Source organism: Copadichromis virginalis, linkage group LG17, assembly GCF_057382275.1.
Source record: "Copadichromis virginalis isolate Kocher_CV1m ecotype Utaka linkage group LG17, C_Virginalis_male_GT1.1, whole genome shotgun sequence".
Lineage (NCBI taxonomy): Eukaryota > Metazoa > Chordata > Actinopteri > Cichliformes > Cichlidae > Copadichromis > Copadichromis virginalis.
Genome location: NC_140634.1, coordinates 39,662,761 through 39,715,344, shown reverse-complemented (window position 1 = coordinate 39,715,344; position 52,584 = coordinate 39,662,761). Strand labels below are relative to the sequence as shown.

At 44.5% G+C, this 52,584-nt stretch overlaps 2 protein-coding genes across 5 annotated transcripts; one reads left to right on the top strand and one right to left on the bottom strand.

Annotated features, from left to right (window-relative positions):
- The first annotated feature begins 3,559 nt into the window (after positions 1-3,559).
- On the top strand, positions 3,560-8,155 carry dda1 (DET1 and DDB1 associated 1). Of its 2 annotated transcripts, XM_085436872.1 has the most exons (6): positions 3,562-3,634; positions 3,715-3,906; positions 4,461-4,541; positions 4,643-4,694; positions 4,820-4,881; positions 5,300-8,155. In XM_085436872.1, the coding sequence occupies exons 2-6, from the start codon at positions 3,898-3,900 to the stop codon at positions 5,402-5,404; spliced, it is 309 nt and encodes a 102-aa protein (XP_085292998.1). In that variant the 5' UTR covers positions 3,562-3,634; positions 3,715-3,897; the 3' UTR covers positions 5,405-8,155. The 2 variants fall into 2 exon arrangements, with proteins under 2 accessions (XP_085292997.1, XP_085292998.1); XM_085436871.1 differs by having other exon boundaries at positions 3,560-3,906.
- On the bottom strand, positions 7,257-50,843 carry ano8b (anoctamin 8b). Of its 3 annotated transcripts, XM_085436867.1 has the most exons (20): positions 50,435-50,843; positions 29,176-29,286; positions 27,764-27,896; positions 24,619-24,757; positions 24,431-24,527; positions 24,164-24,280; positions 23,949-24,076; positions 23,697-23,858; positions 21,974-22,126; positions 21,593-21,719; positions 21,073-21,128; positions 20,914-20,988; positions 20,690-20,824; positions 18,532-18,779; positions 18,084-18,243; positions 17,627-18,001; positions 13,006-13,197; positions 12,709-12,840; positions 11,359-11,469; positions 7,257-11,038 (listed from the first exon to the last, which is right to left on the bottom strand). In XM_085436867.1, the coding sequence occupies exons 1-20, from the start codon at positions 50,610-50,612 to the stop codon at positions 10,289-10,291; spliced, it is 3,579 nt and encodes a 1,192-aa protein (XP_085292993.1). In that variant the 5' UTR covers positions 50,613-50,843; the 3' UTR covers positions 7,257-10,288. The 3 variants fall into 3 exon arrangements, with proteins under 3 accessions (XP_085292993.1, XP_085292991.1, XP_085292992.1); XM_085436865.1 differs by lacking the exon at positions 20,690-20,824; XM_085436866.1 differs by lacking the exons at positions 20,690-20,824; positions 50,435-50,843 and adding an exon at positions 31,348-31,478.
- Positions 50,844-52,584: the final 1,741 nt, after the last annotated feature.

Below are 52,584 nucleotides of genomic sequence, written 5' to 3'. Positions count from 1 at the left end.
ATAAGCCAAGATAAGCCAGGTGTGCAGCAAACACAGTTGTCTGCTGCAGGGCAGGCTGCACATGTGAATTTGTCACTGTTTTTTCCTCCTTTTTGTTGCGTTTTTGGTTTTAGTAGGGTCACCTTTTAAAACTGTTTTTTATGCCGGGTTTGTTTTTATTTCTACTGGGCTGGTGCAATATTAGTTGGGCAATGTGCAATCCCTGAGCTGGGCTCTTACCTTAGGGGAAGTAGGTCTTTTTAGAGGTGCTCCGTGTGGATTTGCAGTGAATAAGTTTTATTAAGAGTGATTTTAGTGCCACCGATTATTGCCTGAACTAAAACACTTAGTGCATGCGATAAGTGTTCTGTTGGGCTCGTATTTATTTGGGGTGGATTTGTTTCTTTTAAAGCAACGAGCATCTGGGACCACCGGGGTAAAGCAAGCCCTCAGGTGATGGCTGCATTGCTGGCAGGTTGCACCAAGACTATCTTGTGGTCGTTAGTGACCTTTCCCATTTCGATGTTTTAGGCCTTTTGCAAACCCTTTGTGTTCTTTTAAAATAATAAATTTTAACATATCTGACTGATATTGACCCTCTTGTCCCGTTTATTCTGGGCTCGTTCCTGTGAGAGCTTTGGGCCTGAAAGTTTGCACAAGTAGTATAGAGGCCCTTAGCGGTTATTCGGTGGCTTTTACTCGCTACAAAAGGAAGGTTGGAGATTGGCCTAGAATTAGCTAAGACTGCTGGGTCTAGAGATGCTTTTTGAGTAAAGGTTTAACTACAGCCAGCTTGAAGGCCTGTGGTACATAGCTGATCATTAGAGATAGGTTGATCGTATTTAAGATCGAAGCATTAATTAATGGCAGGACTTCTTTGAGCAGTTTTGTAGGAATGGGGTCTAAAAGACACGTTGATGGTTTGGAGGAAGTAATTATTGAAGTTAACTCAGAAAGATCAATTGGAGAAAAAGAGTCTAACTTAACATCAATGGTACTAAGAGTAGCTGTAGATAATATTACATCTGTGGGATGATTATTGGTCATTTTTTCTATAATGATAAAAATTTTATTTGTGAAGAAGTTCATGAAGTCATTACTAGTTAACGTTAAAGGGATGGTTGGCTCAACAGAGCTCTGACTGTTTGTCAGCCTGGCTACAGAGCTGAAGAGAAACCTGGGGTTGTTCTTATTTTCTTCAATCAGTGATGAATAGTAAGATGTTCTGGCTTTGCGGAGGGCTTTCTTATAAAGCAGCAAACTATTTCTCCAGGCTAAATGATGATCCTCTAAATTTGTGACACGCCATTTCCTCTCCAGCTTACGAGTCGTCTGCTTTAGGCTACGTGTTTGAGAATTATACCACGGAGTCAGGTACTTCTGATTAGAGACCTTAGTTTTCACAGGAGCTACAGTATCCAGAGTCGTACGTAGTGAGGAGGTAAAATTATTAACAAGATGATCGACCTCTGTTGGAGCAGCGTTCAGATAGCTGCTCTGCTCTGTGTTGGTACAGGACATTGAAGATGATAACAGTGGGTGGATTATATTCTTAAACTTAGTTACAGCGCTTTCAGAAAGACATCTACTGTGATAAAGTCTACTCTCCACTGCTGTGTAATCAATTATTGTAAATGTAAATGTTATCAGGAAATGATCAGACAGCAGAGGGTTTTCAGGAAACACTGTTAAATGTTCAGTTTCTATGCCATATGTTAACACAAGATCTAGAGTGTGATTAAAGTGGTGGGTGGGTTCTTTTACATTTTGACAGAAACCAATTGAGTCTAATAACAGATTAAATGCCATGTTGAGGCTGTCATTTTTAGCATCTACATGGATGTTAAAATCACCCACAATAATTATTTTATCTGAGCTCAGAACTAAATCAGATATAAAGTCTGAGAAATCAGACAGAAACTCTGTGTAAGGCCCAGGTGGACGATAGATGATAACAAGTAAGACTGGTTTCTGAGTTTTACAGCTGGGGTGGACGAGGCTAAGCATCAGGCTTTCAAATGAATTAAAAGTCTGTCTGGGTCTTTGGTTGATTAATAGGCTGGTGTGAAAAATTGCTGCCACACCGCCCCCTCGGCCTGTGCTTCGAGATTTCTGGTAGTTAGAATGACTCGGAGGTGTTGATTCATTTAAACTAACATAATCATCCTGCTGCAACCAGGTTTCTGTAAGACAGAGTAAATCGATTTGTTGATCAATTATTAAGTCATGTACTAACAGAGACTTGGAGGAGAGAGACCTAATGTTTAATAATCCACATTTCACTGTTTTACTCTTTGGTTCAGATGTGGATACTGTATTGTTCTTTCTTTGTAATTGTTTATGTTTAAGTTGTTTGTTGATGGTTTTTAGTTTGTTTTTTGTCTGTTTGGGAGCTGACACAGTCTCTATGGAGATGGGTTTTTGGGAGGGTAGCAGGAGGAGAGAAGCTGCAGAGAGGCGTGTAAGACTGCAACTCTGCTTCCTGGTCCCAACTCTGGATAGTCATATTTTGGGGGGTTTAATAAATTTGTCCATATTTCTAGAAATGAGAGCTGCTCCATCCAAAGTGGGATGGATGCCGTCTCTCCTAACAAGACCAGGTTTCCTCCTTTAAAGTCTATGATGTTACGCAAGAGCACTGTTTAAAATAAAGAGCACAGTACTGTGACTCTTCAACTGTGCTTCTTAAGCCCTTACCATCATGTGATTTAAATCTCATCTCCTGGACAAAGTAAATACTCCTGCCCTCTTTACTCATATGGATTCCTGTTTGATTGAATCCATTCTGACTTTCTCTTTTGTGTGCAGGTACAAGTCAGTGAACCTAAGAAGCAGACTAAGAGACTGCGAGTATAGTCAGAGTGTGCAGCAAAATGGCCTTCGTCACCTGTATAAGGCTAGAGGGCCCAGTTTATTCTGGCTGATCCTAACAACACCTTATTAGAAGAGTCTGGGTGTAGACACAGTATACTGACATGCAGTCTTTAAAATAATTCATTATATTCTTAATGTTAATGTTTCTCAGTCCTGTATATTTATTATCTGTTTATTGCATTTGCTTGACTGTTGTGTGATTTTGTATGACAAGAATAAAGATATTGTGGATCTTTGATTTCAGTGATTGCTGTGCATCCATCATAAATTAGATATTTCTTATGATACAAAGATAAATTTTCCGCTACACTCAGATCTGAAAGGATTTAAAATACCAAAAACACCTGAATGACTTTGTGTTATGAAAACCCTTTTTTATCCCTAGTTTTCAATTTCTCACCTTTCAATCTGAAGTTTTCAACTTGGTGTAAACTTACAACAAAAGTCAAAAGAATTAAATAGTCCTTCAGTTTCCTGAAGCCTTTACTGCAGACACTAATAAACATTGGCGCGTGCAGGAGATACGTGCGCCCACATGATGACATCAATCTTGGACTCTAGCTCGGATCAATAGTGGCTGATGGTTTTCATAATGAAACTCAATGAGTGAGAGCAGATTGCCTGGTCAATGGTTTAGGGAGGGGCTAAATTGTGTTGTTTTTAACAATTGGTTGTCCCCACCTGCTACTACCAGGTGGGGGTAAGAATAAGCCAATAGGCGCTACTTGGGGCGTGGCCTAGAAAAGCGTCGGTGCCATCATGCTAGCTGAAGAAGTCCTGTGTAAGTAGCTTTGCGAACTCGTGTACTGAGCGTTTTGGTGTCTTGGCTTTTTTATGCGCGTAGTGTCATTTTTTCCACAGTCACTGGGAAGTAAAATGGAAACAGCAACTTGTGTTTGAGGACGGTGATTTTTGCTTTCGAAAAGGACGTAGGACAGCGGTCTCGGTTTCCTAGCCTGTAAGCTAGCGCGGCCATCACGACCAGAACAACACACACCAAGTCCACAAGTCGGCGTTTGGCAGTTGGACGTTTCTGCCACCATCATGGAGAAGGTAGTTCGCATACCCCATGTTTATTACTGTGGTTTAAGCTGTATAGCTGGTGTTATAAGGCATACAGTAATTGTAAGCCAGCTAACTGATTCTACCGGCTAGCTGCTAGCCACACCTGCTCCTCCTGTTGGTATTCAAGGCCAAGCCGGCATCGATTTGTGCTCTTAGCTGCTCAGCTCTATCCTGCCCATTTGAAACCTCTTGATGGACACTGTGCGATATTGCATCCACTTTGAAGGTTAATGGCGACGTCGAAGGGCGGCAGGTTTGTTGTCGTGAAAGATGAGGTAACGCCCTGAATGCTGTATCCAGTCATCTGCAGGGACCTGTCACCTGCTCAGCAGCATCTGCATTAAGAGGAGCACACCTACGCTCATGTCGGTGGTGATGACTTACACTGTTGCTGTCAGCCGACACGAGTAAACTACAGCAGTCTGACTGCTGAAAGTCAGATGATTTCAGACTTGCGATCTTTGGATGTATGAAGTTGAAGATGAAAGACAAATGAAATGAGAGCTGCAGAGTCTAACGGTCACCTCACCTTCTTTCCACAGGCTGATTTCTTGAAAGGACTTCCTGTCTACAACAAGAGCAACTTCAGCAGGTTTCATGCAGATTCAGTTTGTAAAGCATCTGTAAGTAGCCTTTAAAATCACTTGATGCAGTTCTTTAAAGGTTTGTTCATGTCTAGAAGGCACAGCTCTAATTCACAGCCTCTTTCTGATCTCTCGTATAGAACCGCAGGCCCTCCGTGTACCTACCAACACGCGAATACCCCTCTGAACAGAGTAAGTACAGTTGAAACTGTAAAACTGCTGTGGTGATGTTTTCAAATGCTTACTAACTGTGGCTAAACTAGCACCCTGTGTAATGTGTTTTGTATGTAAAACATCTTGCCTGTGTTTGTTTACAGTCATTGTTACAGAAAAAACCAACATTCTCCTGCGTTACCTCCACCAGCAGTGGGACAAAAAGGTGAGCGTGTGCAGTTCTTTCATTTCTCTCATTTGGCAGAGACCACATCCTCAACTAGGGTTAGGGCTAAGAGTTGACAGTATTTCTTGAAAGAGAATGGCAGATAAAATAAAGATTTAGATTTTAAACTGCAGTTTGGGGAAGGCCTCAGTAAAGAGTGGCAACAGGTACTAATGCAAGAACCTCAATAAATGCTGTGTATAATGTAGGAAGGGAAATATATTGATGGAATTGGCAGGGCCGAGTATGAGCTGCGGTCCCACTCCTGAAATTCAAAAGTCTTTGTAAGGAGTCTTTATTATGTCTCAAATAATCACGTGCTATGAAGCAACTGTTCATCTGTGCTTCTGTCACTGACGTGTTGAAAGAGAGCGAGGCTGTGATTTTGCTGATTCCTGTGTAATCCTGTGTCAAACAGAATGCAGCAAAGAAAAGGGAACAGGAACAAGCTGAGGGTGACAGCCCGGCGCCCCCGAGGAAGATCGCCAGGACAGATAGCCAAGAGATGAACGAGGACTCATAAGTGCGCGTCGTGTGTGTGTGTGTGTGTGTGGGTGGGTATACATGTGTGTTTGCATCAATAGGGTATAGCCAATATAAGCAAAACCATAGGATAATCCCTCCTGCATGCAGACTTCCTGGTTTTTCCTGGACTAGAGCAGGATGTCTTTCCTGGCATGAAGTTAAGTCACTCCAGAGAGAATTGCAGGAAATTCCCACTCACAAAGCCACCATTTACAGTGTATGAAAATAACGTTGGTAGAAATGATCTCAAGTCGTGGAGGCGAAATCATTACTGGTGTTTTGATTGTGTTGGCTCTTCCCCATGTGGGCCAGTACACATGTATATGTTTGTGTGCATGCTGAGCTGTGAGTGCGGACTGCGAGTGGATGGTAGGATTAAGATGAGACGGACTGGACAGAAAATGTCAGACACTACTCTTAAAAATGTAACTGGTACAAGACTCGTGTAGCCTCTCTGTCGTCCGGACAGTCTGTTCTGATTTGTGAGTATTTTGTTACTGTTTTAATTTTATTTTATGATGTTTTTGTTGTTGTTTGTAAATGGCAATGAGCTTCCTGCCAGCCACAGTGCCCACCATCTCAGTTTCACTGCCCACTCTGCAACCACACGGGGGCATTGCGACTTCTTTTCCACACTGTTTGAATCGACAGAACCAAGAATGCACTGTGAAGAACAGCACAAAGTAGAAGCGACTCTTCCGGACCCCCACCTTTTTAAACGTGTGGCTTCTTTTGTTTGTTTTATGGTGAATATATTAATATCTGTGTTCTATCCTGGGACTCGTGCTTGTAGGATTAATGTTGTGTCGGCGTGGCTGAGAAGCAGCGTCACGTCTAGCACCTCCCTCTGGCTGATCGAGGCGAGTAAGAAGGGGATTCTCTCTCTTTAAGTTTTAGCAGATCTTTCACCGAAAGATGTGAAGAAAAAGAAAGAGCTGTTACGTCTTAATAGGAAAATACAGAAATGTGAGATTTCATTTTTAGTCGCGCAACTTTGGCAACAGCACAGACACTAAAGAGAAATGTCTATAGTAACGTGTGGGAAAGGGAAAAGAATGCATAACGTGTGTAAATAGTTACAGTAGCTTATCCGATTTAGTATCTGTGTGTCTGCCTTTTTGTAAAAGACTACAGAATAAAGTAGAGAAGAGCCCCAGTGTCCAGTGGATGTTATCTTGCCTTGCATGTTACTGTTTCAGTGGCTGGATGTTATAATCCTGGACCAGAAATAAAGTGTTTGGGGGGGGATTTTTGTGTGGAAGGTATTAGCCGAGAGGCCTTAAGACTCGGATCCAGCTCAGGGCCCGGGTCAGCGTTACTGCTCGTCTCATCTTTGTGACAGCTCCGGATGGTTTTTATTTTATTTTTCTCCCTTCTCGATGGAGAGCTGGCTGCTGTGAGCGTTTAGAGTATTATACTTTCAGCCATAGAATGCACAATAAGCATGCACAGCAAAGTGCAGCTGCCATCCTGCCTTGTTCCTTGTATGAGATTCAGTTTGTATTGGTGTCCATGCACCCAAAAAAAAGCTTTTCTTTTTCTGTCCTTTAAAAAAATCGTTCTTATCACTCCCCGGCTGAGTCACGACGTAACCACCTCTCTTTCCTGTTTTGTGGGTCGACGGTGCGGTCAGTCATCTTCATATCTACACTGTAAATACCCCGTCTTGTTATTTCAAGTATAAAAACCTCATTATGCTTCTGCTCAGACTGTTCTACACCACCCGAAGCCTTGCCCCACATGTGTTAGATCAGATGTTCTTTTTAGCTTTGCTGAAATAAAACTGGATTAAAACACTTTTGGTTTGTGGTACTTCAAAAATGTAAAGAAGCGGTTCACAACACATGGGATGCATTTGAAATAGTTTTATTAACTATTTGTCAGGTCTTACAAAAATATGACAAAATAAATTAAAAGAAATAAATAATCCCATTCCCCAGTATTTTTCTTTAAAAGATCTTTTTTGTACAGTGGTACATTGGAAGAGCGTATGATGTTGTGTAAGTGAGGCTTCCATGAAAATGTCTCGTCTTTGAGGTTCGGGTCGGGCTGTAATGTAGCTGCGGTGAGTCTCGCCTGTTCACATCCACTCTGAAACACAAACATTAATACGTCCATTCAGTCCTTTCCTGCTTATTCCGAATGAGACAGACGATGTCTGAACTTTTCAAAGAAGCTGTTCTGATAACGAGTCCGAGCTTGTGTCCTGATGCAGGCGATGCCTGCGCCGTGACGCTGCCGTTCCTCCAAATGTTACAGATCTCCGTCGCAGAACATGTTTCACTGCAAAAACGAAAAAAGTAACAAGCCGATGTCTGTTGTGATGCTCTTCAGCTTTACCTGAATAAGGTGGGAATGCACACATGGAAGTGACCTCGCTCGGCATCGGCGGAGCTATTCAGCGCACCAGTTCTGCTTCTCTATGGGACTTTTTCAAACGATGGACTCTTACGCACCATGAAGCCACTTATCCCTGAAATCCTGATGCTGCAAGAATATCAAGGGTTTTTAATGAGACTGTGCTCAGCTACGTCGTCACCGTCTCGCTCTGCTGCTCTTAAGATCACACCCTGATGATGTCACGTTTCTCTTAGCCTCGGCCTTCTCCATTTACATTTATAATGAACAGTACCTTCCAAATATTCCTAAAAATGATAACATGACTGCACAGACTATTTCGGTATTGCATTTGATGTCAGTAAGAACTTTTTGCCTCCCGGAAAGAACATTTTTCGTCTCTTCTGCAGGCGTGTGAGCGAAAAATGGACCAGACTTCTAAAACTAACACATTAAAGCTGTAACAGAATACAAAAACCTGTTAAGCCGATGCAGGTCGGGGCAGGTTCTTAACATTAAATAGGAAACAGGCGATCTGAGAGAGCTGACACTAAAACATAAAGGGAAAGAAAATGCATAGAGTGGATGAGGATGATGCGCTGGAGTTGGGGTTTGAGGTTGGGTTAGTGTCGAGCTTTAGTACTACACGTCAACTTCAACGCTGTGTTATTGCCCAAATCCTCGCCGGAGGTGAACGTGTGGAAATGCATAGTTAATGTTTCCGTATCTCGGCAGTGCGGCGGCTTCTGAATCCTCTCTGTGTCTCATATCATCATAAACTTGTCAGACTGCTTTAATTTTGCTGCCTGTGGTGACTAAATAACCAGCGCCACCTTCTGGAGACCCCGCAGAAGTGAAATACCAGCTAAGGGTAGATGCTGGGCTCATTGAAAATACATGGATCATGCAAACAATATGCAAAGTACAGTACTGTGAAAAAGTTTTAGGTACTCTAAGATGTTTGTATGTTTTTGTAAATCACATGATGCCATCCTGCTTTTTGAAAAATGACGATGACCTAAAATGTATCTTCAGTGGGAAAAGGGAGTCCTGCAACGCATGCATTGGTCCCTGCAGAAGCTCTGTGGTGACGTCATCAAGTGAGCCAGTAAATGCATGAAGAGAGACACAGCCCGACTCCAGAGAAGGATTCTGGGTAAGATCTCATAATGACTGAGCGACTGTGTAGTCAAATGAAGCTCCCACTAATGTAGGGTTTTTCTATTTACCGAACTCCTGTCAGGTAAACTGACATCTTTCAAAGTATTCTCACATATTTTAGTGCCTAAAACCTTTATAGAGTACTGTACGTCTTGGGTTAACAGTATAATCTGAAAAGTTCTGCACTGGTTAAAAAAAAGGGAATTCCCATCTTCTGCCAATAAAAACAGCTGTTCAAGAAGAAAAGAAAACGTGAATATTTTGAAAGCTCGTTGCTGCCGACTGCATGCACCATGTGAAAGGGGGAAATGAACAGAAATGCATTTTTTGCATAATGATGAGGCAGGCTGGTGTGGGCCCTCTGTGCCGAGGTGGTTTCTATGCAGGGCGTCAGGCTTTAGTGCAAATGTTACTTCTTTAACTCTGTGCTCGTTTGCCAAGTCTAGCTGGAGTTTGTGGCATGAGGCACCATCTGTGTTTACAAGGCGCTCTACGGACTCGGATGGAGAACAGCATGCAACGGGCATCTCTGCTCCTTTTCCTCGAAAACCGCTCGCTCTTCCAAAATACTGTGATTTTTACGACTTACTAAGCTCGCCGCTTTCTATTGGAGCAAACCGGGTTCTGCAAAGCTCAGACCTCACCTCTGCTTTGAAAATAAAGCTGGTGATACATCAGGGGCGACTGTTAAGGAGGGGCTTATGCGATGATTGACACTTAATAAAAAAACAAAAACACTGACTCATATTGCTTTTCCACTCTTCAGCTTCAGCACGAAAGCGAAGGGCCCAACAACTCGTCGCAGTTTAAAAATGAGACCGATTTCTAACGATCGCTTGTGTGGTGACAGCTAAAAAACACTCAGGAATTATCTGATGTACAATCTCTAATCCGTTCGTACCGCCATGTAAGCTTTTTTTTCCCTTAAACTCCTCCCCTCCACGACAGACTGTTGGTGTGAAGCCACCGAGATGTTTACAATTTCTGACAAGAAGAAATCAGGAAACAAAGCTCTGCTTTAAAGGCGTAAAAATATTAGAAACGCAGCTCATGCATTTCTTTATGTATTGCAGACAAGGAAGAATTTGAATATTTGTGTGTGTGTGTGTGTGTGTGTGTGTGTGTGTGTGTGTGTTCGGTCATGATAGAAGGGCTTTCGTCTTTCTTACAAAGCCTGTTTTTTTTTGTTTCTTTCTCTATTTTATTTTTTTTGTCTCGCAGCAGAAAAAGCAAACCAGAACAAGTCTCGCCTCATCAGCTTCTGCTCTCCTGCACCGGCCTGTGACAGCACAGAGGGCAGGTCAGGCCTTCCTCACAGTAAACACGTCACCTGTTCAGGTGAGATGGAACCAAAGACAAGTTGCGCTTTTTTTGTCGTCGTTTTCTAGATTTTAAAACCAGCCGCGTCCAAGTCTGATGAATGTCCGTTCTCTGCGCCTTCCCCTCCGGGTGAGGGGATCTCGTCCGGAACGCCATTCAAGTCAGACCGGGAAGGCTGTCTTTCTGTCGTCAGCGATGATGACCCCTCTCCTGACCTGGGCAGCGGAGCTCCGTTCGTGGAAGTCCCTCCCTCGGATTTCCCAAAGTTAAACAATTTCCCGGGGTTGAAGGCTTTATTGGGTGACTGAGAACGCTCCTGAGAGCTGCTACCTGATAATGACGATGATGACGGCGCCGCTGTCGCCGTGGCGCTGGCAGATGTGGTGCCGGCGGCCGCAGAAGCCGCAGCACCTTCCCTCTTATTCTCAGGCGACTTGAGGAATTTGAAGCTCAAGAAGCCGGGCAGTTTTGGCTCGCTGCCCGTGGGTGACTGTGGGGAGCGGGCGCCACCCGAGGAGAACTTGCTCTGCAGCGGGATGATCTGCTTCAGCTTCATCACATTATTATTGGCCAACAGGGAGCTGGGCCTCTTGGGCTTGTCCGACCCGCCGCTCCCTCCTCCGCCTCCACACCCAGAACGTGATTTGCTGCCGTGACCTTTGTCGTGGTGGTGATCCCCCGAAACGTCGCCTTTGCTGTCGTCCCGCTCCCTCTCCCTGCGAGCCATGTGCTCTGCCTGCCTTTGCCTCTCCTCCTCCTCCCTCTTCCTCCTCTGCAGCTGCTGGTAATGCTGCTGCGCCTGCCGCTCGTGCTTCTGCAGAGGAAGGGAAACGTTCTCACAATGCATTCATAAAGAATCAGCAGTAGTCAACTACTACACTACCGCAGCGCGACTTGTCTAAAAGCCCTTACTGCAGTCAGAATCTTGCATTAGTGCTCCCGGGGCAGCTACAAGCTAATCTCTTTTCCTGTGTTGTGCAGCACAGCTGACAACCTTTACAGTAACAGTCATTTTGCTACAATATCAAAGCAACTTTAGTCATTTATTTCCAAAAAGAAACAACTGCAGTGCTGTAGCATCATAAGGTTAATGAGGGAGACTTTAAAGGGCTTCTTCGAACTCCCTGAAGTCACCTTAAAGGCCTCCCTGCGCTGGTAATCCAGCTTAGCCATCTCCTCTTTGACCCATGTAGGAATGTCGGGAATAGCCACATGGATGATGTATTTCAACAGGATGGCAAAGTGCTGCAAACAGACAGAGAGGTGGAAAACAAGGAAGGTGAAGTCAAACAATTATAAAGTAATTCACATACAGTAAATAGGACACGGTGCCTCAAACGCCCTCTTTAAGCAACTTGTCACTTGAGGTCATTCTTGCAACATTTGGGCTCAAACTTCTTTATCAGGCCAGCACAGAGCTGCAGGCTGTTGACCCCTCTGGATGCAGACGGCCGGCACAGTGAAGCACAGCCTGTTTCTAAATATGTGACAAGCTGTAGCAGCAGCGTTGTGCACAGACGGTTTCAGGCTGGAGAAACTGATCAGGAGGGCTAGCTCTGTGGTCGGCATGAAGCTGGACACTCTGGTGACAGTGGCAGAGAAAAGGACATTAAAGAAACTGCTGGACATTATGGACAATGCTGGGCATCCTCTGCACACGGCCATAAACAATCAGAAGAGTCTGTTCAGTGACAGGTTGCTTCTCCCCAAGACAAGAACTAACAGACTTAAAAACTCCTTTGTCCCACACGCCATCAAACTGTTTAACTCCTCTCTGGAGGGGAGAGGGAGGGGAGACAGGAGGACAAAGGAGGGAACAACTAAGCTGTAGTGCCTCTTCACCTCACTGTGCAATACCTTGTGCAATACTTTTGTAAATAGTCAACAGTGCAATAGACTCAATACTTGAAATGTGCAATTCACTTGTATTTTAATTTTTTTATTCCTATTTATTCTATTTATCCCCTTTGTATATTTTATTTATATTTGTCTCTGTATTTATATATGTGTGTGTGTGTGTGTGTGTGTGTGTGTGTGTGTGTGTGTGTGTGTGTGTGTGTGTGTGTATATATATATATATATATAACAGTTCTGTAACTGTAACTTCGGTCGTTGCTGTGCTTTTTTTGGAAGTCGAATTTCCCAGAGGAACCCACCCGAGGGATTAATAAAGTTCTATCTTATCTTATCTTATCTTATCTTTCAGTTCCTTTGTTCACGCGTTTGGAGAGTTAAAACTGGTTTGATGTCATGACTGGCCGCCAATCTCATCTTCCTATTAGTAAACTATTTCCTGGGCTTCTACTTCATTACGTGTCATGAAAGTGAAATCTGTGTTAAACAGTTTACCGACTGATGAAGTGGTTTGAGTAAATGTTCTGTTAAATGTCCGTCCCAGTCTTTACAGGTAGGACAACTGTGTGACGGGAAAAGACTGAAAGAGCGCCGCTGTGTTTCAGACTGAGCAGGAAGTAGCTGCGGTACCTCGAGGATGACGATGGAGATGATGGCCATCTCAGGGCTGAGCCATGGAAAGAGACGCTGTAGCTGACCACACTGACCAATCAGGTAGCAGTTCACTATGATGGCAATCAGGCCCATGGCTTCCATCGCAGTCTGTGAACGGGAAAATAAAAGCTTTCCATTTTTTTCTGACTTTGTGCTTTGCTCTTAAATCAAGTTCAGCCAGACTCTGATTACTGATGAACTTGATTGGTTTGTTAACAGTAATGCCGTTTGTGTGTTAGTCAGCTCCCCATGTTCACACAGTGCATTTCTTACCTGCCACTGGCCGATGCTCTCCACACGGACTCCAAAGGGCCTCTGCAGGCCGGTGCAGAGCTTAAAGGCATCACTGCGGATCTCAATGATGTTGTTGATGAGAGCGCACATGGCAGCCAGAGGAAAGGCAGAGGAGAAGAGCACCACGTAGCCAAACTGGACAAACATCTCCTGGTAGTCTTGGAAAGTGTCCTAAGAAGGACAAAGTGGAGCAATAAGCCAAATGCAGTCTGTACAGTACGTGACTACATGGCTGCTGCGGACGACGCTGCATTGTCTGTGGACTAAACTCATTTGTAGATGAGATATATAAGATATAATAAGATATGGCAGTCATACAAGCATTTATAAGGTCTGTAGGATTCATGTTGTAGTTCTAGGATTCAAAGAGTGACCAGTTTTTAAAGAGAATAACAGAGAACGAGTCGTTCTGCCTGTAAACACCAGATGTTTAGAATGAACTTGTCACGGTCTGCGGAGACAGGCCATGTGGTGTAGGGGTGCAACGATACACAAAATTCACGGTTCGGTTCGATATTTTTTCGATACAAAACAAATGTTCATGCCTTTTTAATTTGTCATTTATTAAAATTATAAATATATATTTTAACTCAAAAGTACAGTTTTTAAATTTAATGTTGCTGAAACAAAAGTAATTAAAAAAATAAATATATCTCAGGGCTCGCAAAATTTCAAAATCCCTGGTAGCCCTTCGGGCAGGGACTCTTCAGTTTTTGGTAGCCCAAAATAAATTTAAGCAGCCCGAATAAAAAAGAGAGCAATTTTTTTGATTGATGTTTTGTCTCCTTTACAATATTATACATTAAAGTATAATATTGTAAAGGAAACAAAACATTAATCAAAAAATTGTTGAAAAACAAATTACAACATGTATAAAAATTACAATCATCAACTCAAATACTTGGTTCTAATTGAACAGAAATTTCTATGAACTTGTAAGAACTGTGTAGGACATGAATCAGTCTGTGTCAGAGCCTGAATTTGAAATTTCCACTGAAGTCACGGGTAAGAGACAAGTGGAACCAAGATCGAGGCCGTTTGCTTTTTGAAGTTTGCAAAGACTGCTAAATTTTGCCAGTGGTAGTTCACGCAACATAGTAGCTGTTCTAAACAGATTTTTCAGGTTTATTTTTAGTCTGTTATTTGCAATTGGTGTTTGTTCTGGGAAAGATATTGCAGACTGAGCAATAATGCATTTCTTGCATTTCTCATGGGTTCTAATGGGGGCCTTTCTTAAAATGACTGGTCCCAGTAACAAAGGCGCTTGTCGACTCAGAAATCGAGAGAAATCCAACAACACACCCGGCAGAACATTATGTTATTTACACGGGTGCACATAAGTGGTCCACATGTGCGCATTCGCTGTCAAAATAAAAGACGCACCAGATAAGAAGTTGCAGCGCGCGTTTGCGTCCATATAAAAAGCTGTTTTTGTCCACTAGAGTGGGATTTTCACGGCACATTCCACACCACATCTCTGTGCGTTCATCATTTGTTTGAAGCCAGCTCACCTCCTGCAACCACTTTTCCGAGAATACGCGCTTCTTTTGTGGTTCGGACTCCTTCTGACATTTGTTTGGAGGTGGAGGAACACCAAAGTAATTGCTTAAAGGAGCTTCTTCGACATCTTTAAGAGTTCTAAACAAATGTCTGTCCTCCTCCAGAAAATCTTATGTATGCAAACACGCGTTGCAACTTCTTATCTTGTGCGCGTTTTTTTTTTTTTTTTTTTTTTGACAGCGAATGCGCACCTGCGGACCACTTGTGTGCAGCCCTGGTTATTTAGCTCGTCATATCGCAGCCACAGAAATTCTTTTGTCCATGAAACCATAAAGCTGCACTTTCTTTTTGCCTTATAGTCTGATTTGTCATAACTTCTCCGTTTTGTGGTAAGCTTTTCTTTGGCTGTCACTTCTTCACCCTGACCTGTCTTATTTGGCTCAGCAGAACTGAAATATATATCCTGCTGCTTTTATACACACACACACATAAGCTCAGCGATTCTCTGCGCGATCAACCTCTCACATGTTTAAGCTGCGGGAGATTTCACTTGTCATGTTTGCATAGTAAGCTAACGATTAATAAGACGATGTCAGAGGAATTGGTGCGCAAATTATCATCACTCACAGATCAGTGCTGTCGCTCTCTATACACAGTTCGCACGATTGCAAAGTGAAAGCAAAAAAACAAGCGCAAATTCAAACGCGACTTCAATATGTCACATATTGACAGTGGCTCACCGATGCCAATGACATAATTACCCAGCTACATTTCTGAAAGAATGCAAAAGCATTGACATATATTTTTGCTTCCTACAATAGCCCGACGGGCAGGGAAGAGATAGATTTTGGTAGCCCGACTGGAAAAATCGCTAGCTCCGGGACGTTGGGCAGGCGATTTTGCGAGCCCTGTATCTGATTGAGGAATCACTCATCTTTGGAAAAGAGAGTTTATTACAGAGAAATGTCTCTTTCCAAAATAAAAGCTCTACTATCCGCTTCTTCTGGGCTATATTCTCAGCAGCATATTGTAGCGGGTCAGGGCTGCTCGGGGTTCTGTTTGTACAGTTATGTTTTGTTTATGTTGCCATAGTGACGGGTGACGCCCTCTCGCTGCGACGGTGTGTCCTTCCGGGGTCAGAGGGCGCCCTGTGTGTTGTTGTTGTTGCTGTGCGGTTGCCGCGCTGTGCAGTTAGCTAGCGGCAGTGTTCTTCTGCAGATGTCAATAAACGGCTGTGCTCCCTGGCTAGCTCACGGGAAGCAAGACCAAACGACACCTCCGTCTCCTCCTTGTCTGAGCTCGCCACAATATTAAACATATCAGGTCCCCATAAGGAGAATCCTGTGCTAACAGCTGTCTAAATGACTCGGCTAAAGTTAGTAGCATGCTTGTTGTTTTTGTCTTTGCACTAGGATGATGTCGGCGTAAATGTGCAGTCATATTCGTTGTGTTCCCACTAGTGCTGTCAGCGTTAATCTCGTTGAAATGACGTTAACGCCACAACACGGCAAATATCCGTTAACGAGCTACCCCTGATCACCCCGCGTGGGGCTAGACGGCTAACAAGTTAACGAGCTAACTGCCTAACACACTAGTTCCCACCCATGTAATTGAGCATTGCGTGGCACATCCAACATACTGTTTTACTTTAGTCCATGAAGCGCTTACCTTCAGGGTCATACGTCACATGAAAACCAAAATAGTTCCAAAGGCCAGATCTGAATGAGGGTGGGGGAGGTTCAATTTGCCATGTTGCAAGGAGAGCTTAACTTCTGTCTGCTAGCTTGCCCTGCGCTCTTCCTTCTGACGATGCTGTCTGTGTTGAGCGCTCAGTGGATCTGCGCTCGACAGTGCAGCCTAGGCGGAGCAGTCGAACACAGATTCACTGAGCGCTCAACACAGACAGCATCGTCAGAAGGAAAATTGATAAAATAAATTACAAATTTTGTATTGTTCGATACATATGCGTACCGAACCAAAAGCACTGTATCGAACGGTTCAATATCGTTGCACCCCTAATGTGGTGGTGTGTGTGATGGACCCAGGTGCGTACACGGGAGTGAACTTAACAGAAAGCGAGCCTTTATTATGGCTGAAGACAAAGTGAACAAACAAAGCAGGGATAGCGTGACTAAACTAGACTATAACTAAACTGGGAAAACTAGTACTGTGACAAACTAAGAAGACTCAGAGACTATGGTGATAACTGCAAAGACTGACCATGAAAACATGGAGGTGGGAACACAGACGACATGACACAGACTGAATGAAACACAGAGGCTGTATCCCGATTCAGGGTCTGCAGCCTTAAAGGCCGCATTGTAAGGCCGATTACGTCACATTGACGCAACGAAGGCTGTCCCAATTCAAAGGCTGCTCGAAATGCGGCCCTCAAATGCGTCCTTCATTTCCCTGAATTTTAAGGACGTGGCGGTGAAGACTTCGTGGCCCAACATATCCCAGAATGCATAGCACGGCGGTGGGTGTGGATAATTTTGCCGAAAAAAAACAACAGATGAGGGGCGGCCGAAGAGTAAACTGTTAATGATCCAGGAAACTTTGGCTTACATCCACCGAGGTCTGCGGGGATGATTATCACACAGTCAACATCTGGTACTTATAAAGTACCGATTTTATAAGGTTCAAAATATCACATCACATTTGACTTGATTGATCTGAACCTCAGTGATAATAATGCTGCACTGAGCATGTAAAACTATGCAGGCATATAGTGATTGTAAATATCACGTTACTCAGTCACCTCTGATCACTTCTTCAAATGAGGTCAAACTTTCAAGAAAATCTCTGATCTTTAAAACGATACTAAATATCACACTACAGTTTGGGTCCAAATATGTCACATTTGACCTCTGACCTCACTTGCATTTCCCTTCTGTCAGTAGTCTAAGGAGCTTGGAAAGACCTCTCATCTGAGAAGCTTCTTCAGTTCTAAATGCGACTGGTGGAGAATCTCAGATTTAAGCCCTGTGGGAGTGTCCCAAAGAGTGCCATGGACCCCCTATTGATCCTCTACCCAATCACAATCAGCCAAGGTGTCAGTTGAGCCGTACGTGCAGGGTGAGTACATATGTGCACTTACTGAGTACGTCTGCATGCAGCTCTCCATCTCCGCCTGAGTGAGCGTGGTGCTCTCTCTCTCCTCGGGGGGATCCATCCACGATTCCCTTTTCGTTTTCGGCTCGACCCTCTCGGCGCTCCGGCCTCTTCTTCTGTGACGCAGCGACGCGCTGCTCTCAGATCCAGAAGGCAGCGGGCTGGCGGCGGCGGCAGCATCAGCGGCCTCAGCCCTGCCCCCGCTTGAGTCCTTCACATCATGAATTCCGTTGTCGTCGTCGTCGTCGCACATTTCGAACATCGAGGCCGGGTCCATTCCCTTTTCCACCATGGTGGGGCTTCCCTCCTCCAGAAAGCTGCTGTCCACAGGGGGCCCACTGCACGCCGCCTTTCTGTCCACCTTAACCACGACATCGCTGATCAGTTACATGATTCAACCTCTAAAGCGTGAACGTGCTAACGCTGGTCACGCGGCACTGTACCTTCTCTATGAAGCTCACTTTCCTCAGCTTCAAGCCGCAGTCGATCAAACTTTCCTCCTCCGTCTCTCCTTCGCTGAACCTCCCGCTGTCAGCCTCGTCCTTCTCAGCTCCCTCCTCCTCATCAGGCACTCCACATCCTCCGTTCAGACACTTCTTTTCCCTGAGAGCAGGTGAAGAGACAGATAAACGTCAGAGTAACTGTGTGCCAACCTGTTCTGGCGGTCTGTGCACTCGGTGTCTGATAGCTATGAATCATAACTGCATGCGGTGCGTGAACAATAGCGGAGGACGATAAAGTGTCGTTCTGTCTGCAGCCGAGCGGCTCTGCTTGTAGTGACTAACGCAGTAAGTGTTGGTGTGAATGACAGCTAAACACATGAACGTCACGGATCTTTCAGCACACGCTTTCTTTACTGCATCATCTTTACTGAACGGCTCAGAGCACCACCTTCTTTCTGGCTGCCCCACTCCAGGCCTGGTGCCCCTCAGTCCGGGTCCTGGCATGGTCTGGTCAGTGGGAGACGCCATGGCTTTTCCAGCTGCCAGCCGGGCGTATTTCAGCAGCACTGAGAGCAGCAGGTCCCACACGGCTCGCAGCGTAAGCTCTCCCAGCTTGTGACGCTCATACAGGTAAGGCTGCAGCACCTCCTTAACGTTTTGAAGGAACTGGCGTATGATGAGTAGAGTGGCCAGCATCTGACAAACACAAGGCAGAGAAACAGCTGCAGCACCCACAGATCACAGCGCACTGATTGGAGCATTTAAAAGAAACAAGACAGGATAGATGACAGTGGACAGAGCGCAGGAGGAGCAGCGAGAGAGGACTTAATAAAATAAGGTGAAAACATTTAAAATAAAGAGACATGTATGCAGACTGTGTGCTCAAGGCAAGCTCCGCCTGAATGGTTCCCTATTCCAAGCAGTAGGAGGGACCCTGTAATCGGGGGTCCTGAGGTGTTAGGCAGCAATCGCTGTGTCACATTCGAACTCTAAAAAGCACAGCAGCCTCTCACCTACAGACCTCGCTGCACACGGCAGACACGAACGAACCAACTAAACTGCTCCACCAAGCCGAGACACAAAGCGACGCACAATAATTACACCTCCGCCCTGTGACAGGCTCGAGTGAAAAGTTCATCAGTCTTGAAACTAAAGTTTCTTTAGACGCAGCAGTCAAGACGTGCGACGGGCTTATTTGTGGACAGCTGACTAGAAACCTCAAAGTTGTCATGTTTTCCCGGCTCTGTCACGGACGCTTCATGCAACAGGAGACGCTGCGGCACCCACGGCCCGGTCCCTCGTCCAAATACTTTGACCTGTGGGCGAACGGGAGGTGTCCAGAACAGGAACTGACGGGAAGCAGAACGGCTACAAATAAAATCTCATGCTGAGTCCAACACAGACACAGTTCTTTGTTTCTGAAAAAGTCATCTGGAAGAAGACATATACATTATGCGTGACAATAAGTACAGAGATTAAGATTAAACGGGTAACTGAACACAACTATACTCTTATCATTTTGGGATTCATTACCATTTTTTAATAAACCTTCATGTGAACGTGTCTCTGTGCACAAAGTATTTATTTAGCTTTACAAAATAAAGTTTCTTAAGAGTTTAATCTGGTCAAACTCAGTGATCTCCTGCTTTCTACAACAAAAAATGTTTCTTTGTTTCTCTGATCTTGTCAATAAGCACAGAAAAAGAAACCGAGTTGCATCAAACCATAACTGAGCTTTAACAGTCAAAGCCAAGAGTTTAATATGTCTTCAATCATATAATACACACACGCAGAGGTTAGACAGCGACTGCATCACCACAAAGCTCACGATCCATTGTTGCCTTTAATCTGAAAGCAGCTCCTTCAGGTCAAACGCTGATGCACAACACGCTGCGCAGAAGATGCTACAGCACAGAATCAGAGAGCATACAGGACATAATCAATAATGGACAGCACAGGGACTGAGAGGCGGAGACGCTGCTCTCTGATTGCTAACATCTCAGTCACGTAACAGCTGACGTCTCTCTCATCAACTGGAAACAAGAAAAGTCTCACGTGTTTTAAATGATTTTAGCCTTTCATGGTACTTCCAGTAAATCAGAAAGCTTTACCGACATGTGGAGAGCCTGAGCTGTGCTGGTGTAAACTGGGAAAACTGGGAAGTCAGCTGACATCGAGAGTCCGAAAGGTGGAGCAGATGGTGAGAAGCTGAGGGACAAGATGACTCACAGAGGGAAAAAAGCCCAAGAAAGAAATCCACAATTCCCATCACAAGGAATACCAGGAAGACCGATCTTCAGATGAAAGGACCCAATAGAAGAAGTAAGAAGAGGCGCGTTTTGAGAGTTGATGTCATTGAATATAAAGTTGGTTTTAGATAATCAGACAGTATCTGCTGACAGCTACAAAGTCCCAAGTCTCCCAAATACAGAGATGTAATGAAAACAGCCCTGCAGCCATTTAACAGCGTGGAGGTTTGGAGCTCCAGCACACGTTCTTTCCAAGCACACCTGCTCACCGATTGGCACCAAGCTGGCATGCAAAGGCATAACGGAGGTGGTCAGAAACAGACCTCTGACCTTCCCTACGCGTAACAGGGATCGTACTTTGTTCCCGAGCAAAGCCCTGAAGAACCAGGGAACAGAGACCACCAGCATCTTGATCTTCAGGGAGACGTGAGGCAGCACATTGACCCGGACCTGCCGCTGCAGACTCCTGATCAGAGACAACACCAGCAGCATCTTCCACAAACGGACAAACGCACGGATGTGCGGATTAATGACGACGTCGACGAGTGAGTGCGAGTGTCTGAGCGGCGGAAACGTCTCACCTCTTTCAGGCGCTCCATGTCTTTGAGGTAGAATCCGATGTAAAAAAGGCTGAGATAGGAATTTACAAACTGAAACTGCAAGAGACAGAAAGGCCAGGTGTGATTAAACAGGAAGAGGAATTAGCTCCACCCAATCCCACAGCAAAGGACGACACTTACAAGAACCATTTTGATGATGAGATTTTTCTCATAGGCACTCTGGAGTCTATAGTTTTCTGTGGAAACACAACATCAGCGTAACACACCTGGCGAGCCATTAAAAACATGCAGCACAGTAAAAGCTTCAATCATTGACTGCTTAATTAGTAACTAATGAACCGTAGAGCTTCACCCCTTTATTTGAGCGCTCAAAGCACTTCTACACACACTCACACACACACACACACACACACACACACACACACACTCACACACACTCACACACACACTGATGGACACATCGTGTCCAGACCGCAGGAACCTTCTGATTCGTGCGGCCTGCTCGACCTCTCGAGCCACAGCCAGCTCAGCGCTCAAAAGGAATTGCCAGCGATCCATAACTAATATTAATAACTAATATTAATAACTAATATTAATAACTAATATTAAGGACGCGACTTTCAGGAGATCATCTTGAGTAAGAGACGCTCTGCTCTGAATCTGCGGTTACGTTTTGCCGGCCTAGAAGCTCGGCGCTCACCCATGTCATTGAGCCAGCAGGCGATCTTCCTGTACACCTCATCACACGCAGTCACAGTGATAGCGAGCATGATTTTGGGGATGAAGCGAGCCAGCCGAGGCATTTCCTTGATCCCCATCACAAACTCCTGCAGAGACACAAATACAACTTCTCAGCCCCCAAAGGCAATAAACACTCCCATTCTATGAAGCGTGGAGTCTATTTGTTTATTATTAGTTACTGTCTGTGGTTTTTGGTTTCGTAGCTTCTTTAAAATGCTTCATTACGTCAAACTCTAAAAGAAATCTGACAAAAGAAGATGATTTTCTTGCGTTAAATTTGCTGCTGTATTCATCAAAGCGGGACACAACAAAGAGAACAGATGCTGACAGCTGGACTGACCTGCAGCTCAAAGCAGATGAGCATGACCAGGAAGACAAAACAGAGACAGAGGATACAGATGGGCAGGCTGACCAGCCACCTGAATAGACGCCTCCGCCACGGAGGATAGTAGAACTCCTCGCATCCCGTTATAGGACTGCAGCGCTTGATTCCCTGCAGACAGAGGATATGAAACAGCGTAAAGAGGAGAGGCTGGAGGGAAAACGCACAAAGCACTCATTTGAGTTCTCAAAGGTAAAATGTGAAGCGGAGCCTTCAGCCAGCCGTCACACAGGAGACTCGCTGCCTTTGTTGTTGGCTTTAAATGCTCCTTTTTGATAAAGACAATATTTTAGGGGTGGGTCAGGAGACCCTGGGCCCCACATTAGTGACGCTGTTAGATAATCACAGTAACATATTTGTTTTGTGCTTTTTCTCCTCTTTGCATTTGCACATGAAGAAGCACGTTTCACATAAACGGACTGTTTTCTACTCTCACTGCTCAAAGCACTTTAAACAACTCGCCTCATTGACTCACATCGACACTGTGGTGAAGTTCTCCTTCTTTCAGCTGAGGCAGCCATCAAACATTAAACCCGTCCTGTTGACACTCTGATCTGAGCATTTACTGCAATTCATCGGCTTCCATTAAGTTTTGAACCCATTTTAAAATTCTTGTATTTGTTTTTAAGTCTTAATGGTCTCGCTTCTTATTATTTGTCTGAGCTGCTTCACCCTTACGTGCCGTCTCGTGCTCTTAGATCAGCTAGCTGTCCCAGAAACATTTTAGAAACCCAGAGGAGACCGAGTCTTTGCAGCTTTGTCTCCCAAAATGTGGAATGAGCTTCCTCTGGAGCTCAGGCAGGCTCCATCCCTCGCTGCTTTTAAAGCTCATTTAAAAACACACCTGTCCTCCTCGGCCCGTGTGAGTTGTCGTCTTTGTTTTTGCCCTGTGTACCCATTTATTCTTTTGTTCTCTTAGTTTGGTACAGCACGTTGATCAGCTGTGATGTTGTTTTTGAAGTGAAATTCTCACAAACACTGTTTATGCTTTTTGTACTGAAGTGCTTTCTATCTAACAGTCATACTTCATTATTTTCTTTCCCGAGGATTCGGCTGCAGGCTGGAGCAGCCAGCGATCAAACCACCGACCCTGCGATTAGTGGACGACCTGCTCGACTCCTGAGCTACAGCCACCCCAATCAATCAATCAATCAATCAATCAATCCTCAGTTCCACTTCTGACATCTCCTTGTAGTGGAAGAGTAACTAAAGCTGTTCCCAAAGTACATAATTAAAGTTTTTGTGAATAAAGCAGAAGAAAAAAGGAAACTGTGCAGCTGTCAGCATCATTCTGATTCGCTCGCTATCATTGGTGAGCATTTAACAACAGGTCGTCTATTTTCAGCTGTAGTCCTGCAGGGATGTTTTCCCATAACAAGGACAGCATGTAACCAGTTTCTCCAGTGTGTTATACTGGGAGCTTCTTCATTTTTAAATATTATCTGGATATTTGCCCACTATAGAGCAAATATCACTCAGCTTCCTTACACGTTGGACTATTTGTTGCTCCATGCTCTGCTTTAAATCTGTCCTCCTGTTTCTCATCAGCTATAACTGAACTGAATCCACATCGTTCGCCTTTAATTCCTGTTGCAAAGCTTTGTTCAGTGTTACTCTGCTGCATTGTCTTTATCTGACGCTGTAAAGCACCTTGACTGAATCAGAGTTTAATTTCTCTCACCCGGAACTGAGGCCGTGGTTCCTCCAGGGACTCCGCAGGCGCGTCCAGCGTTCCCCACTTATACGCCAGCTCCGCCCCCCTCCGCTTCCACCGCTCCAGAAACAGAGTGGCCCACACCACATTGAAGAGGGCAAACACCACGCAGCAGATGTCCCGGCTCGTCTGAGGCAAGCATGCAGACATTTATCGGTTTGACTGGGCGGTGTCATTGTTTCCTTTTCCTACACAAGCACACGGCTCATCTCTGCTCACCTGATCGGACTCGGTGAGCATCCAAAGCACGAAACCGATCACGGCGGGATATAACATGGAGGTGGTGTAGAAACCCAGCCAGGCAAAATACATGGCAATCTTCACCCCGAAGTAGTCACAGATATCATCTGTTTGTGAGATCGATAAGATAACAGTGAGGCAAACAGCAAAGTCAGAGATGGAAACAGCGTAAAAGCGAGCTTTGATTTATTAACCTAACGGCTGCTTCTCACAAACAGCCTGGACCCAAGACTTCATCAGCTGGCTGAGGATCCTCTGCTCATGCAGAGGGAACACCTGCTGGATCACACCTCTCGCACTCAGCTCCGGGACTGCAGAGAGTAAAGCGAGCAGCAAAACATATTTAAGCAGATGATTTACTTTATTTAGTTAGAGAGAGAAGCACTCGAGGAGAGGAAACCATCAATGACACACGCCGCGGCCCACTGAAGACAACGGAGCTTTTAGCTCTGATCACTTACTGATTGGCTGGCCTTCCAGGAAGCTGATGTTATGAAGCACCTCCCCTTGTTTGGCACGTAGGTTGTCCAGCCAGTATTTAATGATGCTCTGCCTCTCCTGCAGCCACCGGGAAGAGGAGGAGGAGGAAGCAACGTGAGAAAAACTTTTCCCAGTGTAGGTACCTGGGAATAACTGGAGTCGCACTGACCTGCGAGGTGAAGAAGCACAGCTCGCTCTCGATGTTCTCGTAGATGTAGTCCTCCTCGCAGGAGAAGCTCCGTGTTCCTCCGCCAAACTCGGGCTTCACTGCTTTCCTCAGTCCCATTTCCTCGGCGCCTCGCAGCAAACTGCACGACAACATCGGGCAGGTTTTTTTAAGCCGGCCTCAGACGCCCACGCTACACGTGTAATCTGTGTCATCTGCAGTGCATTAATCTCGTCTAATTAAATCTTTTGTTTCTAATTGCCTACGCGGCGACGCCCGGGCTCTCACTCTGCTGGTGGTAACACCGCACATTATGGAGGCGGCGAGAGGAATAATGGGAGTAATTGCATAGTAACAGCAACACGCGGTGTTGTCTCTCTTTTTACAGCTATGAGCTATAAACATGTATGCCTGCATGCTGGGATGGTCCTTTTTTCTTCTAACATGTTGGTTAAACTGATGATTGACACTAAAAATAATCCCAATAATCACCTGATTTATCTTAATTCACAACACTGCAGCACTTCTGTTTGGCCACTTTTCCACATTACTAAAAAAAACAGTGGTTTGTCCTTCAGCTGTAATGTCTGAACCTCATCTCATTTCCCATCATGCCTTCCTGCACATCTTCTATCCCCATGCTCTCGTCCTCTTTCATGCCCACGCTGTCTTCTCTCAGCCTCCCCTCTTCATCCATCGCTCTCCTCCCCTCCTTCTATCCCATCATCCTTTTTTCCATCTCCGTCTGTCCTTCCCGCCGGCCTTGTGCTGAAATCTCAATAATAATGCAGCTCCCTCTCTGTTCCCCGCAGGCTAAGAGCTCACCTCGCCCTCACATGTATATATAGTCTTTACACGCACGCACAAAGACGTACGGCCGATGTGTAACAGCCATCCATCATGCAGCTCCATGTACTCGCAGGGGCAGCACAAAGAAGCACGGACGGCACCTGATGGATTACAGCAGAAATCTGAGGTGTAAGCTTGTGTTTCACGCCTGAATACTGCTTACAGCGCAGAACCGTCACAATAAAGGTGCTTGTGTGAGGAAGAAAAAAACGAGGCTTTATCTGTTTAAACCAACTGTTTAGTAATCGAAGCCAAAACCAGGAGGCCTTTTAGAGGTGAGCAGCTGCTGCCAGGAATCTTAATGAGATTCTCTCTTTTCTTATTTCATCAAAGTGTTCAGCTTTTTAACAAGAAAATACAAAAACACAAAGAGAGAAAGTCTGACAGTGAGGCTGTACGCAAAGCGTGGACAAAGCTAACCTTGTAAAGTAACACTGCTGATGGAGAGCTCTGCGTGTTTATGCTAATGTAGGTAATGCAGAAACTCAGCAGATCCAAATGGCAAACCGTAAACTGCCCGTCAGAGCAGCAGAATGAGTAACTGATGACATGTCAGGTAAGAAAATGTTCTGTTACAGCTGAATTTGCTGCTTTCAGTTAAATGAATGAAGCCTTTCTGAAAAAACGCACAAAACACTCCCACACGTACAGCTCCATCCTGACTCTTTCAGCGATGATAACAACACAACTATAAATCATGTGACGATATGAAAACATACTGAACAAATGGCACAGCTGGACATATCCAACAAAACTAAAACAGGAAAGGATTTTTCACGCTGCTTCATGGTGGACCGGGAATCAGTATCCGAGGGGAATTCAAGAGGACGTGGAGCACTTTCTGGGTTATGATTTCTACCACATAAAATGTAGGTCAACCGACCCCACAGCAGGTGTGTGTGTGTGTGTGTTTACATATCTTTGTCAGGACCAAATGAGTTTGAGACTCAAAATGTGGTTTTAGTGTCAGGGTTACGGTTAGGATTAGGCATTGATTTTTCATGGTTACGGTAGGGGCTAGGGAAAGCATTATCCCAATGAGATGTCCCCACAACAATATGAAAACACGTTTGTGTGTGTGTGTGTGTGTGTGTGTGTGTGTGTGTGTGTGTGTGTGTGTGTGTGTGTGTGTGTGTGTGTGTGTGTGGTCAAGCAGCACTTTCTTTGAGCTTTTCATCCAAAACCCACTGGCACACTTTTAAGAAGAGCACTCAGTCCATCCTTCCTCACCACCTTTCCTCACTGCTTCCTCTTTGCGTTTCTTTACCTTGCATCCTTTCTGCTTTTATCTCTCTCTCTCTCTCTCTGTCACGCCCGCTTGTCTCTCTCTCTTCTTTCCCACAATCTGTCCGCTCTTACTGCATTCACAGGTAAAAGGTTTATGTTAGATAAGCCCGTCGTCTAAAAGCGCAGTCAGCACAGAGGATTCAACATTTGTGGTGAAATGCAGCACGGGAGCAGCTGCCGCCCTGATCCCCAGATTGTATTTCTCTGTATTTATACGTCAAAGTCAGCACTGATATTAAAGTGACCCTGCACTCACCTGTGACTGTCTGTGACAGTGGGAGTGAAATCACAGCAAATCCACTACACAGAGGTTAGCATGATGCTAAAGCCTCTGGAAAACTTGAAAGACCAGCAGCAGAGGAGCAATGCTGATTCACCAGGCATCAGCTTCACTCGTGATTCACAGTGTACGAGCTAAACTGCTGCGCCTACTATAAGCTGCAACTACATTTAAAACTATGATAAACGGAGGCGCTGCTTCACACCGACACAGCACAGCAGGGTTATTCTCGCCTTTTACATCCCGACTCCCGTAGTAACGTTCAAAAATAACTACCCCTCGAGCCAGTGGAGGAAGAGGCGATATTAAGTAATATCTGCGATGGGTCGTTTGTTAATTATTGATCACAGTTAAAACAGCACCAACATCCCGAACTATGATATGTCTGAAGAAGCAGTGAAGGTGAGAACAAGCAAGTTCGATCATAAAGCTGGAATATTCTAATCATTTTAAAGGAGAGAGTGAAACATTGAACTAACTGATTAACTAAAAGAACAGTTTGATAATCAGTGCTGCGGTCCTACTGTCAGCAGCATCAGCCAACACATGGCCTGTATTTTTATAGCGCTTTACTCGTCCCTAAGGACCCCAAAGCGCTTTACACATCCAGTCACACACTGGTGATGGCAGCTACATTGCAGCCACAGCCACCCTGGGGCGCACTGACAGAGGCAAAATGAACAGAAGCACGAACCAGAGGCTCCTTTCTGATTTGATTGGTTGATTTCTTACTTTTCATACGTAGCGGTGATGAAGAATGCGTAGACTCGCGTGTGTTTATGATGTCGGATCTGGATGATGAGCTCTGGGATTCCCAGTCGGATGTGGTTCAGTAGCCATAGTAACGTGTGGTCATCTGTAGTATCTGTAACAGGAAGTGGAAAAACAAAGAGTTCGTGTTGACGCCCCCGTAGGATCTGCCGAGTACTCCCACAGTCTTTGCTTTTATCTCTGAGCAGCAGCTGGAGGTGTGAGGTCATACTACTGAATCATCACGTTCTTCTCGGCCTGCAGGGCGCCAGCCTAAGCTTACAGCTGAAGGTGAAACTAGGAAATAAGAGCGCATCTAACATTTTTCCACCGACACTACAGTGACTGACTGAGCGTCACAGTAAAAGATAAGATAAGATAAGATAAGATAACCTTTATTAGTCCCACACGTGGGAAATTTGTTTTGTCACAGCAGGAAGTGGACAGTGCAAAAGTTATGAGGAAAAAATTAGAATACAATAAGAATAAATACAGTACACAACTGTACAGAATAGAATAAAATAAAATACTATATACAGTAGAATAAAATAAAATACTATATACAATAAGATAAAAATAGAATACAAATACAAAAGCTCGTGTTCACTGCAGTTATTGCAAAGTTAACATGTAACATAAGTCATATTGTATGCCACCGCCAATCAGCTCCCAACAGTCATCGTGGTAAGTAAAGACCCTGCAGTCATGGAAACCCCGACAATCACATGATCCTCTGTGAGGCGGAACTTGGTGACAGTGGGAAGGAAAAACTGCCTTGTAACAGGAAGAAACCTAAAGCAGAATCAGATTCGGGGATGGGCGGCCCTCTGCTGGGACTGGTTGGGAGTGAGGGGAGCAAGGCAAGACTAAAGACGCCCGTGGAAGAGAGCCAGAGAGGAATAATAACTAATGATTAAATGCCAAATTGTGTTTAAACATACAGAGAGTAGAAGAAGAAACAGTGCAGCCCTCAGCAGTCTAAGTTAGATCTGATCCAGGTTTAACTTTAAGCTTTATTGAAAAGGAGCGCTGTAAGCCTCATCTTAAAAACAGAGACAGTGTCTGTCCCCTGAACATGAATTATTTCAGTTTTTGGGTCCATGTGATTGTTTCTGCCAAAACTGTTTCCTCAAGACATTCCCAGGACATCACAATGGGCCGAACAATACAAAAAGGACACAGATCCTCTGTGATAGAACAGAAAATTGTTCCAGCGTTTCAAACACGGGGATTACCCTCTTTTCCTACATGAAAAGCAAATTAAAAAGTGATGATGAGCAGCAGCTCCACACTGAGGGTTAACTGCAGACATAGTTCTGTGTTTGTGATATGAAAGCTGTCAGTCAGGATTCTCACACGTATGAAAGCAGCAGGAATGTGTGTGTTTGATTGACCTGCAAATGTCATGAGGACGTCGCAGTTCTCTGTGGGCACCGTTTTCATCCAAGACTTATGAGACATGATGTGTCTTCCAGCCTGCAGCAGCCGCTTCCCGAACAGCTTATCTGAAAGACGGAGAGACAGACGGACAGTCAGACGGACCCACGGAGAGGGGGACAGTCACCTTTTCAAAGAGACAGGGTGTAAGCAGAAATGGCATTTTTAACATTTTCACACACCCCCACCACCTGACCCCACTTTCTCCAAACCCTTACCCCTGCTGCCACAACACAAAGACACACACACACACACACACACACACACACACACACAACTGTCTTTCTTGACAGGACAGATTTAAATGTCACACCGCTCTGACTCACAACACGACACTGACTGAAATAATCCTGCCAAGACCAGAGGCCACACATTGTTCACCACCCTCTGCTATGATTTATCACACACACACACACACACACACACACACACACACACACACACACTTAAAGCGGTTATTTCTGAGTGCTGTGATATGTAATGAGTCTCAGAGACAATGCAATGCTCTGTACACACACACATGCATGAACTCGGTCTGTGTACATCTACTTCATCTCTGGTCCCTGAAGTCCAGAGCAAACTGGAAATAGCTCGACTGTCACAGTAATGTGACATTCAAAACGCTGCCAACTCCAGGCGGGCTGAAGGAAGACCAACACAATAAATTTTCCTCCCTGGATCCTGTAACATCGCTGCAATCTTTGCTGTCCCTGACACCTCGCTCATCTTTCAACAACCTCGCTGAAAAATCGGAGCCAGTGCAAAGAGTCAAAAGAAAGCCGAGTGAACTGCGATGGGCGTAAGCTCACATCCTGCTCAGCTGTCACAGGACCGTCTGTGTAAACTGTTTACGAGTCCTAAATAACAACGACAGCAGCGTGGAGAGGCCATCCCACAGCATCCCCCCCTTAATGAAGAGCAAAGTCAAGAAAGGTGGAATCGCAGTCATGAAAGTTTATTTTTGTATGTTTGAAGCAGTAAAATGAATCTTACAAATGTAAAAGCTCGTCAGTCTTATCAGTTCAGATATCACTTAAATGCTTTTAAAATGTGGCAAACAGGGAAGTGGCTGCTAATTTTATTACGGTGCTTTAACTCAAACTGTCACATTAATGCATCTCTGCGCTGCTGCCAGTCAGCGTGTCATCCTGCTTCCTGGAACTGTGAACAGAGGGACGCCCGGTGGGGCTTCGGGGAAAAAGCCACAGAGTGTATTTGCACATCTAGATTTGTTTTTCACCTTCACATTATGTATGCGCATCAGCACTGGATCAACGTGCACTATGAAGTCATCTCTGTATTCATGAAAGGTCATGAGATCTGCTGGTACAGTCCCTCAGTGTTTAAAGCTCTATTAATGCAGATTTATTTTTTTAAACAAAAAGAGCAAATTACCAGGTGCACCACGCAGGTGTTACAGGCACTCGAGCTGTTTGTTCATGTCGGACAGATCACCGATAAAACCCTCTGTAAGTCACACATCATGCACGCAGCACACTGTGCTGGGCTAACTACAACAAATACACTACAACACTGCACATGTGTAAGACGTATGAACAGGAAGCTTTGGGTGATTTTTAAAAATTTATTTAACCAGGAAAATCCCACTGAGATTAAAAACTGGCCAAGATGGCAGCAGCGAGTATCTCGCAGTTACAAAAATCCTCCAGGATTCAGAGTTTTGATTTAAAAGCACTTAATGAAATGAATTCTGACGTTTTCCGGTCGTTCGGCAGCTCGTTCCAAGCTGAGGATGCTAAATGGACAAAAGCTCTTTTGTCAAGTTCAGTTTGTGCAAATTGAACAGAAAGCAACAAGTAACGTCGCGGACGAAGACGATAACGAGCAGCACGTTTCACTGCAAGCAGGAAACATTCTTTGGTATTATTAAGAATGGATGGATCCACCATAGTTGGATATTATGAAATATAAATAACAGCATTAAGGTTACGCTGTAGGAACAACACCTACTTTTTTACTGTTTTTATTAATTAAGGCCATTATTATTATTATTTATCAAATATATCCAGGAAATCTAAAGATTTGTCTGCCTCCTATCTGGTGTCTTTTGTCGAGAATAATGATTTCAGTACCAACATCAGTATTTAAAGAGTCCCTCGAGTACTTACGAAGAGGCTGCAACCGCTTTATCTGGTTCCACGCTGATTTTCCTCTGAAGAACATTTTTAAACATCTCAACAGGCCAAACAGGAGACGGAGGTGTTTGTCTTTTTATTCTTCAGTGCTTCTCCTGGATACTGAAATGTGACTGGTTGTTCCACTGTGCTTTAGAGGAGATGCTGCAGGCAGCGCTGCAACATGACAGCAATTCTAATGAGTCCTGTATTCATCGCTGAAGGCAACACACACACACACACACACACACACACACACACACACACACACACACACTTGGAGCAGCTAACAGATTGGTTTCAACAAAGCTTCACTTCATGTGTCCCGATGTTTGATTCATACGTCGCCCGTCAAGGCTTGAATGCACAGACGGGCTCGTGCTGCAGCTTTGTGTTTGCACGTCCCCCCTTTGCTATAGAAATAACCCGCCTCTCATGTTCTGGGAATAAGTTGTTGTCAGTTTCATAGAAATGTATTTTCATCAAGCAGCACAAATGAGAGCACGGCCAGATAAGCAGCTATTTTTGGAGTGTTTTGAGGTAACGGTTTGTAAAACAGCAGCAAATAATAACGGTATTAAACAGGACCTGTGCAGTGAGGGTCGTGTGTTTGTTTACTCTTTTGATCCATATTTATCTTTAAACAACATCTCGGTAAAGACTGTGGAGCAGCTACACAGAAAAACAAAAGATCCCGGATGTCATTTTGGTCGGTGAGTCTGAGCTTGAAAGCCCCTTTGGCCTCGTAACAGAAACCAGGTCAGTGTGGACTCGGCTGGTCCAGGACTCGCAGTCGTACAGATGAATCCTGCATCACTCACGGCCTTCAGAGTCAGGCGGCTGCTGTGGGGCTTATCAGACAGCAGCCAGGCAGACATAACAAGCAGGGCGTCGTTCTGTGATCTGAGACGCTCGCTGAAGTGTTTCTCTGGGACGTCTGCGTGTGTGTGTGTGTGTGTGTGTGTGTGTGTGTGTGTGTGTGTGTGTGAACATGAGATATAAAGTATGAGATTAATGGGGTGTAATTCAGTCATGAAAGTCAAGCAAAGCTTTTAAATGAAGGTCACAGACCTGATGTGTCTTCTCTGTGAGCAGTTTGATAACTGATTGCCATTTATGTAACCTTGAGCCTCCTTTAAAGATTTTGCTTTGCCAGGTAAAAGCACGTTTGTTTTTAAAGTTTTATGAACTTATTTCTTCCAAATGGGATAAAAGCTGGGACTGAAAGCAAGCAGCAACCTGCGCGCCTGAGAAATGAAGCCGGCAACAGTGACTCCATCAGGTACCAAACATGGTCACAGCACAAGTTAAGCCTTCAAACTCCATAAGCCAGCAAACTGATAATAATATGTTTTTATGTGTTATTGAGTTTGTGCACAAATAATTAATGTTCTTTCGTTTCTCACTCAGTCCGGTTAGACATGAGGTTTTTTTGTTCTCTGCCAAAAGATGTGCATTCAGGAAAAAGATCAAATGAACGTGCTATGGAAAAATAAGCCTCATTAAACTGTCTGAATAAAGCAGATTTCAGTTTGAAGTCCTTGAAAACCTCATTTCAATGTCAAATAAACAAGTGACAACGAATAAGTGAATAAGGGCCCACACAGCCTGCAGACGGCTCGGCTGGCAATTTCTGATCATGAGTGAAAAATGACTGAATGAGTCCCCAAGCGCTGGCCAGCGGTTGCTGGAAGTTGATGGCAGTTGTAGTGAAAATGTTTGGTGAGGCTCGTCACAGAGGCCTACAGTAACCCCTGGCAACCACCTGCCTTCCCCAACCAGTTGGCCAAAACCTCCCAGTGACTGTTTTGCTGCAACGGTTTGAATGGAAGAGCCGGACTTTACAAACAGTTACTCTAAAAATGCACGTTTCCAAGTTTCACTACTGCTGGGATATTTCATGAGTATTTACAGAGAGACACGGAAAATTGGCTCCAAACTAAAGAAATCACAGATTATTGTTGCAGCACCTTCTGTGCAACCGGCGCAACCTCCAGGAACCACACCCAACCGACACATCTTTACCTAGCAACTGGAGGTTGTATAATTTCCAATATGGCAGACAACTCTTGACCAATATGCACACGGCGTCATGTGACCCCAACATCCAGAGCTGCTGGGAGCCTACGACTGATAAAGCTGATTAATGTGGGAATATGAACCTAAACGAAGATGCTTTTACCTTGTGGTGCAAAGCTTTGAGTGGCAGAACTACAGAGGTCCTTAATGAGCATCCTTAGAAATCTCATTAAACTTTTACTGCAGCTTTCAGGTCCTATGATGAACCACAGGACATTTGATGACCGCACATTTCTCTTCACGAACTTTCAGCTCATCGCTTCAAACCACATTCCTGAAAATATGGTCACAAACGTCCCGAACAGAAATAAAATGTGTCGCTTTAAGTAACAACCAGGAACACATTTATGGTTTAGCAGTAATAGCTTCTGTGCTTCACACAGGAGGAAGTTCGGTGAAGCGTCGACTTATAAACAGGTTTCATTTAAACAGAAAGCATCAAAAGAAAGCACACACAATCAGCCTTCATCATCATAATAAACTATCTGTAACAATATTATGTAGTCTTTATCAAAGATTTTACACATGAGAGATTCTGTCACCGTGAATCTGAATTATTTTCCTCAAAAATCACATCCTGAGAAAACAGCAGGTTTGGTGATTCGCTGCAGGTGATGAAATCTGTAAAATCAGCTTAATGAAAGTCTGCATTGAGCTTCTGAAGACTGGATGTTTTCGTCTATTCAACAGAGAGCCTGAGACAGACATAAAGTAATAAAGGCAGAGAGACAGACACAGCTCCCAGCAGACAGAGGAAGGACGGCAAAATATAAAACAGGCAGAAAATACTTGTACTGTCACATCTAGTGTGCAAATGACCCTGTTACAACGATTACATCAGTAAGTGGGACAGCGAGCCTAATCGGGTTCAAACACCCAACAGTTTCATTTATGTTCCTGACTTGTTGCCATCCTGTGTAGACGAGTCCACAAACAGCCACAGAGGACCCAGAGCTGATCTGTAACCCCAACATAAAGACTGACAGCATTTTTACACCGAGTCGTCAAATCAAATCGTGGCGCCGAGACGTTTGGAATAAATAAAACATTCGATCATTTCGCCCGAGCACAAAATGATCCTGCGCGTCTCGAGGAAAGGGATAGAAACCAGATCCGTCCTGCTTCCTCCTGCTCCCAAACACTGACTCACTCCATCGCTGTGGCAGCGGCCACCTCTCTGTACCGCAAGGTACACGTACAGACACCGACATCGACTCTCGTACACCACGTCCTTCTGGCAGCTGCATACACAGATGTGTTTAGAGGATATGAAAGGCCCTCATCCCAAAGCAGCACAGCCTTCCTGCAGTCTCTCACTTTCTTTCCCCTCAGTCTGCTCTCTCTCCTCTTCATATCTTTTTGGCACCACCGTCTCTTTTCCTCCATCTAAATCTTCTCTTTCCAGCCCCTCAAGGCAGAATCTATCAATCCCTCCTTCCCGCCATGCTTCCGTTTTATCCGTTTCTCTCCTTCAGCTCTCCTGCCTCCTCTCTCAGTCGTCTCAAGAGATATTTGTCATCATTGTGTACACAGAGCTCTTAGGGCTGATGCCTTCACACAGGCAGTGTGCTCTACTCCAGGAGCCAATACTACGAGAGAGCTTGCCTTCGAAATTACCCTCACCCTAAACCTTCTTCATCACTGAAGGTACGCGAGGAAGATCACGCCGTTTTATTTAAAACACACAAACGCACCAGCTAAGGTGTCAAACAGCCAGGCCCAATGACAACGAGCCATCGTCTTTTTACAGCCGTTACCACAGGATGTTACTTTGGGATAAGTCCTACCATGCTCACAGTTAGAGCTGATGTAGCATTTTCAGCACCCATATTTAATCATTTAAAATCAGCTGATAGATTTTTTTCTTTCAGACACATCTCTTTCTTTTTAAGACGTTTTTTTACATTTTCGGCTTCCTTGGATAGAGGAGCAGTGAAAGCTAACGGGCTCCAGGTCAGACTTGAACGTGGCCCCCTGAGCTCCGCCCACAAACAGATTTTTCTGACATTGTTTTACGTGTAGCTATTTGTGAGTCCGTCCCTAGCTAGCACAACAATGCAGTTTAAAACTAAATCTGTTTTAATTCAAACAAGTCGTGGATTAATTCCTTTACGCTCTGCTGGTTGTTGCCAATGACTGTAAGGAACATGGATGACGCGGCTCCACCTCCTCCCATTTTGTATAAATGAAGCTAAAATATCCCGGATCTGGGAGACGCCTTCTTGAATTTGAAGCCAGGATCTGCGCAGTAGTAACCACGGGTGGAGCCGTGGTATGAAACTCCCACCCACAGACATTCGTCAGTACAACCCCCTCTTAACTTTTACGTAGCCTGGACATTTTCCTGCTGGTTGCACTACAACCAGAAGGAAAAAGACCCATTAAGACAGCGGTAGGCCGGTGCCGGTCCGTGAGTCGTTTGGTACCGGGCCGCAAGAGTTGAGGCTCAGGTGTGAAATGTCTGGTTTTCAGGGTTTTTATCGGTTTTCAGCGTTATTTTGTTATCGTTTTTATTGTTAACTCGGTTTTCCTGGGTCTTTTCACGTGTGTTATGAATAAATGTTCTTTTTTTCGGTACCGGTACTAGTTTTATTTTGTTGTATTTATCCGCGACACGTTAAAGGCCGGTCCATGAAAATATTGTCGGGCATAAACCGGTCCGTGGCGCAAAAAAGGTTGGAGACCGCTGCATTAAGACACAATAATTACAACAGCTAAGATTCATACTTTGAAATTCCCACATCTTAACATGTCGTCATTAAGTAAAGAGTAAAGAGGTTTTTTTAATTAATATCAGCATACCTGTTAAAACATGGTGCTTAGCTAAATTATCACTATATTTTAAACAGTCCCTGGTTGTTGCCATCGGGGGTCTGTAGAGCGCCCTCTGGTGGATAAACCTCGCAACATCAATGCTCATAACATAGTTGAATGGTGTCTCTCTCATCGGTTCTTAATGCTGATAGCAATATATCAGCCAGTTTATGTATCTCCAACACCTGCACAAGTAAAAGGTTGTTGGTTCAATTCCAGCCACAGACACATCAAACAGAGAGCAGAGCTACTGACTGTGGAAAGGCAGCTTCATTCGTTTCTACTCGTAGTGACAGTGATAACGTGCTAGTGTTAGCAGCGTGTTTTTGCACCAAAGCATTTTCCAAATATGGGATAAATAAAATATCTAATGTTATCTTGACCCAGTGACACAGTCTCCTGATGCTGGATTAAAATTAGAATGACTGTGTTTCACTGACACCAAGGACATTCATATTTAATGCTGAATTACAGTTATTAGGACATCTAATTCAAAACTACAAGTATGAAATATTTAGCGTGAGAATATTCAGGAAAAAAACCCTCAGTGTTTATTTGCAATACTGTTGTTTTATTGAAAGCAATTTCCATAAAATGTTGTTGAAACTCGTGACAAATTGGTTCCAACAGAGACAGAAGTGCAGAGAGCTGTCCTGAGATAAAAGCACGTATCGATGACGTCGCTCGGATTAAGATTTCTGTGTTTGTTACACGTTTGTGACAAATGGGATAAAGACGCGAATGCCCGTGGATGTCAGAACTCTGGTTTCCTCATTAACAGACGCAGGGAGGATAACAGAGACTCATCCTTGGCTTCAAAATGACAATGATTGCTTATGACACTGGAGCCGCCTGTGGCTGAGAGCCAAGAGGACGAGGCAAGAAAAGAGCCCCACCGCTCACATGGCAGAATAATCAAAGCATGGCGTCTCCCATCCCAGCGTCTTTCTACCCTTTACATCACTTTTTTCCCTGCACTTCAAACCTAGTCTCTCTAAATGTGACGCCTTTATTTCCAACTCTCTTTCTTCTGCCAAGTGGGCTGATCGCTGGTTCATTTCAGGTTAGCTGGTTAATTTAAATGAGCAACCGCAGCGAAAAAGCAGAGAAGCAGGGCCTCGGCTGTTGTTTACAATATAAAACTAGGGGCTGTGTGCATTCATCAGGTAATAATCATAAACAGAATCCCTCTTGTGCCCAGTCGGTGCAGAGCACGCCTTCAGACAACCACAGACTGGTTATCTAACTGCATGAACTGAACATTGTCAAGCAAGGATTACGAATCATGAATAACTGAGTGGTGATGATGAATATAGTGGACTGAATAGCAGCCTTTGTGAAGCAAACAAACCTCCTTGTTGAGCAGTGGACAACTGCCAGTGTGGAGGAAGGCTTTTCTGGGGGGCAAAAAGGCAACGCGGGCAAGCGGGCCTTTCTGAGCAGCAACGTTTTCACTTCAGTGACAGATTAGATGTAGTTCTGGCTACATTTGATCACAAAATAAACAATAAACTTGCTAAGAACTGACAACGTTGTTAGTTTCTGGCGAAGAGCTTGACGTGGAAGAAAAATATTCAGAGATGTTATTTGAGAAAACACATCGATTCGCTTCGTTTGGACACGTCACAAACGTCACGGATACGAGTTCTTGGTGTGTAAAAGCTAGGGGTGCAACCGTTGGATACAGTGCTTTCGGTTCGGTACGCATATGTATCGAACAATACAACATTTTTAAATTAATTTTATCAACTTTTCTTCTGACGATGCTGTCTGTGTTGAGCGCTCAGTGGATCTGCGTTCGACTACTTCGCCTAGGCTGCACTGTCGAGCGCAGATCCACTGAGCGCAGCGCAAGCTAGCAAGACAGAAGCTAAGCTCGTTGCAACATGGCAAATTGAACCTCCCCCACCCTCATTCAGATCTGGCCTTTGGAACTATTTTGGTCTTCAGGTGAAGTATGACCCTGAAGGTAAGCGTGTCATGGACAAAAATAAAACATCATGTCGGATGTGCCACGCAATGCTCAATTACATTGTTGGGAACTAGCGCGTTAGCGCAGTTAGCTTGTTGACACCGTCCAGCCCCACGCACGGGGCGATCCGCGGTAGCTCGTTAACGGAGATTTTCCGTGTTGTGGCGTTAATGTCATTTCAGATTAACGCTGACAGCACTAGTGGGAACACAACGAGTATGACTGCACATTTATTCCGACATCATCCTAGTGCAAAAACAAGTGGAAGCAGACAAAAACAACAAGCATGCATGCTACAAACTTTACCCGAGTCATTTAGACAGCCGTTAGCACGTGATCCTCATTATGGGGACCTGATATGTTTAATGTGCTGCTGAGAATATAGCCCAGAAGAAGCGTATAGTAGAGCTTTTATTTTGAAAGAGCCATTTCTCTGTAATAAACTCTCTTTTCCAAAGATGAGGGATTCCTCAATCAAATTTTTTTTAATTACTTTGTGGTTTCAGCAACATTAAATTTAAAAACTGTACTTTTGAGTTAAAATATATATTTACAATTTTAATAAATGACAAATTAAAAAGGCATGAATATTTTTTTGTATCGAAAAAATATCGAACCGTGACACCAAAGAACCGAACCAAACCGTGAATTTTGTGTATCGTTGCACCTCTAGTAAAAGCCATCAGCTTATCTAAATGAGGTGCAAAGTGAAATCTGGACAAAGTCCTGCTGGTGATGGTTTCACGTAGGGCTGCTCAATTAATCGAATTTTAATCACGATTACGATCTGGGCTTTCAACGATCATTAAAAATGACTGAGCCGATTATTAGCCCCTCCCTCATTTATCCGCGACACCTTAAAGGCCGGTCCGTGAAAATATTGTCGGGCATAAACCGGTCCGTGGCGCAAAAAAGGTTGGAGACCGCTGATTAAGAGGACCCGAGGGAAGCTCGGAAAGCTAAGCAGAAGTTATTTGGAGAGTGACTGCCGTTGGTTGAAAAGAGAGTTAAAAAAAAAAAACTTCAGTGGTGTTGCACACTATTTTATATTATTTTTTTTAAAGTCATTGTTAACCCTTTAAAGCCGGTCAGAGCAGCACGCTCCGTTTTGCGTAACTATTTTTAAATCCCTGTAGAACCTGAACCGTGTAAGCTAGCGCAATAATTTGTTTTGCATATGAAACCGGAGGAGTTGTACTTACATCTTATGCCATCAGCTTGTCCTCGGTCACGGTTTCGTTCCACATATAGCTTTGCAAAAATTGCATAAAAAGCGCTTGCAGGAACAAAAACATAATATTCCAGAAACACGCTTTGCCGATCCGATCAGCTGTTCGTAACACTTCCCACAGTGAAATGATGCACCTGCTGTTTTCTTTGCAAATTTGCATCATAGGATTGTTTTTTGTTTTTCCTGCAGTATATAAAAATTGCTGTATCTCCAAAATAAAACTATGAAGACACTCAAAATAAATTTCCTGTGGTGGGAAACTATTTTTTGCAACTTTATTGTATTTAAAGTTTTGAGGGATAAACCTCTTAAACTTCTCCAAGTAGAAATATATGTAAACAAAACAAAAGCGATTTTCAATTTTTTTGTAGTTTATTGCACTTTTTTGCAATTTATGTAATTACTATGGACTTAATGCATACATATTATTAAAATATGGGCTATAACAGTTGTATTGATGTATAGCAACTTGAAATGCTCCCACAAATGGCACTACAGCATGTAAAAAAAATTAATAAAAATAATATAAGCTCTGGTGGACTTGGTTCTATAGTAGGTCTTAAAGGGTTAAATAAATATCGTCAAATAATCGTGATCTCAATTTCAGTGAAAATAATCGTGATTATCATTTTTGCCATAATCGAGCAGCCCTAGTTTCACGGAGAATCAACAACACGACCTTTTATTCAGAGATCGTGCAGAGTGTGGACAACTGAACAGCTGAGGCACGGAGAGAAAACAGACTCATGCATTTTTAAAAAGCTTTTAGTGCATTAGTGTCCAAAGTACACAAGCTCTGTTATCGTGAAAGGGACTGACTTTACTAAGCTTAGAGTTTAGCAGTCGTTTCAGTGGGACTGCGGTTGGACCGAGCTATTTGGGAAGGTTGATTGAATTGTTGTCAGATCCTCTGACGTCGTATTTGCAATGACTCAGAGGATCCAGCTCCTACCAGCATCCTGGGAGATCAGAAAACACTATTAATCATTTGATAATCAGATACTGTGGTGCAGTGAGAGATCCCAGTAAACACTGGGCAAACTGGGCGCTTTTATTCATGTCAGAAAGCATAAGGGGAGGATAATTAAATAATTTGGAGAAAAGGTACTACAGTCAGTCAGTCTGATGGAGCTCTGTCTGTACGATGGTACCATACTCTATTCCTGGACAGGAAAGCCGGAAAGGAGGCTCCGAGTCGGATCAATACCCCGGAGGAACCAGTGATTATTGGACATAACGACACCATTCCTCCCATGAGGATATCATTAATGACTTAGTCAGCTTTGATTTCTTCAGCTTTTTCAAAAGGAGGAAATGCAGCAAATCATCATAATTCATTTAGCCTGGCAGCGCGCGCAGAGAGAGAGAGATGTTGGGATTAGAGCAGGGCGATATGGCCAAAAATATTTATCACGATATATATTTGAAAATTTGCGATAACGATATAACCGACGATATAATTGATGCGAGACAAAATACAACTCCACAACATTACTAGCGCAAAAAGACAACCTTCCATTTATTTTCACATAAACAAGAAGCTGGTTTTTATGTACATTAAAGCTTTATAAAAATTTAACAGTGCAAATGCAAATTCCTTGCTGAAAGTTTAACCAAAAGGCATTTCCAGTAGAAATGGGCTGACATATCCTGAGCATAACCATGTATAATATCCACTGAAGTTAAAAAGAGGTGCTTTGCAACATTAAACTGCAGTGTGCAGTATGCATTTTTCGGACCATAAGGTGCACGGGATTATAAGGCACATTAAGCGAAACAAAGCAGTCAGATAAATCAAACTTTATTAAACTCATTCTTCTTGCTTCCTCCACTTCTGTACCATTGATTCATTAATGTTGAATTCTCTGGCAGCTGCTCTATTCCCATGTTGTTGCAGTATATTAATGACTAACCTCGTATTGTGGATGGATTATCTCAGTTGTTCTCCTGACTGAAGTTTGGTCCGTTTACAGCATCCTGCCATGCGATTGCATTTGTCTCTAACCATGAAGAACCTTCACGTTAACTTTTATAAGTGGAAAAGTGTTAGTGTTCGTCCTCCAGCTTCACTGTTTATGTTATGCTAACATAGCTGTGTCGCTAGCGATCACGTAGCACATCATTATATACCAGCTAGCCCAACTTCAGTAACCCTACAAACATCACTGCTGTTTAGTTTCCTGTCTTCATTTATGTTGGAAGTGATAGCAGAGCTGTACGTTTGATTTTTTTCAGAAATCTCTCAGTCAGAACATGCTATATCATGCTTAGGTAACTAGCGAAACTAGCGAGCTAACTTCCGCTAGCTTCCTGCTAACTTCTAACTCCGTTAAATGTAATAACTTTTGTTTTCATGGATGCCTGGAAGTTAAACTTTATAGTTACACCTGGTAAAGCAGCAATGCTGATCGTTTTATTAAAGATGAAAGAATTTAGACAGTTTTTAACTCTAAGTGATGCTGCAGTGTTGTTTGACCTGAAACATACGGAGTTTAGGACCCAGATTACTCCCAGATTTAAGAGCATCTTAGTCCGACAAATATGACAATAACAACGGCCGCTTGCATGTTCTGCAAAAAAATGTGCTTTGTTGTGTATCTGACGGACAAACACCAAACCAGTTCCACATCACGGAAGTTGCACCATTTTTACAAACCAATTCTGGATCATCTGTTTCACTCAACAATCGGCCATGTGCGTATGAAAACAAAGGCACCGCGCATGCGCGTTTTACTCCCATTCTATCGCGATATTTCATTTTCCTATCGTTGCCTAACATTATACCGGTATTACCGTGAACGGTATAATATGGCCCAGCCCTAGTTGGGATGGTCGGTTACGCCACCGTGCACGCTACAAGAAGCTAACAGTTTAAACAGATGTAGCTGAACTCATGGAAATGGTCGGCGTGAGGCCTAATTCAAAGTCGCAGCATCTTTGAGCTGGCGAATCCTCTTCTGTTAGAAGGAGGCCACACAGTCGCACTCAAAGACCTTAAAGCAAACGTTAGGCGCTCAGCTGCTTTGCCTGAATAAACAGTGATCAGGAGAAACGTGGAAACGGGAGATCACCCTCTCTCACAGCCACATACGGGTGTTATAGCAGTGGCAATGCAGATCCTGTCCCTCAGCGCGCTTTTCCACATCGAACGAGCTGGAGTAAAAGCTACCAGGAAGACAAAGGGCGCGTAGCCGCAGAGGACACGCTGAGTTTGTGTCCTTTTATATATATATATATCGTGATGATGTAGACTCAAGAGTAAAGATAAGCAAGGAGAAAGAAGAAAACGGAGGAGGAAGAAACCTCTGCTGCATCACACCTGGAACTGTGTGTTCCTGTTCAGCTGTGGACTTTCACCACATTCAAGTTCACATTAAAGGCCCCGGCCAAGATCTGACTGACGTTTTTCAGATAAGGAACAAAGGACGCAAACAAAGAACGAGGAATGAAAATGACCTCGTTACACACTCTTCAACCCCACAAGCCCATCAGGCTGTACAGACTCACGCTACACGGCCGAGCTTCATCACATCTCACAGAACATCGTTTCAAACACGGGTGGAGGTCAGAAACCTTTAAAGACTTCAAATATATCAACTTGTATCGCAGGAAACAAACAGTAACACATAAATAAAGAATATTTCCATCCTGTTGAAGAATACAGCTGTGAGCGTATGGAGGCTTAAAAGACATATAATGGTTTCATTGCTGGTTGGAATCACCAGCCAGTTTGTTAGGTACATCTGTTCAAAGGCTCATATCATCAAATATCTAATGAGCGAGTCACGTTGCAGGAATTTGGGACATTCAGGGATGTAAACATGACCAAGACGGCCTGCCGAAGTCCAACCTGGTGACTCCGCCACAATGGAGGAGAAAGACGAACTATCCAATGAGCAGCAGTTCTCTGCCAAGAACAAAAGTGGAGCATTTTAAGAGGACATTCAAAGAAAAGCCCAGAGCGACGCTGTAATCTGTCATCTACAGCTCTGAGCTTTGTGCTCATATCAAAGCAAAAAAACATTGTTTTTTACACTCACACATGCAGCTGCTTCAGTTTGGAACAACAAACCCTGATTCTGATCCTCATTTGCACTAAACTAGCTCCGTGTCTCCCTTACACGAAACCAAATCATATACGTGCACACGGAGCCGCGTCAGACAACCAGGGTGACAAGCACCTCGAAGAAAAACCAGACAAGCAATCACAGGGAGCTGTAACATTTCTGACAGTGCGTCAGACAGACGCTGTCTGCATTCAGGCTGCTTCAGAGGGGTGAAGGACACGAGCGCGAGGACTGATTGCACCTCGCTACCCACAAAAAAATCAAACTTAGTGGCTGAAACAAAACGAGTCACAGGAGGGTATTTACTGAGAACCGTGAGTGATAAATAGGACAAGAACCAACGTTACTGTGCTTTAAAACTGTCTCCGTGCTAACACTGACACGGATATGTCCGGTTATGAGCTTCAGGAGAAAGAGCATCCCTCCCCGGTGAGTCGTACACGACGCTCTGACGAACCTTTGGTCTTTGTGGACACTGCGGAGCAGCTAATGTAGAGCGGTTTCCTACGACTGCGACAGGAAACAGCATTCTTCACCATGGTCACTGGATTTCTCCTGGCTTTGCTTAGCAACTGATGAAAAAAGAAGGGAATCAAATCCAGGCCTAGTCAGTGCAGTCACACAGGATAAAGGGTGCGCTGACCCAACTCCTCTCAGTCCTCGTATTTCTGTTTTTTCCTTTCAGGAACGAGCTATCAGCCTGCACAGGACCGTGCTTTGATCACAGAGTGGAGCCTAAACCCGCTGATAAGGTTTCTGCATTGTGTCACTGCTTCCACACAAACAGGCGGACGGGCAACACCAGCAGCTCTGCGCGCCTCACGCGCATTAAGCTCTGGAGTGTGCATTATCGTTTTCTGCGTGCAGGAACGATAATCTTCATGGCTATAAATGGAAGAGTGTAAACTTCCAGAGGCCATGAATGGAGTTTTTCGAAGTCGATTGGCTAGAAGCAAAGAGGCATTATGGAGGATATGATTAAGCCATTAAAAACTTGAGAATGTAGGGCAAGTGAATCACTGCTGGCAAGACAGGCGGTTTATCGCAGCTCTGGGAAATTATCTGTAACTTCCTAAAACATATCATCTAATGTTGCTGGATACACACAAACACCTACGCAGCAGGAAGCCTGATAACACAAGTTTGTGTGTTCTGGAGCATCTCTGCAGTTTAGAAAAAGCAACCAACAAGCAGGTAACAAGAAGGTGGGGGCGGGGCCACACTGACCAAGGGCGGGGCTACACTGACCAAGGGCGGGGCCACACTGACCAAGGGCGGGCTACACTGACCAAGGGCGGGGCTACACTGACCAAGGGCGGGGCTACACTGACCACGTTCATCACAGCAGATCGCTCTCAGTTTGTTTTAGATTTTCTTTAGTTCATGTTTCAGTTCATATTACTGACTTTAGCTCATGGGCTGGTCCCAGTATGACCTACAGGGGGCTGGGCCAGTAAAACCAGCACACATATTTAAAGGACACCTCCGAAAGCCTGCGTTAGAAAAAAGAAACAGAAACAATCTGTTTTCTCAGGTCCATCATAAACTCATCCTGTCACGAAGGTCCAATAATGATGCTGTTCCTTTCATGCAGTGCAGAATCAGAGCAAAGGCGGCTGCGTCATCAGGCCAGTGCACTAAAGAGTTATAGCAACTTATCATTTAAGGTGCTTTTAAGTCGTTTTTCCGACTTTAGCTGTGAACGTGCGGCTATCAGGGAACGTTTTTGTGTTTCTGTGTGTGGAACAGTTTGAGTGTGGAGTTAAAACAATGTCCAAACATCAAGCACTTCAAAAAGAGGAAATCCACAGAAGAGGAAAAGTAAATGTCTCGGTTCAGTAAGTTGCTGCTTCGTTCTTATTCAGATTTTACAGTGAATGCTCCACAACTGGAGGTCATTGGCTTTAATGTGTGGAGTTATGAGTTGTTAAAATTAAATAATATGATAATAATTTGTATTTTAAGCAGTTTAATAGTCAGTGTTATTAGAAATATGTCTATTGCTGACAGATTATGGACGAGGATGGAATTAAATAAGTGTGCACTTCTTCCCAATGCTTTTGGATATGTAAACTGAGGATAGTTAGAGGGTATTTTGCTTTATCTTGTATAGTTTTTTTGCTAAATGACTTTCTGTATATTGTTTACATCAGGGGTGTCCAACTCCAGGCCTCGAGGGCCGGTGTGCTGCAGGGTTTAGACGTGTCCTTGATCTTTACCTAAATGACCTCCTCAAAGTGTCCTGAAGTTCTCCAGAGGCCTGGTGATGAACTAATCATCTGATTCAGGTGCGTTGACCCTAAAACCTGCAGGACACCGGCCCTCGAGGCCTGGAGTTGGACACAGCAGGTTTGCATGATCAGAATAAATTGAGAAAACAGATCTGTTCAGTGAACAGTCAGCATGGATAACTCGGTTCATCTCCTGATGCCAAATTTAAGACCTGTGCTCAGCTCAGCTCCTTTAACAATCTGGGGAAGCTCCCTTTGTTGGAACTCACAGGGATGCTTTGTAGTCTGACATTTTTCTGGCACACACAAAGATCCACTGTCCCCACAAACACACCACCGCTGTCACCATCGACAGAAAATCATTGCAGCATTAACTGCAGTGTTTAATATCATCTGGTCGGCAGCTTGACTTCACAATTTGAAGGCAAGCTGCTCGTCTAAAGAGCGGGCCGTTTCATTTTATAGTCGCCAAAGCGATCAGTCAGCTGTGCGTGTGACGTGTCGGGGAAAGGCTGATAAAGCTACAGCAGCAAGGTCACCCCACACAGAGGCATTTTTCCTTGACTGCTAATGCAGCTAATGTGCAGCTCAGCGCTTACACCAGAAGGCGAGGAGAGAGGGAGGAACAGGAAATACATCTCTGCGGAGCGTGCGATGAATATCAGGGGACACAGGCGAGGAGGCAGATGCAAGAGAGACATTAAGTTCAGAGTCATTAGGCACAACACATGTGTCATTATATCATACTGCACGACATTCATCAGCCCTTTCATTACGAAGCCGTGGGAGGGCACAAAAGCAGAGGCTCGTCTGCCACTGCTGTGAAAAGCAGCTCTTCTTTTAGGAAGTTCAGTGGGATGCTTTCCCCTCATGCTGCTGTATTTAAAGCAGCCTGTGTGACACTCAACCTGACTAAATCTGTCTGAGGCAAAGCTGAGGCATTCAACTCGCTGAAGAGGCGAGAGAGCCGGAGATACAGAGAGAGCGGCGCTCTGGCAAAGAGTGCACGGGTGACTGCTTAATGTTGTTCTCATGAGGACGAGGTCAGACAAGTTTACAGGGATAGAAATGAGTTGCAGAAAGAAGCAGGGGTCCAAGGATGGTTTCGGACTATCACCTGTGAACTTATTGTCAAATTTATTTAGATTTTACATCAGAGAAAGGATCACACAGGTTTTCCTGTGATCACAAAGTTACATTTATTTTTATTCCCAAGTTTTGGGCTAACTTATGAAGAACATCCACATCTACAATCCACTAACTGGTGTTTTGGGTCAAAAGAAGCTTTTAACAGCACCGTGAAAAAAGTGAACCGTTATCAGTGCAGGAATAACCTCAGCACATACGTGTCCTTAATCCTAAACCACAAATTGCATGGCCTAATTTCCATGACAAATCTTATCAACACTGGCCTCAGAGGGAACACAAACTAATTGCTGAGGCGTTAACGTTGGGTGTCTAATTAATCCTTGAGACGCGGGCTTTTGAGTTTTGAGGCTACAAAGGAGGATGGCTGCGAGGATCAAAGTCATTCCAGTCTGCTGCGGTGGGAGAGATTAGCAAAATACGGTGGAGGCACGGAGACAATCGAGCATCCGAGCCTTTCGGTTCCAGAGCACAACCAAGACCCCGGCTGCACGAAGAAGTCACCCTGCCCTTGTGCTTTGCTCGCTGACTGACACTGACACGTGCGAGGGCGTTATGTGATATCGTAGTAATCCCACTGAAGTCCCAGAGCCTCTTTTTCGTAACCCATGCAGGAGAACAGACACAGGAAGGAGTTACTGCTGCAGTAACTACTGACAGCGGGTTGTTGTTTTGATTTCGTAGTTTGTGACAGATGTGAGTGATTATGAGTTTCGTAAGCATGCATGTTGTTTATGCACCAAACTAAAGGAGAACGTTAGGACAAAAAATGTAGCTGATTCCCTAAAAACACAGTGGCTACTGCAGGGGTGTCAAACTCCAGGCCTCGAGGGCCGGTGTCCTGCAGGGTTTAGATCTCACCCTGGGTCAGCACACCTGAATCACATGATTAGTTCATTACCAGGCCTCTGGAGAACTTCAAGACATGTTGAGGAGGTCATTTAAATCAGCTGTGATGGATCAAGGACACATGTAAAACCTGCAGGACAGTTGGACACCCCTGAGCTATTGGCCTCAAGGCTTTTCCCTTTGTGTATATAATTAACAAGTATTTATTATAAGTAAATGGGGCAGGTCACTCCAAAATCTTATAGTTATTTCAGCTTTTATATAAAAATAGGAGAACAAAATTGCAAATCTGCAGAAAAATACATAAAACTCTGCAGCAGTGTCTCTTTTCAGAAATCCTGAACCAGTTACTCAAAGAAAATACACAAACCTTCACGTAGGAACGAGTTTCTCTCACCTAACAGCTGATGGAAGCTGGCAGCAAGCTGAAATTTAAGCTCAGCTTAGGGCAGCAGCATTAATGTTTACATCGTGTCACACTGCCATGAGCGCGAGCCCCTCCTCACGGTTGAAAGCACCCTTGCTTCTGCACAGCGGTACAGTTCACATTCTCGAAGATAGCTCCATCATATTTAAGGGAAAGCAGACATCTCTGATAACTCCAACACTGGGAGCTCACAGCAGAAACAGTGTCGATAAACAGCAGCACAGCTCAGAGGAAAAACCCTGGATTTCGTGGTGAACTACCCCTTTAAGAACTGCTTCATGGAAACGTCACTGCATCATTTCATCATCGCTGCTATCGGTGAAACAGTCTTGATTCACTGAACGACTGCAGGTGTAATAGTAGAGCCAGATGTGCTGAAAATCCTTTCCCACTATTTGCATCTCTACATGCGTGTTTCTGTAATGCTGGGCGAAACTATTACACAAAAGCATCTGTTTTCATGTAGATTCCCACACTGTAGATGGTTTTGAAGTTTAACCATCCATTTATGATCTTATGCTTATTTAATTCAGGCAATGCGAGCTCGCTGGACAGGTCACCAATCGCTCGCTCGCGTCCTGAGATTCACCAGGCTGAACCCACGCTGACAGAATGTGCAAACAAAACAGGACAAACCTGGATTCAAACCCAGCACCTCCTTACTGTGAGGCAACAGTGCTAACCACCACACCACCTGCCACGCATGTTGATGTTTATTTCTACACATAATATTCTCGAGCACAGATGGGAACAATAAACATCTCACAGCCTAGTTCATGTCACAGAAACCTTTGGAAGCATTGGGCTATTATGTCTGCTGTTAAGTTACTGTCCCTGCACTGTGGGAAGCACGGGGACTTTCTATAAACTCATCTCTTCTTTCATTAAACTTAATAAACATATCGAGTCAAACAAAGCCAACATCTGAATAAAACTGGGATTCCTCTGATCTGACGATTAAAAACACAGTGTTAGATGTCTGATCAAGCATTCAATGCTTTCTGCACAGCTCTGCATACTTGACACTATTTAGATTTGTCCTACACATGTGTGTCTAGCCAGCCTTAAAGCCCTGGTTTCTTCTCTTTGCCCCGGCGCTGCCTCTAGCTAGTCGAGCCACCGTAAAGTTGAACTCATCTCCATTTCACTGGCCCTCCAACAGCCTGTAACCCATTCAAGGACCACTGGGTGCCACCCTCTCAACTGGATGACAGGCTGCTCTTCCATTCGGCAGCTGCCTGCTCAGGTTACCTCGACCAAGAGTGGAAAGAAGGTCTCATCTGCTGACAGCCCACTGCTCCACTGCATCACTCTGCAGCAGCACTCAGGAGGCACAGGCTGTCTCTGCACCCCGCATGCAGGAAAACAATCCTGCCTTGGCAGCTGAGGCTCCCTGTCCCAGCTAATATTGTGGTCTGATCCAAAAATAGCCTCACTTGTAAATCTTGCAAAGAGACAACTAAGATATGGGCTGTTCAAATCCACTGTCAGAGGCACGGAGTATTAACATGAAGCAGGCTGGTTCTGATTATCCTTTGTAAAGAAGAAGGAGGGAAAAGTCGATTTTATGATGTACTTTTTTCTTGCAGCCTCCAATACAAGAACAGCACCGGAGACCAAAATACAATGAAATGTGAGGAGGTGTGAACCGAGAAAAGGCAAACACTGCGAGCTCAAAGCAGATTAAACATGCACCTGTCCTCGAGTCTGTCCAATAGCATGGAAACGGACACTGAGGTGCACGACGCGGTGTGCAATAGTGCAGTCCACCTGCAATAGTTCGGAAATCCCGAGGAAAGTGATCTCGAAGGTAAACAACCTTAAACCAGAGGAGATGACTGACAAGAGAGAACCCCCTTCAATAAAAATAGGCTAACTATCAGCCAATCAAGGCCCGTGAGCTGCGTGTGAGGATAGTATGGACAACAACAGCTGCCCAGAGGGAACAAATGGGCTCATAACAGGAGGCAGGCTAATGGGCTAAACAGACAATAACCGACCAGAAGGTCATAACTCGGATGTGCCAAAGTGGCCATTTTTCCTGAACACCTATTATCACAGCAGTGAATTTTGGAAACAGCACGAAATGCCAGTCAGAGCCATCGTTTACAGGCCTGCTGCCTGACCAGGTGTTGATTTTGGGACGCCCTCGTGGAGACAAAAGAACCGTGCCACCGCGAGGTGCGCGACGGCAGTGCGCCTCTTGTCTCGTTTTCCAACAGCGTCGCCTTCACCTGTCCTTCCCCTCCGCCTCCTCTCACTCACCCAGCACGCCGGAGGAGGTCTGTGGCGGAGCCGAGCCTGGATCCGGCCTCTCTGCGTCTCCTTGCGGCGCTCGGTGTCGGTGCCGGGAACTCTCGGGGCCGTCCCCGGAGGTGGTCGCGCCACCGGCGGCCGCCCCGGCTGCAGCAGCGCCCGCCGCTGCCGTCCCCGTGTCGGGCATGCTCTCTATCAGCGAGGAGCGACTGAGGATAAAGGTATTCTCCGGGAAATCGTGCAGCGGTGTCGCATCTCAAGAGGAAGGCAAAGCATGGGTGTAGCGTGGGGGTCAGAGTGGGGGTTAAATGAGAATGAAAGTGAAGTGAAGGTTGTTGGCGCAGCGGCGGATCATCCTGGTGGTACTCTGGAGCAGGATGCGCGGTTAGATGGAGAGCGCTCCTCCAACCACTACAGGAGGAGGGACAAAGAGAGGGAGGGAGGGGTGGATGGAGGGGGCTGTGTGACACACATGCACCTTCACGGTCGCTGACTGATTGTTGTCTCAGATTACATTACCAAAAATGTTAAATGTAACAAACCCGCACTACGCACGCTGTAGGAATTAAAAGAATCTGTCTGTTAGGATCATTTTATGCATGCATGTAATAGCGGTTCCTCCATCTCTGAGAGAAGTGTATTTTTATCACCTCGCAGGCTGCAGATCGAGGCCAAAAATAGAATCCAAATGGCTACATTAAAGGAAAACTCATTCAAAATGCATGGTTTTCACAGTGATGACATTACTTCACAGGCAAGATGCCCAATCAGATGATCTGGTGCTTTTAATGTGCACGCCTTTGATAATCCTTTCATAGACTATCACTCTTCTTTGACTATGATGGGAAAACTGAAGAAGCTGTGCAAAAAATATCTTCATGGATTAAATTTTTAGTGACACTTGGGTGTGGCTACCGGTAATATCGCTTCTCAGTCAAACACTCTACAGTAAACACGGCGTGGGGCTGTGTAATGTTTGCTTTGCTGCTTAATAAGCTTGGTCATTCCATCACTGTATCGCTAAGGCCAGTTTACATGGTCACACTGTCTTGAAAAGAGAGCAAAGAGCAGTCCTCCACCCTAAAGAGACACACGGCCCTCAAAATAAATGTTGTTACAGCAGAGCGAGTCAGATGATCCTCTGCAGGTAAAATATGTGCTTTGTCTTAAATTGCTGTGTCTGCCCCTTTTCAACCTGTGGGGGAGTTGCTAAAGCATATGTTAGGAGTGCTTGTGTGTGCAAGGAAGGTGAACACAGCTATCGTTGTAGACAAAGATCATTTCATAACCTGGAATCATAATCGGGGCTGAGAGGTAACTGTCTCTGTTTGGACTGTATTCAGCAGCTGTGAGGTGGCAGCTGTCATGCTCTGTGCACACACTGAGCAGTCTATAAATTATTTAGATCCCAGGTTAAAGATTGCTCCCAGGCCTTGGGCCATGCCTCTTCACCGTGTACACAATCTATCATCTTGGTCGTCCCTCCTGGAGGCCGTGGTTCACTGTGCGGCTACAGAGGCAGGCTGGCAGCCCGCCCCCTCGTATGGCTCAGAAGCATCTCATCTGTGAGCACAAATTCTGCTTACTCACCACTCTCTGGGATGACAGCTGCAAGACGCTGCAGTGGGGCACGCACACACACACACACTGATGCACACAGTCTCTGTTTATATTCTGTTACATGCACGCATTTATGTAGTCAAAGCACTTTGAATCACCTTGTTGTTGAATTGTGCTATACAAATAAACTTGCCTTGCCTTGCCTAGTCTATGAAGAACCACAGATCAAAGCACTGTTAGTTTTAATAGACAGAACACAATCTAAACAAATACTGTAAAACTTATCATTTGAAATAAATTAAAAATAGTAGTGCTGTAAGAATAACCCTGTTTGCACTGCTGTTGATTCTCACACACTAAGGAATACTTTCCACCTTGTGCTGAAAAAAGCAAAACTTGACTGCTGATTTGTTTCCTGGTTAACATGTGCATTCTGCATAATGTGCCAGAGCTGTTTCCCCCAGTCTTTGATGATTTGGTAAGTAAATTGGCAGTAAAACAAACTGTGGTCTGTCCTGAACTGAATTTTACATCCTCCTTTTTCATATACTAACCACAAAACAAAGGTGACAGACATGTTGGCACGTACATCACACAAA

Coding starts and splice junctions, on each gene's coding strand:
- ano8b (XM_085436867.1), bottom strand. CDS start 50,612: ATGCCCGACACGGGGACGGCAGCGGCGGGCGCTGCTGCAGCCGGGGCG. Junction 27,897..29,175: donor CGTCCTCATGACATTTGCAG/GTCAATCAAACA, acceptor TTCCTGTTACAG/ATACTACAGATGACCACACG. Junction 11,470..12,708: donor TCTCCATCGTCATCCTCGAG/GTACCGCAGCTA, acceptor GTCTGTTTGCAG/CACTTTGCCATCCTGTTGAA.
- dda1 (XM_085436871.1), top strand. Junction 4,542..4,642: donor ATTCAGTTTGTAAAGCATCT/GTAAGTAGCCTT, acceptor TCTCTCGTATAG/AACCGCAGGCCCTCCGTGTA. Junction 4,882..5,299: donor ACCAGCAGTGGGACAAAAAG/GTGAGCGTGTGC, acceptor TGTGTCAAACAG/AATGCAGCAAAGAAAAGGGA.